Here is a 72089-nt window from a genome sequence, read left to right on the forward strand (position 1 = left end):
AAAGAGTTCCAAGGCCCCCTAGCCGGAATTTCATGCAAACATAAAACTAGCCACACCACTTACACACCCAATATGAAAATTGCCTTTTTCTTAGCATCAGCTAACTTTAAAACAATCCTTTAATGAAACCATAGTACCACTGATCACAATCTCCCAATTTATCCAGTTGATTCATAATTTTCCATCATTCCTTCATCAGAGTATCTATGGCATCATTGGCAACTAGAACGCTCACCACCTGTCCACACAGGGGCCGTTTCAATAGTTCCTAGCCCATAATACTCAACAATATAATCACTTATCAAGATGGACTCTCGTTGAAGATCAGCAAGATCAAACAACAGATCCATATAAAAGAGCCATGGACTCATCCGTTGAGGACCAGCAAGGTCAGTCAACCAGATCCATGCCCGGTTCCAGAAAACAACTCTTACTCCTTGTTCCAATATCTTCCTCGACGCACGCGTGGGTATCCTAGGCGACCCAGAGCCCGAGCACCGTATGGTCAGCACCCTCTAGGATCCTTCGCAGGTGACCTAGCGCTTCACTCATAGGCCGCTTCCTTGGTCCCTCATCCACCGTACCGGAAGCTCACCATTTTAATCGAACCGAGGCTGGTCAAGACCTCGGTCGACCTTGCTACGCGAGACGTCCTCCATTGACTCTCCGTCAGTAGTTGCAACTTTATCAGTTCGGTCTCCACGACCTTAATCACAAGACGGTCAAAATGCTTCCCTAGCATTCTTGACATAAAACAGCCATTTGCAAACAGCATTTACAAACAGTTTACAAATACAGTTTCTATATTAACTCTCATTTTTCCACATTATCTCTCATTAATCCACATTACTTATTCCACATTCCATTCATATGTGTACTCATCCAATCACCTCATTTTCCATCTCTTCACTTCAGATTCCTTCACATCACATATCATATATTCACATCCATATCCACATCCATATATCCACATCCACATCCACATTCACATCCATACATCCACATCTACATGCTTATCTCCATTTTCACATCTACATGCTTATCTCCATTTTCACATCTTCATTTATACATCCACATCCCATATCCACATCCATACATCCACATCCACATCCACATTCACATCCATACATCCACATCTACATGCTTACCTCCATTTTCACATCCTCATTTATACATCCACATCCCATATCCACATTCATACATACACATCCATACATCCACATTTACATCTACATACATACATACATCCACATCCACATTCCACATTCACATCTATACATCCACATCTACATTCACATTCACATACATCCACATCCACATTCCCATACATCCACATCTATACATCCACATCCACATTCCCATACATCCACATCTATACATCCACATTCCACATTCACATCTATACATCCACATCTACATTCACATTCACATACTTCCACATCTACATTCACATTCACATACATCCACATCCCCATTCCCATTCACATCTATACATCCACATCTACATCCACATACATACATACATCCACATCCACATTCCACATTCACATCTATACATCCACATCTACATCCACATTCGCATACATCCACATCCACATTCCCATTCACATCTATACATCCACATCCATTCACATCTATACATCCACATCTACATCCACATTCACATCTATGCATATATATCTTCATGCATATATCCATTTTCACGTTCATACATCCACATCTACATGCTTACCTCCATTTTCACATCCTCATTTATACATCCACATCCCATATCCACATTCATACATACACATCCATACATCCACATCTACATCCACATACATACATACATCCACATCCACATTCACATTCACATACATCCACATCCACATTCCCATACATCCACATCTATACATCCACATTCCACATTCACATCTATACATCCACATCTACATTCACATTCACATACATCCACATCTACATTCACATTCACATACATCCACATCCACATTCCACATTCACATCTATACATCCACATCTACATCCACATTCACATACATCCACATCCACATTCCCATTCACATCTATATATCCACATCCATTCACATCTATACATCCACATCTACATCCACATTCACATCTATGCATATATATCTTCATGCATATATCCATTTTCACGTTCATACATCCACACTCCCATCTCCACGTCCACACATCCACATACATACATCCATTTCCACATTCCCATTTATATAACCCCATATACCTTCACATCTAATCTTTTACATCACATCCATTCTCGCCCTATCACAACCCATATACATCTTATCCTATCACATACACTTCTTACCTCGTCCCCCCATACACATCTTAATTCATCTTATCACCTCCTAACTTATTTCATAAGCATCTTATCACCTCTTATCACATCTCTTATCACCTCCTAACTTATTTCATAAGCATCTTATCACACCTCTTATCACATCCTATCACATCTCTTATCTATTTATAGAATACAAGAGAATTCTTACATTTGATATAAGATTTCTTTACACATTTATTTATGAATAAATTCTATTTAAGGAGATTAATACTTTCAAAGTAAAAATCAATCTTTTATGCATCTTCCTATGCATAAATTCATTTTTAATGAAAATGACACTTTTGAATTAAATTTTAATCTTTTATGCATTTTTCTATACATAAATTCAATTTAGATGAGAATGACACTTTTGAATTAAAAAAATCAATCTTTTATGCATCTTCTTATGCATAAATTCAATTTGGTAGGAATTACACTTTTAGAATAAAAAAATTTCTCTTATGCATCTAAGTTAAGCATAAAATCCATTTATGAGGAAAATCACACTTTAGTATAAAAAGAATATCTTTTATGCATACCTATATGCATGAAATTCAATTATGATAAAAGTCACACTTTTATAATAAAATAATCAACTTTTATGCATACCTCTATGCATGAAATCCAATATGATAAAAGTAACACTTTTGATATAAAAAATTTTCCATTATGCATACTTCTATGCATGAAATAAAAATGGTAAGAATAACACTTTTGATATAAAAATTTATCCATTATGCATACTTCTATGCATGAAATAAAAATGGTAAAAATAACACTTTTGATATAAAAATTTATCCATTATGCCTAATATTAAAATTCAATTTCTCCATGATTGTAATGAAATTCTTTCAATTAATCTAGGATGATAATTCCTAGAATATGGTAGGAAGTCCTCTTTTTATGCTTTGAATGAGATTATTTTATGCATAATTTTTATAAAAATTTTGCCATAGCTCCGCTGCTATGACTGATAAATCTCAATTTTTCTAAGGTATAATACTTATCATTAAGGAAATAATTAAAATGATCTCTAATTGGATTATTAATCCATAATGGATTGAATCATCAATATACATAAACTAAAAGCATAGAAAAAAGCCATTAATTTGGCCTCAAGCATAGCTTAATCTTGGGTTAAGGAAAAGCTTTATGAAAGCTTGATTTGGATTGAGAACGGGTCATGATTATAACCATTTCTTGAGTGAGAGAGAGAATTTACATAAGAATCATTAGAATTTAAACATAAATGAAAATTAACTTCAATAGCATTTATTAAATTATGTAACTCTTCACTACTATTCAAACTTCAATAGCATTTAAAAAAAAACCATACCAATTAAACTTCTCAAGCTTGAGAGGGGTTGAGAAGAGAGAAAGATAAAGAAATTATAGAAAGATCAATATTCACTAATTACCTTACAACTTGCTTGATTCTTTGTTCACGGTAGAGGCCCCCAACCAATCAATTGGTTAAGTATGTTGATGGAGCCACTAATGGGGATTGAAGAAAGAGGGAAGCTCCAAAAACTAGTGAATTATTAAATGAATTCACAGTTTCTGGCTTAGGTGGAGTAGAGTAACGATGCATAAACACTATATATTTTTCAACAAGGGTGAGGCTTCTATTTATAGGAAAAATTGAGCTCCTAACCAAACAAACTGATTCTAGAATTTTCTAAATCAGTTTGGTCAATATTTGACCATTTTTAGGTCAGTTAAGCTAACTTTTTGGAACTAGACTTGAATGAGGAGAGAGGAGAGATGAAATATCTCAATTTTTATGAGTTTAAAACTCATTCAAGCATGTGAAATATGCACCTCCTTTAAAGAACTCCCCTTCCTTACATATGTCATATTTTTAATATTGCTCATAGTTTTTTACTAATAAACCTTGTACATTTTCAACTCTTCATCTTATGTGAAATATACACCTCCTTTAAAGAACTCCCCTTCCTTACATATGTCATACTTTTAATATTGCTCATAATTTTTTACTAATAAACCTTGTACATTTTCAACTCTTCATCTTATGTGAAATATGCACCTCCTTTAAAGAACTCCTCTTCCTTACATATGTCATACTTTTAATATTGCTCATAATTTTTTACTAATAAACCTTGTACATTTTCAACTCTTCATCTTATGTGAAATATGCACCTCCTTTAAAGAACTCCTCTTCCTTACATATGTCATACTTTTAATATTGCTCATAATTTTTTACTAATAAACCTTGTACATTTTCAACTCTTCATCTTATGTGAGTATTTACTCATTTTTGGGTATCTTCTTTTTCAAATTGGATTTATCTCCTCCCTACACATGGATTGATGCTATTGGTCCATAGGAACCTTAATTGGACCATAATCCAAAAATTTCTGAAAATCTAGACCCTTAGACTAAGGTCCTTTATACACATTTCCAATTAATTCCAATTGCACATTGGAAAGTTCTTTTTGAATTTCTGTTTCAGGGAAACTTATTTTAATAAGATGAGATAATTTTCTATCCAAAAATATTAAAAATCTGAATATTCTCTCTCTAGAATATTTTCTCTCTCTAGGTTAAAACAGTTAGAAACAAGTCTTTTATATTTCTGAAGAGGGATTGATTATAGAAGAAGATACTAGACATCAAAAAGGGGTTTGGGGGAGGAATCTTACAGAAAGATTCAGGCCTTCGTCAATTTCCTAAATCTAGTGAAAGTCATTCTCATCATGTTACTCGGTCTAAAAGCATACCGTTGAGGATAATCACTTTCTGAATTTTGCCTTGATGTCTACCATTCTTCCTTCACCTCTACTGAGCCTTCCTCTCTGAGGAGACACTTTCTTCTCCACCTTGGATTATTACTATGCAGACAGAGCTTGATTCCATTAAGCACAATAGTACTTGGGTTCTTGTACCACGTCCACCTCAATGCAAGGTAATCAAAGTTCGTTGGGTCTATAAGAACAAGTATTATGACGATGGAACTTTAGGCAAACACGAAGAACATCTTGTTGTGAAGGGCTACTCCTAGAGAGTTAGTGTTGATTTTGATGAGGCTTTTATTCCTAGAGTGTCGATTACTACCATTAGGATTATTTTGGCTCTTCTTACCCATCATGGGTGGCCTATTTTATAGATGGATGTCAAATATGATCTTCTTAATGGTGACCTTCAAGAGGAGGTCTATGTTGAGCAACCACTTGATATTGTTGTTGCAAAAAGAAAAGAGCATATTGTGTACCAACTTTGTAAAGATCTATATGGATTGAAGTAGGCTCATCGTGTGTGGTACTAGTGCATTGACACCTTCTTTCTGAAGATTGGTCATTGGTGGTTGGTCTTTGGTGATCACATTCATGTTCTAATCTTTACATTTTTGTTAAAGATGGTCTTATTTGTTAAAGATGGTCTTATTTGTCATTATCATTGTGTATGTGGATGGCTTGATCTTTATAGGAAGTCATAAGAGTGGGATTTTGTTTGTCATGGTGGCTGATCTTAGCCATGAGTTTAAGTTGATCAACCTTGAGTTCTTCATTTTTCCTTGGTTTTGAAGTTTGGTAGACTCCTCAGGGTATTTTTCTCTCTCAACGCAAGTATTGCAAAAGGAGATTTTATAGCATTTCAAGGTGCATGGTTCTATCTCTTCTTCGATGGACCCTAATGCTAAGATTTGCTTCACCACCATGTGATCATGCTCTATAAAGGTAGATTGTCAAATCTTTGATTTGGATTACTCATTATAGATTGGATGTTTACTTTTTTGTTTGTGTCTTGAGTTCATTTTCAGCTGACCCTCACAAATCCCACCTGCCAGTGCATCCTGCACTATTTGAATAATTTTCTTGATCGGGGTATCTTCTTGTAAGATCCCTGCTCCCACCGAGCAACGGATTCGGGGTACTAGCAGCGGAAGTAGCACTTCTCGCGTGGGACAGGGGTCCCACACTCGGGGCCTCGCCCACGGATATCCAGATAAGAGACTAATCCGTCAGTTGTTCCAAAACCGAACCTGGAAAAACTTCCTTTACCGGAAAGCACGGGCGATTCCACCAGGATAACTTTTTTTACTCTAACGTAGTCAAAATCATTTCTGATCGAGCTGATCCAATTACATCTATAAGATACTTGGTCAGATCAAGGAAGAAACTTGCACTTGGATCATTTGGATCAACGCTTTTTTCCCCACCAAGGAGGCACAGCCATTGATTCCTATCCATAGAACAATTACTATCCGGGATTTACTTTATCTATCGTAATAACAAAAATTGAGTCTCGATTTACGGATCCATCAGTCCAGCCTAACCCCATCCGATCCCATGGGTTAGCCAACCGCCCAACCACTGTAGTGATGGGATCCAATTAAGAATTTGGTTAGGTTTTGTCCCGGGTACCAAGGAAAAGAGTTCCAAGGCCCCCTAGCCGGATGTTCATGCAGAATAAAACTAGTCACACCACTCACACACCCAATATGAAATTGCCTTTTCACAAATTCAACCAGTTTAAAATAATCCTTTAATAAAACCATAGTATCACTGATCACCATCTTCCAATTCCTCCAGTTGATTCTTAATTTTCCCATCATTCCTTCATCAGAGTATCTATGGCATCATTGGCAACTAGGACGCTCACCACCTGTCCACTCAGGGGCCGTTTCCTAATCCCTAGCCCATAATACTCGGCAATATAATCACTTATCAAGATGGACTCTCGTTGAAGATCAGCAAGATCAACCAACAGATCCATATAAAGAGCCATGGACTCATCCATTGAAGACCAGCAAGGTCAATCAACCAGATCCATGCCCGATTTCAGAAAACAACTCCAACTCTTGTTCCAATATCTTCCTCGACGCACGCGTGGGTATCCTAGGCGACCCAGAGCCCGAGCACCGTATGGTCAGCACCCTCTAGGATCCTTCGCAGGTGACCTAGCGCTTCACTCATGGGCCGCTTCCTTGGCCCCTCATCCACCGTACCGGAAGCTCACCATTTTAATCGCACCGAGGCTGGTCAAGACCTCGGCCGACCTTGCTACGCGAGACGTCCTTCATTGACTCTCCGTCAGCAGTTGCAACATTATCAGTTAGGTCTCCACGACCTTAATCACAAGATAGTCACAATGCTTTCCCAGCAATCTTGACATAAAACAGTCATTTACAAACAGCATTTACAAACAATCACAAAATATAGTTTCTATATTAACTCTCATTTTTCCACATTATCCCTCATCAATCCACATTGCTTATTCCACATTCCAGTTATATGTGTACTCATCCCATCACATCATTTTCCATCTCATCACTTCAGATTCCTTCACATCACATATCGTATATTCACATCCATACATATATCCACATCCACATCCACATTCACATCCATACATCCACATCTACATCCATATATCTATTTTCACATCCACATCTACATGCACATTCATGCATCCACATCCATACATCCACATCTACATGCACATTCACATCCATACATCCATCTATATGCGTACATTCACATCTACATGCATACATCCACATCTCTATGCATACATCCACATCCACATTCTCCTCCATACATCTACATCTACATGCATACATCCACCTCCACATTCACATCCACATCTATACATCTACATCTACATGCACATTCACATCCATACGTCCACATCTATATGCGTACATTCACATCTACATGCATACATCCACATCTCTATGCATACATCCACATCCACATTCTCCTCCATACATCTACATCTACATGCATACATCCACCTCCACATTCACATCCACATCTATACATCTACATCTACATGCATACATCCACATCTCTATTTACATCCTCATCTATGCATCTACTTCTACAGGCATACATCCACATCACCATTCACATCTATATCTATACATCTACATCTACATGCATACATCTACATCTCCATTCACATCCACATCTCTATGCATACATCCACATCCACATTCTCCTCCATACATCTACATCTACATGCAAACATCCACATCTCTATGCATAATAAAATTCTTTTAATTAATCTAGGATGATAGTTCCTAGAATATGGTAGGAAGTCCTCTTTTTATGCTTTGAATGAAATTATTTTATGCGTAATTTCTATAAAAATTTTGCCATAGCTCCGCTACTATGACTGATAAATCTCAATTTTTTTTTCTAAGGTATAAAGCTTATCATTAAGGAAATAATTAGAATGGTCTCTAATTGGATCATCAATCCATAATGGATTGAATCATCAATATGCATAAACTAAAAGCATAGAAAAAATCCATTAATTTGGCCTCAAGCATAGCTTACTCTTGGATTAAGGAAAAGCTTTATGAAAAGCTTCATTTGGATTGAGAATGGGTCATGAGTATGACCATTTCTTGAGTGAGAGAGAGAAATTACATAAAAACCATTAGAATTTAAACATAAATGGAAATTAACTTCAATAGCATTTATTAATTATGTAACTCTTCACTACTATTCACCAATTAACCTCAATAGCATTTAAAAAAAACCATACCAATTAAGCTTCTCAAGCTTGAGAGGGGTTGAGAAGAGAGAATCATTGAGAAATTATAGAAAAGATCAAAATTCAATATACTTACCTTATGATTTGCTTGATTCTTTATTCACGGTAGAGGCCCCCAACCAATCAATTGGTTTAGTATGTTGATGGAGCCACCAATGGGGATTGAAGAAAGAGAGAAGTATCAAAAACTAGTGAATTATTAAAGAATTCACAGTTCTTGGCTTAGGTAGAGTAGAGTAACAATGCATAAGACACTCTATATTTTGGCTTAGGTGGAGTAGAGTAATAAAGCATAAGACACTATATATTTTGGCTTAGGTGGAGTAGAGTAACAAAGCATAAGACTATATATTTTGGCTTAGGTGGAGTAGAGTAACAAAGCATAAGACACTATATTTTCTTCAACAAGGGAAGGCTTCTATTTATAGGAAAATTTGAGCTCCTAGAGTAGAGTAACAAAGCATAAGACACTATATTTTCTTCAACAAGGGAAGGCTTCTATTTATAGGAAAATTTGAGCTCCTAACCAAACAAACCGATTCTAGAATTTTCCAAGTCAGTTTGGTCACTTTTTGACCATTTTTAGGTCAGTTAAGCTAACTTTTTGGGACTAGACTTGAATGAGGAGAGAGGAGGGATAAAATATCTCAATTTTTATGAGTTTAAAACTTATTCAAGCATGTGAAATATGCACCTCATTTAAAGAACTCCCCTTCCTTACATATGTCTCATAATGGAATCATTTTAATATTGCTCATAGTTTTTTATTAATAAACCTTGTACATTTTCAACTCTTCATCTTATGTGAAATATGCACCTCCTTTAAAGAACTCCCCTTTCTTACATATGTGTCATAATGGAATCATTTTAATATTGCTCATAGTTTTTTTTTACTAATAAACCTTGTACATTTTCAACTCTTCATCTTATGTGAGCATTTAAGGGACTCCCCTTCCTTACATATGTGTCATAATAAAATCATTATTACCAAAATATCTCATATTTTTAATATTGCTCATAGTTTTTTACTAATAAACCTTGTACATTTTCAACTCTTCATCTTATGTGAAATATGCACCTCCTTTAAAGAACTCCCCTTCCTTACATATGTGTCATAATGGAATCATTTTAATATTGCTCATAGTTTTTTTACTAATAAACCTTGTACATTTTCAACTCTTCATCTTATGTGAGCATTTAAGGGACTCCCCTTCCTTACATATGTGTCATAATAAAATCATTATTCCCAAAATATCTCATATTTTTAATATTGCTCATAGTTTTTTACTAATAAACCTTGTACATTTTCAACTCTTCATCTTATGTGAGCATTTACTCATTTTTGGGTATCTTCTTTTTACAATTTGGATTTATCTCCTCCCTACACATGGATTGATGCTATTGGCCCATAGGAACCTTAATTGGACCATAATCCAAAGATTTATGAAAATCTAGACCCTTAGACTAAGGTTCTTTATACCTATTTCTAATTAATTCCAATTGCACATTGGAAAATTCTTTTTGAATTTCTGTTTCAGGGGAATTCATCTTAATTATATGAGATATTTTTCTATCCAAAAATATTCAAAATTTGAATATTCTCTCTCTAGAATAATTTTCTCTCTCTAGGTTAAAACAGTTAGAAACAAGGTCTTTATATTTCTGAAGAGGGATTGATTACAGGGGAAGATACTAGACATCAAAAAGGGGGTTGGGGGAGGAATCTTACACTTCTACTGGTGGAAGGGGGATCGGTTAGTTGGCTATTCTGATTCTCACTAGGTTGGTGATATCAACACTCACCAATCGACTGCATGTTATTGGTTTACACGTGGTTCTGGTGCTAATTCCTTGAGTAGTAAAAAGCAACCCACTATTGCATTATCCTCCTCAAAGGCAGAATATCGTGTTGTTTGTTCTACTGCAAAAACTGAGGTGATATGGCTTTGAGGTGTCTACATCTACTTCAACTACTATTGATCAGTTGTTTATCTACATTGATAGCCCCACTTTGACTTTCATCAACTTTCATCTCTTTCAGGTTTCATGCTTGGATTATAGATAGTAGCACAACTTCTCACACACTAATCATCATGATTGGTGTTCTTCCTTCTCTAAGCAACCAGGGGACATCAGTCTCGATGACTCTTTTACAATTTCCATCAAAGGTGCTGGTACTATTCCTATTTTATGCACCTCTACTTTGGCCTTGCATTCTACGTCTACAGATTCTGTGTTATGGCATGCATGCTTTTGCCACTTGAGCTTCTTTTATTTGCAATAGGCATATAAACATGGTTTGGTTGATGCTTAATCATCCATCAGTACCCCAGTTGGTGTGTGCACAACCATTTCTCCATGGCAAGCAACATCGATTACCTTTCCCTAAGGAGGCATCGCACATATCTACCAAACCACTCGAGCTTGTTCATGTAGACTTGTGTTGTCCTATGTCTACAAAATCTTCGAATAAGGCTCTTTACATATGATGATTATTGTTGACGACTGACTACTCCAAGTATACTTGGGCTTTCTTTCTTCAGTCTAAGGATCAATCTTTATCCATATTTCATGATTGGAAAGTCAAAGTGGGAAAAACAATGGGACTCCAAGAAGGCAAAATCTTTGTGTATTGATAAAGGGGGAGAGTTTCTCTCACATGAGTTTGACAAGTATTTGAAGAATCTTTGCATTCGCGATGCTAGTTTACTACAACTTATCCTCCATCCTAGAATGGGTTTTTTGTGGATGTAAGAATTAGTCTGTCATTGAGATGGGTCGAGGACTATACTTGAGCATAGTGGCTTGGCCAAGAAATTATAGGCTGAGGCATCAGCTATTGGAGTTCACATTTGGAATAGATTGCCTACATCAGTTGTACCATAGGTAAAACTCGTATGAGGCATTATTGGGCATCAAACCCTCTTGTGCTTATCTCCCAATATTTGGTTGCAAGGCTTATGTGCATGTAACTAAAGAGCATCACTCTAAGTTGGATTCTAAATCCATGCCGCACATTTTCCTTGGGTATAATTCTATATCCAAGGCCTATGAACTTTGGGATCCTGCAACTACAACTTACTAGCCACCATCAATCATGATGTTATGATGTTATTTTTGATGAGTGTCCTTCATGTACCTTATAAGAGTGAGCTTCTTCCTCTACCTTCAACTTCATCTCCGGGTCCTTCTCCTTTAGCTCAGCCTTCTACTTTGGCTGCTCCTCTGCCTCTTGTCTCAGCTCCTCTACCACCTTTGGTTTCAAAGGGGGCTTCTTTAGATTCAAATATAGAGGTTATTGAGGAGGATCCTCACCAAGAGGGTTCCTCGTTGGTTATATGAGACTATGAAAGATTCAGGCCTTCGTCAATTTTCGAAATCTAGTGAAAGTCATTCTCATCATGTTACTCGGTCTAAAAGCATGCTGTTGAGGATAATCACTTTCTGAATTTTGCCTTGATGTCTACCATTCTTCCTTCACCTCTACTGAGCCTTCCTCTCTGAGGAGACACTTTCTTCTCCACCTTGGATTATTACTATGCAGACAGAGCTTGATTCCATTAAGCACAATAGTACTTGGGTTCTTGTACCACGTCCACCTCAATGCAAGGTAATCAAAGCTCGTTGGGTCTATAAGAACAAGTATTATGAGGATGGAACTTTAGACAAACACGAAGAACATCTTGTTGTGAAGGGCTACTCCTAGAGAGTTAGTGTTGATTTTGATGAGGCTTTTATTCCTACAGTATCGATTACTACCATTAGGATTATTTTGGCTCTTCTTACCCATCATGGGTGGCCTATTTTATAGATGGATGTCAAATATGCTCTTCTTAATGGTGACCTTCAAGAGGAGGTCTATGTTGAGCAACCACTTGATATTGTTGTTGCGCATATTGTGTACCAACTTTGTAAAGATCTATATGGATTGAAGTAGGCTCATCGTGTGTGGTACTAGTGCATTGACACCTTCTTTCTGAAGATTGGTCATTGGTGATCACATTCATGTTCCAATCTTTACATTTTTGTTAAAGATGGTCTTATTTGTTAAAGATGGTCTTATTTGTCATTATCATTGTGTATGTGGATGGCTTGATCTTTATAGGAAGTCATAAGAGTGGGATTTTGTTTGTCATGGTGGCTGATCTTAGCCATGAGTTTGAGTTGATCAACCTTGAGTTCTTCATTTTTCCTTGGTTTTGAAGTTTGGTAGACTCCTCAGGGTATTTTTCTCTCTCAACGCAAGTATTGCAAAGGAGATTTTATAGCATTTCAAGGTGCATGGTTCCATCTCTTCTTCGATGGACCCTAATGCTAAGATTTGCTTCACCACCATGTGATCATGCTCTATAAAGGTAGATTGTCAAATCTTTGATTTGGATTACTCATTCTAGATTGGATGTTTACTTTTTTGTTTGTGTCTTGAGTTCATTTTCAGCTGACCCTCACAAATCCCACCTGCCAGTGCATCCTGCACTATTTGAATAATTTTCTTGATCGGGGTATCTTCTATTGGTGGAAGGGGGATCGGTTAGTTGGCTATTCTGATTCTCACTAGGTTGGTGATATCAACACTCACCAATCGACTGCATGTTATTGGTTTACACTTGGTTCTGGTGCTATTTCCTTGAGTAGTAAAAAGCAACCCACTATTGCATTATCCTCCTCAAAGGCAGAATATCGTGTTGTTTGTTCTACTGCAAAAACTGAGGTGATATGGCTTTGAGGTGTCTACATCTACTTCAACTACTATTGATCAGTTGTTTATCTACATTGATAGCCCCACTTTGACTTTCATCAACTTTCATCTCTTTCAGGTTTCATGCTTGGATTATAGATAGTAGCACAACTTCTCACACACTAATCATCATGATTGGTGTTCTTCCTTCTCTAAGCAACCAGGGGACATCAGTCTCGATGACTCTTTTACAATTTCCATCAAAGGTGCTGGTACTATTCCTATTTTATGCACCTCTACTTTGGCCTTGCATTCTACGTCTACAGATTCTGTGTTATGGCATGCATGCTTTTGCCACTTGAGCTTCTTTTATTTGCAATAGGCATATAAACATGGTTTGGTTGATGCTTAATCATCCATCAGTACCCCAGTTGGTGTGTGCACAACCATTTCTCCATGGCAAGCAACATCGATTACCTTTCCCTAAGGAGGCATCGCACATATCTACCAAACCACTCGAGCTTGTTCATGTAGACTGTTGTCCTATGTCTACAAAATCTTTGAATAAGTCTCTTTACATATGATGATTATTGTTGACGACTGACTACTCCAAGTATACTTGGGCTTTCTTTCTTCAGTCTAAGGATCAATCTTTATCCATATTTCATGATTGGAAAGTCAAAGTGGGAAAAACAATGGGACTCCAAGAAGGCAAAATCTTTGTGTATTGATAAAGGGGGAGAGTTTCTCTCACATGAGTTTGACAAGTATTTGAAGAATCTTTGCATTCGCGATGCTAGTTTACTACAACTTATCCTCCATCCTAGAATGGGTTTTTTGTGGATGTAAGAATTAGTCTGTCATTGAGATGGGTCGAGGACTATACTTGAGCATAGTGGCTTGGCCAAGAAATTATAGGCTGAGGCATCAGCTATTGGAGTTCACATTTGGAATAGATTGCCTACATCAGTTGTACCATAGGTAAAACTCGTATGAGGCATTATTGGGCATCAAACCCTCTTGTGCTTATCTCCCAATATTTGGTTGCAAGGCTTATGTGCATGTAACTAAAGAGCATCACTCTAAGTTGGATTCTAAATCCATGCCGCACATTTTCCTTGGGTATAATTCTATATCCAAGGCCTATGAACTTTGGGATCCTGCAACTACAACTTACTAGCCACCATCAATCATGATGTTATGATGTTATTTTTGATGAGTGTCCTTCATGTACCTTATAAGAGTGAGCTTCTTCCTCTACCTTCAACTTCATCTCCGGGTCCTTCTCCTTTAGCTCAGCCTTCTACTTTGGCTGCTCCTCTGCCTCTTGTCTCAGCTCCTCTACCACCTTTGGTTTCAAAGGGGGCTTCTTTAGATTCAAATATAGAGGTTATTGAGGAGGATCCTCACCAAGAGGGTTCCTCGTTGGTTATATGAGACTATGAAAGATTCAGGCCTTCGTCAATTTTCGAAATCTAGTGAAAGTCATTCTCATCATGTTACTCGGTCTAAAAGCATGCTGTTGAGGATAATCACTTTCTGAATTTTGCCTTGATGTCTACCATTCTTCCTTCACCTCTACTGAGCCTTCCTCTCTGAGGAGACACTTTCTTCTCCACCTTGGATTATTACTATGCAGACAGAGCTTGATTCCATTAAGCACAATAGTACTTGGGTTCTTGTACCACGTCCACCTCAATGCAAGGTAATCAAAGCTCGTTGGGTCTATAAGAACAAGTATTATGAGGATGGAACTTTAGACAAACACGAAGAACATCTTGTTGTGAAGGGCTACTCCTAGAGAGTTAGTGTTGATTTTGATGAGGCTTTTATTCCTAGAGTATCGATTACTACCATTAGGATTATTTTGGCTCTTCTTACCCATCATGGGTGGCCTATTTTATAGATGGATGTCAAATATGCTCTTCTTAATGGTGACCTTCAAGAGGAGGTCTATGTTGAGCAACCACTTGATATTGTTGTTGCGCATATTGTGTACCAACTTTGTAAAGATCTATATGGATTGAAGTAGGCTCATCGTGTGTGGTACTAGTGCATTGACACCTTCTTTCTGAAGATTGGTCATTGGTGATCACATTCATGTTCCAATCTTTACATTTTTGTTAAAGATGGTCTTATTTGTTAAAGATGGTCTTATTTGTCATTATCATTGTGTATGTGGATGGCTTGATCTTTATAGGAAGTCATAAGAGTGGGATTTTGTTTGTCATGGTGGCTGATCTTAGCCATGAGTTTGAGTTGATCAACCTTGAGTTCTTCATTTTTCCTTGGTTTTGAAGTTTGGTAGACTCCTCAGGGTATTTTACTCTCTCAACGCAAGTATTGCAAAGGAGATTTTATAGCATTTCAAGGTGCATGGTTCCATCTCTTCTTCGATGGACCCTAATGCTAAGATTTGCTTCACCACCATGTGATCATGCTCTATAAAGGTAGATTGTCAAATCTTTGATTTGGATTACTCATTCTAGATTGGATGTTTACTTTTTTGTTTGTGTCTTGAGTTCATTTTCAGCTGACCCTCACAAATCCCACCTGCCAGTGCATCCTGCACTATTTGAATAATTTTCTTGATCGGGGTATCTTCTATTGGTGGAAGGGGGATCGGTTAGTTGGCTATTCTGATTCTCACTAGGTTGGTGATATCAACACTCACCAATCGACTGCATGTTATTGGTTTACACTTGGTTCTGGTGCTATTTCCTTGAGTAGTAAAAAGCAACCCACTATTGCATTATCCTCCTCAAAGGCAGAATATCGTGTTGTTTGTTCTACTGCAAAAACTGAGGTGATATGGCTTTGAGGTGTCTACATCTACTTCAACTACTATTGATCAGTTGTTTATCTACATTGATAGCCCCACTTTGACTTTCATCAACTTTCATCTCTTTCAGGTTTCATGCTTGGATTATAGATAGTAGCACAACTTCTCACACACTAATCATCATGATTGGTGTTCTTCCTTCTCTAAGCAACCAGGGGACATCAGTCTCGATGACTCTTTTACAATTTCCATCAAAGGTGCTGGTACTATTCCTATTTTATGCACCTCTACTTTGGCCTTGCATTCTACGTCTACAGATTCTGTGTTATGGCATGCATGCTTTTGCCACTTGAGCTTCTTTTATTTGCAATAGGCATATAAACATGGTTTGGTTGATGCTTAATCATCCATCAGTACCCCAGTTGGTGTGTGCACAACCATTTCTCCATGGAAAGCAACATCGATTACCTTTCCCTAAGGAGGCATCGCACATATCTACCAAACCACTCGAGCTTGTTCATGTAGACTTGTGTTGTCCTATGTCTACAAAATCTTTGAATAAGGCTCTTTACATATGATGATTATTGTTGACGACTGACTACTCCAAGTATACTTGGGCTTTCTTTCTTCAGTCTAAGGATCAATCTTTATCCATATTTCATGATTGGAAAGTCAAAGTGGGAAAAACAATGGGACTCCAAGAAGGCAAAATCTTTGTGTATTGATAAAGGGGGAGAGTTTCTCTCACATGAGTTTGACAAGTATTTGAAGAATCTTTGCATTCGCGATGCTAGTTTACTACAACTTATCCTCCATCCTAGAATGGGTTTTTTGTGGATGTAAGAATTAGTCTGTCATTGAGATGGGTCGAGGACTATACTTGAGCATAGTGGCTTGGCCAAGAAATTATAGGCTGAGGCATCAGCTATTGGAGTTCACATTTGGAATAGATTGCCTACATCAGTTGTACCATAGGTAAAACTCGTATGAGGCATTATTGGGCATCAAACCCTCTTGTGCTTATCTCCCAATATTTGGTTGCAAGGCTTATGTGCATGTAACTAAAGAGCATCACTCTAAGTTGGATTCTAAATCCATGCCGCACATTTTCCTTGGGTATAATTCTATATCCAAGGCCTATGAACTTTGGGATCCTGCAACTACAACTTACTAGCCACCATCAATCATGATGTTATGATGTTATTTTTGATGAGTGTCCTTCATGTACCTTATAAGAGTGAGCTTCTTCCTCTACCTTCAACTTCATCTCCGGGTCCTTCTCCTTTAGCTCAGCCTTCTACTTTGGCTGCTCCTCTGCCTCTTGTCTCAGCTCCTCTACCACCTTTGGTTTCAAAGGGGGCTTCTTTAGATTCAAATATAGAGGTTATTGAGGAGGATCCTCACCAAGAGGGTTCCTCGTTGGTTATATGAGACTATGAAAGATTCAGGCCTTCGTCAATTTCCGAAATCTAGTGAAAGTCATTCTCATCATGTTACTCGGTCTAAAAGCATGCTGTTGAGGATAATCACTTTCTGAATTTTGCCTTGATGTCTACCATTCTTCCTTCACCTCTACTGAGCCTTCCTCTCTGAGGAGACACTTTCTTCTCCACCTTGGATTATTACTATGCAGACAGAGCTTGATTCCATTGAGCACAATAGTACTTGGGTTCTTGTACCACGTCCACCTCAATGCAAGGTAATCAAAGCTCGTTGGGTCTATAAGAACAAGTATTATGAGGATGGAACTTTAGACAAACACGAAGAACATCTTGTTGTGAAGGGCTACTCCTAGAGAGTTAGTGTTGATTTTGATGAGGCTTTTATTCCTACAGTGTCGATTACTACCATTAGGATTATTTTGGCTCTTCTTACCCATCATGGGTGGCCTATTTTATAGATGGATGTCAAATCTTCTCTTCTTAATGGTGACCTTCAAGAGGAGGTCTATGTTGAGCAACCACTTGATATTGTTGTTGCGCATATTGTGTACCAACTTTGTAAAGATCTATATGGATTGAAGTAGGCTCATCGTGTGTGGTACTAGTGCATTGACACCTTCTTTCTGAAGATTGGTGATTGGTGGTTGGTCTTTGGTGATCACATTCATGTTCCAATCTTTACATTTTTGTTAAAGATGGTCTTATTTGTTAAAGATGGTCTTATTTGTCATTATCATTGTGTATGTGGATGGCTTGATCTTTATAGGAAGTCATAAGAGTGGGATTTTGTTTGTCATGGTGGCTGATCTTAGCCATGAGTTTGAGTTGATCAACCTTGAGTTCTTCATTTTTCCTTGGTTTTGAAGTTTGGTAGACTCCTCAGGGTATTTTTCTCTCTCAACGCAAGTATTGCAAAGGAGATTTTATAGCATTTCAAGGTGCATGGTTCCATCTCTTCTTCGATGGACCCTAATGCTAAGATTTGCTTCACCACCATGTGATCATGCTCTATAAAGGTAGATTGTCAAATCTTTGATTTGGATTACTCATTCTAGATTGGATGTTTACTTTTTTGTTTGTGTCTTGAGTTCATTTTCAGCTGACCCTCACAAATCCCACCTGCCAGTGCATCCTGCACTGTTTGAATAATTTTCTTGATCGGGGTATCTTCTATTGGTGGAAGGGGGATCGGTTAGTTGGCTATTCTGATTCTCACTAGGTTGGTGATATCAACACTCACCAATCGACTGCATGTTATTGGTTTACACTTGGTTCTGGTGCTATTTCCTTGAGTAGTAAAAAGCAACCCACTATTGCATTATCCTCCTCAAAGGCAGAATATCGTGTTGTTTGTTCTACTGCAAAAACTGAGGTGATATGGCTTTGAGGTGTCTACATCTACTTCAACTACTATTGATCAGTTGTTTATCTACATTGATAGCCCCACTTTGACTTTCATCAACTTTCATCTCTTTCAGGTTTCATGCTTGGATTATAGATAGTAGCACAACTTCTCACACACTAATCATCATGATTGGTGTTCTTCCTTCTCTAAGCAACCAGGGGACATCAGTCTCGATGACTCTTTTACAATTTCCATCAAAGGTGCTGGTACTATTTCTATTTTATGCACCTCTACTTTGGCCTTGCATTCTACGTCTACAGATTCTGTGTTATGGCATGCATGCTTTTGCCACTTGAGCTTCTTTTATTTGCAATAGGCATATAAACATGGTTTGGTTGATGCTTAATCATCCATCATCAGTACCCCAGTTGGTGTGTGCACAACCATTTCTCCATGGCAAGCAACATCGATTACCTTTCCCTAAGGAGGCATCGCACATATCTACCAAACCACTCGAGCTTGTTCATGTAGACTTGTGTTGTCCTATGTCTACAAAATCTTTGAATAAGGCTCTTTACATATGATGATTATTGTTGACGACTGACTACTCCAAGTATACTTGGGCTTTCTTTCTTCAGTCTAAGGATCAATCTTTATCCATATTTCATGATTGGAAAGTCAAAGTGGGAAAAACAATGGGACTCCAAGAAGGCACAAAGGCTTTGTGTATTGATAAAGGGGGAGAGTTTCTCTCACATGAGTTTGACAAGTATTTGAAGAATCTTTGCATTCGCGATGCTAGTTTACTACAACTTATCCTCCATCCTAGAATGGGTTTTTTGTGGATGTAAGAATTAGTCTGTCATTGAGATGGGTCGAGGAGTATACTTGAGCATAGTGGCTTGTTGGCCAAGAAATTATAGGCTGAGGCATCAGCTATTGGAGTTCACATTTGGAATAGATTGCCTACATCAGTTGTACCATAGGTAAAACTCATATGAGGCATTATTGGGCATCAAACCCTCTTGTGCTTATCTCCCAATATTTGGTTGCAAGGCTTATGTGCATGTAACTAAAGAGCATCACTCTAAGTTGGATTCTAAATCCATGCCGCACATTTTCCTTGGGTATAATTCTATATCCAAGGCCTATGAACTTTGGGATCCTGCAACTACAACTTACTAGCCACCATCAATCATGATGTTATGATGTTATTTTTGATAAGTGTCCTTCATGTACCTTATAAGAGTGAGCTTCTTCCTCTACCTTCAACTTCATCTCCGGGTCCTTCTCCTTTAGCTCAGCCTTCTACTTTGGCTGCTCCTCTGCCTCTTGTCTCAGCTCCTCTACCACCTTTGGTTTCAAAGGGGGCTTCTTTAGGTTCAAATATAGAGGTTATTGAGGAGGATCCTCACCAAGAGGGTTCCTCGTTGGTTATATGAGACTATGAAAGATTCAGGCCTTCGTCAATTTCCGAAATCTAGTGAAAGTCATTCTCATCATGTTACTCGGTCTAAAAGCATGCTGTTGAGGATAATCACTTTCTGAATTTTGCCTTGATGTCTACCATTCTTCCTTCACCTCTACTGAGACTTCCTCTCTGAGGAGACACTTTCTTCTCCACCTTGGATTATTACTATGCAGACAGAGCTTGATTCCATTAAGCACAATAGTACTTGGGTTCTTGTACCACGTCCACCTCAATGCAAGGTAATCAAAGCTCGTTGGGTCTATAAGAACAAGTATTATGAGGATGGAACTTTAGAAAAACACGAAGAACATCTTGTTGTGAAGGGCTACTCCTAGAGAGTTAGTGTTGATTTTGATGAGGCTTTTATTCCTACAGTGTCGATTACTACCATTAGGATTATTTTGGCTCTTCTTACCCATCATGGGTGGCCTATTTTATAGATGGATGTCAAATCTGCTCTTCTTAATGGTGACCTTCAAGAGGAGGTCTGTGTTGAGCAACCACTTGATATTGTTGTTGCGCATATTGTGTACCAACTTTGTAAAGATCTATATGGATTGAAGTAGGCTCATCGTGTGTGGTACTAGTGCATTGACACCTTCTTTCTGAAGATTGGTGATTGGTGGTTGGTCTTTGGTGATCACATTCATGTTCCAATCTTTACATTTTTGTTAAAGATGGTCTTATTTGTTAAAGATGGTCTTATTTGTCATTATCATTGTGTATGTGGATGGCTTGATCTTTATAGGAAGTCATAAGAGTGGGATTTTGTTTGTCATGGTGGCTGATCTTAGCCATGAGTTTGAGTTGATCAACCTTGAGTTCTTCATTTTTCCTTGGTTTTGAAGTTTGGTAGACTCCTCAGGGTATTTTTCTCTCTCAACGCAAGTATTGCAAAGGAGATTTTATAGCATTTCAAGGTGCATGGTTCCATCTCTTCTTCGATGGACCCTAATGCTAAGATTTGCTTCACCACCATGTGATCATGCTCTATAAAGGTAGATTGTCAAATCTTTGATTTGGATTACTCATTCTAGATTGGATGTTTACTTTTTTGTTTGTGTCTTGAGTTCATTTTCAGCTGACCCTCACAAATCCCACCTGCCAGTGCATCCTGCATTGTTTGAATAATTTTCTTGATCGGGGTATCTTCTATTGGTGGAAGGGGGATCGGTTAGTTGGCTATTCTGATTCTCACTAGGTTGGTGATATCAACACTCACCAATCGACTGCATGTTATTGGTTTACACTTGGTTCTGGTGCTATTTCCTTGAGTAGTAAAAAGCAACCCACTATTGCATTATCCTCCTCAAAGGCAGAATATCGTGTTGTTTGTTCTACTGCAAAAACTGAGGTGATATGGCTTTGAGGTGTCTACATCTACTTCAACTACTATTGATCAGTTGTTTATCTACATTGATAGCCCCACTTTGACTTTCATCAACTTTCATCTCTTTCAGGTTTCATGCTTGGATTATAGATAGTAGCACAACTTCTCACACACTAATCATCATGATTGGTGTTCTTTCTTCTCTAAGCAACCACCAGGGGACATCAGTCTCGATGACTCTTTTACAATTTCCATCAAAGGTGCTGGTACTATTCCTATTTTATGCACCTCTACTTTGGCCTTGCATTCTACGTCTACAGATTCTGTGTTATGGCATGCATGCTTTTGCCACTTGAGCTTCTTTTATTTGCAATAGGCATATAAACATGGTTTGGTTGATGCTTAATCATCCATCAGTACCCCAGTTGGTGTGTGCACAACCATTTCTCCATGGAAAGCAACATCGATTACCTTTCCCTAAGGAGGCATCGCACATATCTACCAAACCACTCGAGCTTGTTCATGTAGACTTGTGTTGTCCTATGTCTACAAAACCTTTGAATAAGGCTCTTTACATATGATGATTATTGTTGACGACTGACTACTCCAAGTATACTTGGGCTTTCTTTCTTCAGTCTAAGGATCAATCTTTATCCATATTTCATGATTGGAAAGTCAAAGTGGGAAAAACAATGGGACTCCAAGAAGGCACAAAGGCTTTGTGTATTGATAAAGGGGGAGAGTTTCTCTCACATGAGTTTGACAAGTATTTGAAGAATCTTTGCATTCGCGATGCTAGTTTACTACAACTTATCCTCCATCCTAGAATGGGTTTTTTGTGGATGTAAGAATTAGTCTGTCATTGAGATGGGTCGAGGAGTATACTTGAGCATAGTGGCTTGTTGGCCAAGAAATTATAGGCTGAGGCATCAGCTATTGGAGTTCACATTTGGAATAGATTGCCTACATCAGTTGTACCATAGGTAAAACTCGTATGAGGCATTATTGGGCATCAAACCCTCTTGTGCTTATCTCCCAATATTTGGTTGCAAGGCTTATGTGCATGTAACTAAAGAGCATCACTCTAAGTTGGATTCTAAATCCATGCCGCACATTTTCCTTGGGTATAATTCTATATCCAAGGCCTATGAACTTTGGGATCCTGCAACTACAACTTACTAGCCACCATCAATCATGATGTTATGATGTTATTTTTGATAAGTGTCCTTCATGTACCTTATAAGAGTGAGCTTCTTCCTCTACCTTCAACTTCATCTCCGGGTCCTTCTCCTTTAGCTCAGCCTTCTACTTTGGCTGCTCCTCTGCCTCTTGTCTCAGCTCCTCTACCACCTTTGGTTTCAAAGGGGGCTTCTTTAGGTTCAAATATAGAGGTTATTGAGGAGGATCCTCACCAAGAGGGTTCCTCGTTGGTTATATGAGACTATGAAAGATTCAGGCCTTCGTCAATTTCCGAAATCTAGTGAAAGTCATTCTCATCATGTTACTCGGTCTAAAAGCATGCTGTTGAGGATAATCACTTTCTGAATTTTGCCTTGATGTCTACCATTCTTCCTTCACCTCTACTGAGCCTTCCTCTCTGAGGAGACACTTTCTTCTCCACCTTGGATTATTACTATGCAGACAGAGCTTGATTCCATTGAGCACAATAGTACTTGGGTTCTTGTACCACGTCCACCTCAATGCAAGGTAATCAAAGCTCGTTGGGTCTATAAGAACAAGTATTATGAGGATGGAACTTTAGACAAACACGAAGAACATCTTGTTGTGAAGGGCTACTCCTAGAGAGTTAGTGTTGATTTTGATGAGGCTTTTATTCCTACTACCATTAGGATTATTTTGGCTCTTCTTACCCATCATGGGTGGCCTATTTTATAGATGGATGTCAAATCTGCTCTTCTTAATGGTGACCTTCAAGAGGAGGTCTATGTTGAGCAACCACTTGATATTGTTGTTGCGCATATTGTGTACCAACTTTGTAAAGATCTATATGGATTGAAGTAGGCTCATCGTGTGTGGTACTAGTGCATTGACACCTTCTTTCTGAAGATTGGTGATTGGTGGTTGGTCTTTGGTGATCACATTCATGTTCCAATCTTTACATTTTTGTTAAAGATGGTCTTATTTGTTAAAGATGGTCTTATTTGTCATTATCATTGTGTATGTGGATGGCTTGATCTTTATAGGAAGTCATAAGAGTGGGATTTTGTTTGTCATGGTGGCTGATCTTAGCCATGAGTTTGAGTTGATCAACCTTGAGTTCTTCATTTTTCCTTGGTTTTGAAGTTTGGTAGACTCCTCAGGGTATTTTTCTCTCTCAACGCAAGTATTGCAAAGGAGATTTTATAGCATTTCAAGGTGCATGGTTCCATCTCTTCTTCGATGGACCCTAATGCTAAGATTTGCTTCACCACCATGTGATCATGCTCTATAAAGGTAGATTGTCAAATCTTTGATTTGGATTACTCATTCTAGATTGGATGTTTACTTTTTTGTTTGTGTCTTGAGTTCATTTTCAGCTGACCCTCACAAATCCCACCTGCCAGTGCATCCTGCATTGTTTGAATAATTTTCTTGATCGGGGTATCTTCTATTGGTGGAAGGGGGATCGGTTAGTTGGCTATTCTGATTCTCACTAGGTTGGTGATATCAACACTCACCAATCGACTGCATGTTATTGGTTTACACTTGGTTCTGGTGCTATTTCCTTGAGTAGTAAAAAGCAACCCACTATTGCATTATCCTCCTCAAAGGCAGAATATCGTGTTGTTTGTTCTACTGCAAAAACTGAGGTGATATGGCTTTGAGGTGTCTACATCTACTTCAACTACTATTGATCAGTTGTTTATCTACATTGATAGCCCCACTTTGACTTTCATCAACTTTCATCTCTTTCAGGTTTCATGCTTGGATTATAGATAGTAGCACAACTTCTCACACACTAATCATCATGATTGGTGTTCTTCCTTCTCTAAGCAACCAGGGGACATCAGTCTCGATGACTCTTTTACAATTTCCATCAAAGGTGCTGGTACTATTCCTATTTTATGCACCTCTACTTTGGCCTTGCATTCTACGTCTACAGATTCTGTGTTATGGCATGCATGCTTTTGCCACTTGAGCTTCTTTTATTTGCAATAGGCATATAAACATGGTTTGGTTGATGCTTAATCATCCATCATCAGTACCCCAGTTGGTGTGTGCACAACCATTTCTCCATGGCAAGCAACATCGATTACCTTTCCCTAAGGAGGCATCGCACATATCTACCAAACCACTCGAGCTTGTTCATGTAGACTTGTGTTGTCCTATGTCTACAAAATCTTTGAATAAGGCTCTTTACATATGATGATTATTGTTGACGACTGACTACTCCAAGTATACTTGGGCTTTCTTTCTTCAGTCTAAGGATCAATCTTTATCCATATTTCATGATTGGAAAGTCAAAGTGGGAAAAACAATGGGACTCCAAGAAGGCAAAATCTTTGTGTATTGATAAAGGGGGAGAGTTTCTCTCACATGAGTTTGACAAGTATTTGAAGAATCTTTGCATTCGCGATGCTAGTTTACTACAACTTATCCTCCATCCTAGAATGGGTTTTTTGTGGATGTAAGAATTAGTCTGTCATTGAGATGGGTCGAGGACTATACTTGAGCATAGTGGCTTGGCCAAGAAATTATAGGCTGAGGCATCAGCTATTGGAGTTCACATTTGGAATAGATTGCCTACATCAGTTGTACCATAGGTAAAACTCGTATGAGGCATTATTGGGCATCAAACCCTCTTGTGCTTATCTCCCAATATTTGGTTGCAAGGCTTATGTGCATGTAACTAAAGAGCATCACTCTAAGTTGGATTCTAAATCCATGCCGCACATTTTCCTTGGGTATAATTCTATATCCAAGGCCTATGAACTTTGAGATCCTGCAACTACAACTTACTAGCCACCATCAATCATGATGTTATGATGTTATTTTTGATGAGTGTCCTTCATGTACCTTATAAGAGTGAGCTTCTTCCTCTGCCTTCAACTTCATCTCCGGGTCCTTCTCCTTTAGCTCAGCCTTCTACTTTGGCTGCTCCTCTGCCTCTTGTCTCAGCTCCTCTACCACCTTTGGTTTCAAAGGGGGCTTCTTTAGGTTCAAATATAGAGGTTATTGAGGAGGATCCTCACCAAGAGGGTTCCTCGTTGGTTATATGAGACTATGAAAGATTCAGGCCTTCGTCAATTTCCGAAATCTAGTGAAAGTCATTCTCATCATGTTACTCGGTCTAAAAGCACGCTGTTGAGGATAATCACTTTCTGAATTTTGCCTTGATGTCTACCATTCTTCCTTCACCTCTACTGAGCCTTCCTCTCTGAGGAGACACTTTCTTCTCCACCTTGGATTATTACTATGCAGACAGAGCTTGATTCCATTGAGCACAATAGTACTTGGGTTCTTGTACCACGTCCACCTCAATGCAAGGTAATCAAAGCTTGTTGGGTCTATAAGAACAAGTATTATGAGGATGGAACTTTAGAAAAACACGAAGAACATCTTGTTGTGAAGGGCTACTCCTAGAGAGTTAGTGTTGATTTTGATGAGGCTTTTATTCCTACAGTGTCGATTACTACCATTAGGATTATTTTGGCTCTTCTTACCCATCATGGGTGGCCTATTTTATAGATGGATGTCAAATCTGCTCTTCTTAATGGTGACCTTCAAGAGGAGGTCTATGTTGAGCAACCACTTGATATTGTTGTTGCGCATATTGTGTACCAACTTTGTAAAGATCTATATGGATTGAAGTAGGCTCATCGTGTGTGGTACTAGTGCATTGACACCTTCTTTCTGAAGATTGGTCATTGGTGGTTGGTCTTTGGTGATCACATTCATGTTCCAATCTTTACATTTTTGTTAAAGATGGTCTTATTTGTTAAAGATGGTCTTATTTGTCATTATCATTGTGTATGTGGATGGCTTGATCTTTATAGGAAGTCATAAGAGTGGGATTTTGTTTGTCATGGTGGCTGATCTTAGCCATGAGTTTGAGTTGATCAACCTTGAGTTCTTCATTTTTCCTTGGTTTTGAAGTTTGGTAGACTTGTAAGATTCCTCCCCCAAACCCCTTTTTGATGTCTAGTATCTTCTTCTATAATCAATCCCTCTTCAGAAATATAAAAGACTTGTTTCTAACTGTTTTAACCTAGAGAGAGAAAATATTCTAGAGAGAGAATATTCAGATTTTTAATATTTTTGGATAGAAAATTATCTCATCTTATTAAAATAAGTTTCCCTGAAACAGAAATTCAAAAAGAACTTTCCAATGTGCAATTGGAATTAATTGGAAATGTGTATAAAGGACCTTAGTCTAAGGGTCTAGATTTTCAGAAATTTTTGGATTATGGTCCAATTAAGGTTCCTATGGACCAATAGCATCAATCCATGTGTAGGGAGGAGATAAATCCAATTTGAAAAAGAAGATACCCAAAAATGAGTAAATACTCACATAAGATGAAGAGTTGAAAATGTACAAGGTTTATTAGTAAAAAATTATGAGCAATATTAAAAGTATGACATATGTAAGGAAGGGGAGTTCTTTAAAGGAGGTGCATATTTCACATAAGATGAAGAGTTGAAAATGTACAAGGTTTATTAGTAAAAAATTATGAGCAATATTAAAAGTATGACATATGTAAGGAAGAGGAGTTCTTTAAAGGAGGTGCATATTTCACATAAGATGAAGAGTTGAAAATGTACAAGGTTTATTAGTAAAAAATTATGAGCAATATTAAAAGTATGACATATGTAAGGAAGGGGAGTTCTTTAAAGGAGGTGCATATTTCACATAAGATGAAGAGTTGAAAATGTACAAGGTTTATTAGTAAAAAACTATGAGCAATATTAAAAATATGACATATGTAAGGAAGGGGAGTCCTTTAAAGGATATTTCACATGCTTGAATGAGTTTTAAACTCATAAAAATTGAGATATTTCATCTCTCCTCTCTCCTCATTCAAGTCTAGTTCCAAAAAGTTAGCTTAACTGACCTAAAAATGGTCAAATATTGACCAAACTGATTTAGAAAATTCTAGAATCAGTTTGTTTGGTTAGGAGCTCAATTTTTCCTATAAATAGAAGCCTCACCCTTGTTGAAAAATATATAGTGTTTATGCATCGTTACTCTACTCCACCTAAGCCAAGAACTGTGAATTCATTTAATAATTCACTAGTTTTTGGAGCTTCCCTCTTTCTTCAATCCCCATTAGTGGCTCCATCAACATACTTAACCAATTGATTGGTTGGGGGCCTCTACCGTGAACAAAGAATCAAGCAAGTTGTAAGGTAATTAGTGAATATTCATCTTTCTATAATTTCTCAATGTTTCTCTCTTCTCAACCCCTCTCAAGCTTGAGAAGTTTAATTGGTATGGTTTTTTTTAAATGCTATTGAAGTTTGAATAGTAGTGAAGAGTTACATAATTTAATAAATGCTATTGAAGTTAATTTTCATTTATGTTTAAATTCTAATGATTCTTATGTAAATTCTCTCTCTCACTCAAGAAATGGTCATACTCATGACCCATTCTCAATCCAAATCAAGCTTTTCATAAAGCTTTTCCTTAACCCAAGATTAAGCTATGCTTGAGGCCAAATTAATGGCTTTTTCTTATGCTTTTAGTTTATGTATATTGATGATTCAATCCATTATGGATTAAGGATCCAATTAGAGAATCATTTTAATTATTTCCTTAATGATAATCTTTATCCCTTAGAAAAATTGAGATTTATCAGTCATAGCAGCGGAGCTATGGCAAAATTTTTATAAAAATTATGCATAAAGAATTTTCATTCAAAGCATAAAAAGAGGACTTCCTACCATATTCTAGGAATCATCATACTAGATTAATTGAAAGAATTTCATTATAATCATGGAGAAATTGAATTTTAATATTATGCATAAAGGATAAATTTTTATATCAAAAGTGATATTTTTACCATTTTTATTTTCATGCATAGAAGTATGCATAATGGATAAATTTTTATATCAAAAGTGTTACTTTTATCATTTTTACTTTCATGCATAGAAGTATGCATAAAGGATAAATTTTTATATCAAAAGTGTTATTTTTACCATTTTTATTTTCATGCATAGAAGTATGCATAATGGATAAATTTTTATATCAAAAGTGTTACTTTTATCATTTTTATTTCATACATAAAAGTATGCATAAAAGAAAATTTTTATATCAAAAGTGTTACTTTTATCATTTTTAATTTTCATGCATAGAAGTATGCATAAAGGAAAATTTTTATATCAAAAGTGTTACTTTTATCATTTTTAATTTTCATGCATAGAAGTATGCATAAAGGAAAAATTTTTATATCAAAAGTGTTACTTTTATCATATTGGATTTCATGCATATAGGTATGCATAAAAGATATTCTTTTTATACTAAAAGTATGATTTTCCTCATAAATGGATTTTATGCTTAACTTAGATGCATAAGAGAAATTCTTTTATTCTAAAAGTATAATTCCCTACCAAATTGAAATCATGCATAAGAAGATGCATAAAAGATTGATTTTAATTTCGAAAGTGTTAGTCTCCTTAAATGGAGTTTATGTATAAATAAATGTGTAGAGAAATCTTATATCAAATAAAAGAATTCTCTTTTTTTTAAAAAAAGATATGAAATGTGATAAGATGTGATAAGAGGTGTATGAGATGTGATAAGAATTGATAAGATGCGTATGGAAAGTGATAGGATGTGATAAGAGGTGTGATAAGAGGTGATAAGATGCTTATGAAATAAGTTAGGATGTGATAAGATGAATTAAGATGTGTATGGGGGGATGAGGTAAGAAGTGTATGTGATAGGATAAGATGTATATGGGTTGTGATAGGGCGAGAATGGATGTGATGTAAAAGATTAGATGTGAAGGTATATGGGGTTATATAAATGGGAATGTGAAAATGGATGTATGTATGTGGATGTGTGGATATGGAGATGGGAGTGTGGATGTATGAACATGAAAATGGATATATGCATGAAGATGTATATGCATAGATGTAAATGTGGATGTGGATGTATGTATGTATGTGGATGTAGATGTGGATGTATGGATGTGTATGTATGAATGTGGATATGGGATGTGGATGTATAAATGAGGATGTGAAAATGGAGGTAAGCATGTAGATGTGGATGCATGTATGTGAATGTGAATGTAGATGTGAATGTGGAATGTGGATGTATAGATGTGGATGTATGTGAATGTGGATGTAGATGTGGATGTATAGATGTGAATGTGGAATGTGGATGTGGATGTATGTATGTATGTATGTGGATGTAGATGTGGATGTATAGATGTGAATGGGAATGGGGATGTGGATGTATGTGAATGTGAATGTAGATGTGGATGTATGTGAATGTGAATGTAGATGTGAATGTGGAATGCGGATGTATAGATGTGGATGTATGGGAATGTGGATGTGGATGTATGTGAATGTGAATGTAGATGTGGATGTATAGATGTGAATGTGGAATGTGGATGTGGATGTATGTATGTATGTGGATGTAGATGTGGATGTATGGATGTGTATGTATGAATGTGGATATGGGATGTGGATGTATAAATGAGGATGTGAAAATGGAGGTAAGCATGTAGATGTGGATGCATGGATGTGAATGTGGATGTGGATGTGGATGTGGATATGGATGTGTATGTATGAATGTGGATATGGGATGTGGATGTATAAATGAGGATGTGAAAATGGAGATAAGCATGTAGATGTGGATGTATGGATGTGAATGTGGATGTGGATGTGGATGTATGGATGTGGATTGTTGAGATTCAAGCTCGATGTGAGTGTGAGCCAGCTATGCTATGTGCTGGCAGATTAGGTAGGAACATGTGTGAGACATAAATGACCGCGTGTCCAGCTGGTCATAGTGTGTGGACATTAGCTAGGGTTAGTAGAGTGTGGACACAACTCATTGTGTGTTGTGTGGATTATGGATTAGTGCATTATGCTTTGTGTGAGAGTGGACATGCCTTCCCTCTATGATTAGGGTTTGGAATATACATTAGGGTTTGCTCCTGTGTGTGTGTCTCCTCCTCCTCTACCGTTCTTTCAACATGGTATCAGAGCCTTGTGCTGTTTATTAGGGTTTATGAGTGATTGAGTGAAGAGGGAGAAGAAGAAGCTGTGAAAAGAAGCTGTGAAGCTGCCATTGGAGCTGTGAAGCTTGGAGCACACCGAATCTTATCAGATCTGAGAGCTAGGCCTACCGGGTAAGGTCTTCTAAACATCCTTGAGCGGATTGCAGGTGAAACAGGCAAAAGCAAAGCATTTTAGAGCAAATCAAAGTAAGGCAAAATTCTGGTTTTTGAAGCTTTCCATTAAAGCTTGGGAACATTGATGTATGGTGAAAATACAAGTGATTCTGGCAAAAGACATATGCATTTGTTAAAGAGGGATGTATTAGCAACCCATGTGCAAGCCTTGAACAATTTTTGGAGCAATTTACATGCATTTAATTGAGAGAAATTACTGGTTTTTTGAGCTCACACAAAACAGAGAGAAGACAGTCAAAAATTGATGCATTTGGAGCCTATTTTTGGTGAAAATTCAACCATTGGTGGGTTGCACACATACTTAGGTGTCTTGGGCACTTGTAGTACTCTTCAATTAGCAAGTTAAACACTCCGAAAGGGCTCTACAGCAGGCGGCGCAGCTCACAACAGAGAAACAGAGCAGTTTTTCTGGTTTTTGACTACGAGGAGATCCAATTTTCACTTGGTGCTTGATATATTCCACAAATTCCTTAGCAATTGGATGCTTTATACTTTGGAGAAGAGGGCTATGTGATTTGTTTGACCAATGATGCTTAATTGAGCTGGGAATGAGCTGATTAAAACAGGCTGTCCACTGGTTGCAGAGAAACAGAGCATTTTAATCGAGCAATTAATCTTTGGTGTTTTACAATTGGACAAATTCCTCTTACATGGAGTTGATGGACACTATTGCTAAGCCAATAATGCCTGGTTGCTCAATTTGGTGAAATATTGAAGGAATTAGAGCCAAATCATTACTGGTTTTTCTGGTTTTTCTGGTTTTTTCCAAAAACAGAGAAAGGGGTTTTCAAAAATTGATAATTACACATGTCAAATGGAGTTGATATTCAACATTGAGGTTCATTAGGTGTCAATGCAAGTTGCCTAGACTTGATTGCACCATTACATTGCGATTTGGAGCCTTGGAAGGCGTGTCAGTTCAGGGTATCCCGCACTGAGTGAGTCAGTTCATCTCGGATGATTACAGGTTGATTTCCTACATCAAATTTGGAGTTTGTTGGCTATCTTGGAGTATCTGGAACATTAATTGGAGTGTGGTTGAGCTGAGGAAGGCTCATTTACAGATTTGAAGTGTGCGGAAGGTGTATGCATTGAGCAGCATGTCGGACAATCCAGTTCAGATTGTTGGTGAAAAGCTGGATAGGAAGAACTTCCAAGCATGGAAGTACAGGATAAAGAGTTTCTTGAAAGGGAAAGGATTTTGGAATCTCATTACAGGTGCTGAGCCAGAGCCTGAGCTACCTCGGCAACCTACACAGCAGCAGCTTATTGCTCATAAGCAGTGGTCAGAGAGAGCATTCAAAGTGCTGCATTATTTGTCTATATGCATTTCTGATGCTATGCTTATACACATTCAGGATGCTGAGAATCCCAAAGATGCATGGGATACTTTGGTCAAGATGTTTGATACAGATACGAGTGCTCGCAAGTCTCAATTGCGACAGCAGATACACAATGTGAAAAGGAATAAAAGGAGCATACATGATTATGTGCAAGAAATCAAGAAGTTTGCAGATGCATTGGCCACAATAAATGCCCCCATGCCTGATGATGATTTGGTGGATATTACCTTGCGTGGTCTTGGCAAGGAATACAAATCATTTGATACATCTATCTCAGTGAGGAGTACAGGTTTACCCGACTTCGATGAGTTGGTTTCCCTCTTGTTGGTTGAGGAAATCAAGCTCAGTGATTCATTTCTGGATGCATCTTCTAGCCATGATGATGGCAGGAATCAGGCATTTTACTCGCAGAGAGGTTTTAGAGGCAGGGGGAGATTTGCATCACGTGGACGTGGTGGTAATGGTCGTGGATGGCAGGATAGGCCTCCACAACAGAATTTTCAGCCTTCTTATGGTGCTCGAGGTGGTCGTGGTTATGCACCACAAAGAGGCAGAGGTACCCCCCGTGGAAGAGGACGTTGGCAAGGCCAACAAAATTCTATGCAAGATGTGGAATGCCATTATTGTGGCAAATATGGTCATATGGCGAGAGATTGCTTTCGCAAACAGAATGATTTGAGAGGGGGAAGAGCACAGCGTGGTGGTCATTATGGTGGAAACTATGCACAACATGGTGGTAACTATGCATCAAGCAGCAATGATGGAACTGCAAATCATTTGTTTGCCATGAAGCATGTTGTGGGTTCTATGACAACAAATGTTGAGAATGATGATACATGGTATATGGACTCAGGAGCATCAAATCATATGACATGCCATGGTGAATGGTTTGAGCACATGAAGCCAATGGATGTCAAAGGTTATGTGGAAACAGGTGATGATACCCAGCATGTCATTACACATGTTGGAAGTGTACCATTGGTCATGCATAATGGTCAGACAAAGTCTATGTCAGATGTGCTGTATGTGCCTTCAATCACTAAAAGCTTGGCCTCAGTTGGTCAAATGGTAGAACAGGGATTACAGGTTAGATTCAATGAGCATGGATGCTTCGTTGAAGACTTTAAACATGGATGTAGAGTGATTGCTAAAGGCAAGAAAGAAGGAAGACTGTTTAAGCTGGATGCTGAAATTCCTGAGCTAAAATCAGCCATGTTCTCAAAGAGCAGGAATGTGGTACAGGATATTGATATGTGGCACAAGAGGATTGGCCATGTAAATATACAGAGATTAAAGAACATGCAAACAAGAGGCATTGTCAATGGTTTGCCTAGGTTCAAATATGATGGACATATGCATGTTTGTGAAGCCTGTCAGTTTGGGAAGCAGGCAAGATTGAGATTTCCTAGAGAAGGAAATATGAGTAATAGGCCACTTGAGATCGTACACAGTGATGTATGGGGTCCTGCACAAAACCCATCTATCAAAGGCAGTCTATACTATGTTACATTCATTGATGACTTTAGCAGGATGACATGGATATATTTTCTGAAAGAGAAGAGTGAAGTATTGGAAAAATTCATGGATTTCAAAGCTTTTGCAGAAAAGCAGTATGGCTGTTGGATTAAATGTCTGAGGACAGATGGAGGTGGTGAATACACCTCAAAAGCTTTTGAGCATTTCTTGAGGAAGCATGGGATAAGGAGACAATTGACATGCAGGTATACACCTCAGCAGAATGGTGTGGCTGAGAGGAAGAATAGAGTTATATGTGAAGTGGCAAGGGCAATGCTTAATGAAAAGAGCATGCCAGATTACTATTGGGCAGAAGCATGTGCTACTGCAGTATACATATTGAACAAAACACCTACAGCAGCAGCCATTCATGGAAGCACGCCAGAGATGCGGCTCACAGGTTACAGGCCAGACATTGGACATCTTAAAGTTTTTGGATGCATAGCATATGTACATGTGCCTGATGAAAGAAGAAGGAAGTTGGATCCTAAAGCAGAGAAATGTGTATTTGTGGGATATGCACAGGATCGAAAAGCCTACAAGTGTTATAATCCACAAACTAGACAAGTAGTCATCTCACGTGATGTGGTGTTTGATGAGCTTGCTAGTTGGTATAAGGCAAAAGATGAAGGTGTTATTGAGTCACTGGAAGCAGATGTGCCTGTGAACTTGCCATCACAAGCAAGTCCTAGTTCTACTAATATGTCTGGGCCAACAGCAGAAGCTGAGAGCAGCAGTGTACGTCCATGGTCAGGACGTTTAAGGCATGAGAGTGTAAGCACTGGGAGTAGTGCTATGGACAAAGGCAAAAAGAAAGTCGAAGGAATTGGAATCACAGGATATGAGTCCTCTAGTTCCGAGAGTTTGGATGAGGAGCTTGGCATACCTGTTTTACGCACACCTGGTGCTAGACAGGACAGATATGTGCCACCACATGCTAGAGTCACAGGTGTACAGAGTGACCCGCATGCATTGCGGAGATCCCAGAGGGTCAGATATCCTGTTGACAGGTTGACATACAGAGATTTTGCTATGCACTATGCATACATGACATCTATGGTGAAGCATGTGGAACCTACATGCTATACAGAGGCTGTTGGAGAGCATGTATGGGAAAACGCAATGGATGTGGAGATGGACGCATTGGTCCATAATGATACATGGGATTTAGTTGCACTACCAAAGGACAAGAATGTTATTGGATGTAAATGGGTTTACAAAGTGAAGTGCAAATCTGATGGTTCTATTGAGAGACATAAAGCTAGATTGGTAGCAAAGGGTTATGCACAGACCCAAGGATTGGATTATGATGAGACGTTTAGCCCAGTGGCTAAGATGGGCACAGTGAGAGCACTGCAGCTAATGGCTGGGAAATGCATCAAATGGATGTAAAGAATGCATTTCTTAATGGAGATCTACAAGAGGAAGTATACATGGCACAGCCAGAAGGGTATGTACACCCTAGATATCCTACTCACGTATGCAGGTTGAAAAAGGCATTGTATGGTCTGAAGCAAGCACCACGTGCCTGGAGTGATAAGATGAGTAGATATCTTATCTCACTTGGTTTTCAGATTTCTACAGCAGACTCTTCACTGTATGTGAAGAAGACACAGCATGGGATTGTGTTACTAGTCATCTATGTGGATGACTTGATTATTACAGGTGATCATGGTGCAGATGTGATGCATGTCAAGCAAGCTTTAAGTGGGAAATTTGACATGAAAGATCTTGGTGAGTTGAGATACTTCCTTGGCATTGAAGTGGTGAAAGATCATGCAGGTACTTGGTTAGTACAGCGCCAATATGCATTGGATATGTTGGCAAAGTATGGCATGACAGGGTGTAAACCTATGAGTACACCATTGGAGCAAAATGTAAAGTTGCGGGCTGATTATGGCGAGGAATTGGATGATCCTTCCATGTACAGGAAAATGGTTGGTAGTCTCATATACATGACTATCACACGCCCGGATTTGAGTTATGCAGTGGGGCTAGTTAGCCAGTTTATGCAGAGCCCCAGGAAACCACATTTGGATGCAGTGAGACGCATCATGAGATATGTGAAAACCACAGCACATTATGGTTTATTCTATGAGAGTGGTAAAAGCTTGGACATACATGGCTACACAGATGCTGATTGGGCAGGTAGCGCATATGACAGGAGGTCTACTAGTGGATATGCTTTTACACTTGGAAGTGCCGTGGTGAGTTGGAGTAGCAAAAAGCAACCTACAGTTGCTTTATCCAGTACAGAGGCTGAGTACAGAGGAGCAGCCATTGCTACTTGTGAGGCTATATGGTTAAAGAGTCTCTTGGCAGATTTATGTGAGCCTCTTGATGGCAAAGTTGTCATACATTGTGACAACATGAGCAGTATGCAGTTGGCAAAGAATCCAGTATTTCATGCGAGGACCAAACACATAGAGGTCCATTATCACTTTGTCAGAGAAAAGGTGCTGGATGGTACAGTTGATCTTCACTATGTGAAGACTGATGAGCAGGTGGCTGATATCTTCACGAAGCCACTTAGCAGGGAGAAGTTTGAGTACTTCCGGACTATGTTGGGAGTACATGGGATGAGCTTGAGGGGGAGTGTTGAGAGTCTTGATATCCCAAGCTCATCTACATCTTCATCGGCAGTACATCATGAGCTTGAGAGGGGCTGTTGAGATTCAAGCTCGATGTGAGTGTGAGCCAGCTATGCTATGTGCTGGCAGATTAGGTAGGAACATGTGTGAGACATAAATGACCGCGTGTCCAGCTGGTCATAGTGTGTGGACATTAGCTAGGGTTAGTAGAGTGTGGACACAACTCATTGTGTGTTGTGTGGATTATGGATTAGTGCATTATGCTTTGTGTGAGAGTGGACATGCCTTCCCTCTATGATTAGGGTTTGGAATATACATTAGGGTTTGCTCCTGTGTGTGTGTCTCCTCCTCCTCTACCGTTCTTTCAACATGGATATGGATATGGATGTGAATATATGATATGTGATGTGAAGGAATCTGAAGTGAAGAGATGGAAAAGGAGGTGATTGGATGAGTACACATATACATGGAATGTGGAATAAGTAATGTGGATTAATGAGGGATAATGTGGAAAAATGAGAGTTAATATAGAAACTGTATTTGTAAACTGTTTGTAAATGCTGTTTGTAAATGGCTGTTTTATGTCAAGAATGCTGGGGAAGCATTTTGACCGTCTTGTGATTAAGGTCGTGGAGACCTAACTGATAAAGTTGCAACTGCTGACAGAGAGTCAATGGAGGACGTCTCGCGTAGCAAGGTCGACCGAGGTCTTGACCAGCCTCGGTTCGATTAAAATGGTGAGCTTCCGGTACGGTGGATGAGGGACCAAGGAAGCGGCCTATGAGTGAAGCGCTAGGTCACCTGCGAAGGATCCTAGAGGGTGCTGACCATACGGTGCTCGGGCTCTGGGTCGCCTAGGATACCCACGCGTGCGTCGAGGAAGATATTGGAACAAGGAGTAAGAGTTGTTTTGTGAAACCGGGCATGGATCTGGTTGACTGACCTTGCTGGTCCTCAACGGATGAGTCCATGGCTCTTTTATATGGATCTGTTGGTTGATCTTGCTGATCTTCAACGAGAGTCCATCTTGATAAGTGATTATATTGCCGAGTATTATGGGCTAGGAACTATGGAAACGGCCTCTGAGTGGACAGGTGGTGAGCGTTCTAGTTGCCAATGATGCCATAGATACTCTGATGAAGGAATGATGGGAAATTTGAGGATCAACCGGATAAATTGGAAGATTGTGATCAGTGGTACTATGGTTTCATTAAAGGATTGTTTTAAAGTTAGCTGATGATAAGAAAAAGGCAATTTCATATTGGGTGTGTAAGTGGTGTGCCTAATTTTATGTTGCATGAACTTCCGGCTAGGGGGCCTTGGAACTCTCTTCCTTGGTACCCGGGACAAAACTTAACTAAATTCCAAATTGGATCCCATCACTACAGTGGTTGGGCGGTTGGCTAACCCATGGGATCGGATGGGGTTAGGCTGGACTGATGGATCCGTAAACCGAGACTCAATTTCTGTTATTACGATAGATAAAGTAAGTCCAGGATAGTAATTGTTCTATGGATAGGAATCAACGGCTGTGCCTCTTGATGGGGAAAAAAGCGTTGATCCCAATGATCCAAGTGCAAGTTTCTTCCTTGATCCGACCGAGTATCTTTATAGGTGCAGTTGGATCAGCGTGATCAGTAATGATCTTGACTACGTTAGAGTAAAAAATTATCCTGGTGGAATCGCCCGTGCTTTCCGGGTAAGGGAAGTTTTTTCCGGGTTCGGTTTTGGAAAAACCGACGGATTAGTCTCTTGTCCGGATATCCGTGGACGAGGCCCCGAATGTGGGACCCCTATCCCGTGCGAGAAGTGCTACTTCCGCTGCTAGTACCCGAATCCGTTGCTCGGTGGGAACAGGGGGACCTCACAGTTGGTATCAGAGCATTTGGTTAATAAAGATCAATTGAGAAGACAAATAGGTCAGAAATTTATCAAGAAACACAAAAAGGTTGTAATTGTGTGATATAATTCATACAATTTGATATTCAAATTGAAATTCGTAATTTGGTAATTGGGTCTTCAGATGGAAGTACCGCAATTATATAGAATCCTTGACTTGCTTGAGGCCTAGACATGATGGTATTTACCTTATAATTCCAAGGGCCGTGACTATCCGTATATACCGAGAGTATAACTGCAGCTCTTTACTGACAGTATATACGAGTAAATCTAAGACTTGAAATTATAAGCGTTAATGCTATCCAGATGATGAATTTGAATGTGGTTGATATGATTTTTAATTCTGTTTGGGAACTGATGAATTGATTGGGATTTTGATTGAAAAATGATGATTTTTGAAATTTAGTTGAAATATAATAACTTGAGCAAAACCGCAATGAGGATGAATGGGACGAGTCCCTGTAATGATAAATGATGATAATGATTTCAACAAATCACTATGAGATTAGTGGATTGTGCTGTCAAAGTACTACTGTTAACACTTGACTCGGTATATCAAGTTAAGGGATGACAAATTGAAAACTTGCTTGACTTAAATTCCCGTGGAGGAATGTTCAGAAAGAAAAAATTTCGATCTGATGGACCATTATCGTGTTAAAGATATGAATGATATGATCTGAAATGAATTTATTTAATGATGAGTTCTATATAAGGGATATTTATCCCCGTATTCTGTTGGGTTGACCAGAATATAAGGAACCCTAGAATAAATTGGATCTTAAGAAAAAGAGTTGTCCTCTACTTGGCGAGATGAGGACATCTCGCACTTTTTTAAGTGGGGTAGAATGTAAGATTCCTCCCCAGCCTTCGAGGGCATACAGGAGTAAGAATCTCCCTTTTTGATCTTAAAATTATTCCCTCTCAAAAATAAAAGAAAGATTCTGTTTAAAAAAAGGAAGACCCTTTCCCTAGAATACTTCTCAGGAGTCACGCTGTTTTAAGGATTCAGAACAATGAGTTCAGAAGTGAAAATCGGTGTTTTGGATACCAAGGTTTTGGTCTTCATTCGAGTACGGCACAAAAGAAGTTCTTTATCTATTGGGGAGTTTAAGAAGTTATCCCCCAGATATTGTGAGCCTTATCTGACTTCAAAGAAAGTAAGTGACTTAGCTTACGAGCTTCTTTTATCTCCTCATCTCAAAGTTCTTAATGCCCTCTATAGAAAATTGTGCCAAACCCAAATCATGGAAAGACGGTAAAACTTCAGTGGGACAAGCTACCGTTGGCTTCTAAGTTACGCTAGCTCCTTCCTTTATATAAGTCGTAACTTTTACTTGTCGCTCACAGTAATCTTACTCCCATCGATCTCCTTTCTTCCTAATCTCCTTCATGGCTTGGCAACAAGAATTAGTTTTATCCATAATGATTCCTCACCTTCAAGACGCAAGTGAGTCTGTGAAGAAGGATTTTATAGAACAGTATGAGCGCTCACTTTTCCATCACTTGGGAACTTCTGTAGCGCAGACCAAATGGCGGACCTATCAAGACATAACTGGGGTAACACCCTGGGGTCAGCAGCACTTCCGTAACAATGTCCGCTTGGCCATGGTTATTGAAGCTTTGGGTTTGGGTCCCCGATACTACTGCGTCATGAGATCAAGACATCCTGGGTTTTCTGAGCGGGTCTTCTTACTGGCGTGTTTTCTTCCTCATGAGAAGATATGCCTTTACCCCGTTTTTGGCTTGCCTCTCAGAGGTCCTTTTGTTAGAACACCTCATACCACTGAGATAGGCGCAGCAATAACCCACATAATCATTCCCATAGATGAGTTACCTTATACTTGTGCAGCTTGTGAGGACTGCTTTTGTGACCATATGATGGACGGGCTTATGGAAGTGTAAAGAGTTCCTCTATCTTTACTGTATAAGTTCCGAGAATGAATAAAGTTTAAATCTTGTTCGTATTTTGAATCTTGCTCTCTTTAAGACTTATCTTGGTGGTTAATCTTGATTAAAATTTTTCTCTAAGTCTCATATTCGTGAATCTTGCGAAATTATCACAAGTTGCGAGATGAGGACATCTCGCGTTTTTTTTAAGTGGGGTAGAATGTAAGATTCCTCCCCCAAACCCCTTTTTGATGTCTAGTATCTTCTTCTATAATCAATCCCTCTTCAGAAATATAAAAGACTTGTTTCTAACTGTTTTAACCTAGAGAGAGAAAATATTCTAGAGAGAGAATATTCAGATTTTTAATATTTTTGGATAGAAAATTATCTCATCTTATTAAAATAAGTTTCCCTGAAACAGAAATTCAAAAAGAACTTTCCAATGTGCAATTGGAATTAATTGGAAATGTGTATAAAGGACCTTAGTCTAAGGGTCTAGATTTTCAGAAATTTTTGGATTATGGTCCAATTAAGGTTCCTATGGACCAATAGCATCAATCCATGTGTAGGGAGGAGATAAATCCAATTTGAAAAAGAAGATACCCAAAAATGAGTAAATACTCACATAAGATGAAGAGTTGAAAATGTACAAGGTTTATTAGTAAAAAATTATGAGCAATATTAAAAGTATGACATATGTAAGGAAGGGGAGTTCTTTAAAGGAGGTGCATATTTCACATAAGATGAAGAGTTGAAAATGTACAAGGTTTATTAGTAAAAAATTATGAGCAATATTAAAAGTATGACATATGTAAGGAAGAGGAGTTCTTTAAAGGAGGTGCATATTTCACATAAGATGAAGAGTTGAAAATGTACAAGGTTTATTAGTAAAAAATTATGAGCAATATTAAAAGTATGACATATGTAAGGAAGGGGAGTTCTTTAAAGGAGGTGCATATTTCACATAAGATGAAGAGTTGAAAATGTACAAGGTTTATTAGTAAAAAACTATGAGCAATATTAAAAATATGACATATGTAAGGAAGGGGAGTTCTTTAAAGGAGGTGCATATTTCACATGCTTGAATGAGTTTTAAACTCATAAAAATTGAGATATTTCATCTCTCCTCTCTCCTCATTCAAGTCTAGTTCCAAAAAGTTAGCTTAACTGACCTAAAAATGGTCAAATATTGACCAAACTGATTTAGAAAATTCTAGAATCAGTTTGTTTGGTTAGGAGCTCAATTTTTCCTATAAATAGAAGCCTCACCCTTGTTGAAAAATATATAGTGTTTATGCATCGTTACTCTACTCCACCTAAGCCAAGAACTGTGAATTCATTTAATAATTCACTAGTTTTTGGAGCTTCCCTCTTTCTTCAATCCCCATTAGTGGCTCCATCAACATACTTAACCAATTGATTGGTTGGGGGCCTCTACCGTGAACAAAGAATCAAGCAAGTTGTAAGGTAATTAGTGAATATTCATCTTTCTATAATTTCTCAATGTTTCTCTCTTCTCAACCCCTCTCAAGCTTGAGAAGTTTAATTGGTATGGTTTTTTTTAAATGCTATTGAAGTTTGAATAGTAGTGAAGAGTTACATAATTTAATAAATGCTATTGAAGTTAATTTTCATTTATGTTTAAATTCTAATGATTCTTATGTAAATTCTCTCTCTCACTCAAGAAATGGTCATACTCATGACCCATTCTCAATCCAAATCAAGCTTTTCATAAAGCTTTTCCTTAACCCAAGATTAAGCTATGCTTGAGGCCAAATTAATGGCTTTTTCTTATGCTTTTAGTTTATGTATATTGATGATTCAATCCATTATGGATTAAGGATCCAATTAGAGAATCATTTTAATTATTTCCTTAATGATAAGCTTTATCCCTTAGAAAAATTGAGATTTATCAGTCATAGCAGCGGAGCTATGGCAAAATTTTTATAAAAATTATGCATAAAGAATTTTCATTCAAAGCATAAAAAGAGGACTTCCTACCATATTCTAGGAATCATCATCCTAGATTAATTGAAAGAATTTCATTATAATCATGGAGAAATTGAATTTTAATATTATGCATAAAGGATAAATTTTTATATCAAAAGTGATATTTTTACCATTTTTATTTTCATGCATAGAAGTATGCATAATGGATAAATTTTTATATCAAAAGTGTTACTTTTATCATTTTTACTTTCATGCATAGAAGTATGCATAAAGGATAAATTTTTATATCAAAAGTGTTATTTTTACCATTTTTATTTTCATGCATAGAAGTATGCATAATGGATAAATTTTTATATCAAAAGTGTTACTTTTATCATTTTTATTTCATACATAAAAGTATGCATAAAAGAAAATTTTTATATCAAAAGTGTTACTTTTATCATTTTTAATTTTCATGCATAGAAGTATGCATAAAGGAAAATTTTTATATCAAAAGTGTTACTTTTATCATTTTTAATTTTCATGCATAGAAGTATGCATAAAGGAAAAATTTTTATATCAAAAGTGTTACTTTTATCATATTGGATTTCATGCATATAGGTATGCATAAAAGATATTCTTTTTATACTAAAAGTATGATTTTCCTCATAAATGGATTTTATGCTTAACTTAGATGCATAAGAGAAATTCTTTTATTCTAAAAGTATAATTCCCTACCAAATTGAAATCATGCATAAGAAGATGCATAAAAGATTGATTTTAATTTCGAAAGTGTTAGTCTCCTTAAATGGAGTTTATGTATAAATAAATGTGTAGAGAAATCTTATATCAAATAAAAGAATTCTCTTTTTTTTTTAAAAAGATATGAAATGTGATAAGATGTGATAAGAGGTGTATGAGATGTGATAAGAATTGATAAGATGCGTATGGAAAGTGATAGGATGTGATAAGAGGTGATAAGATGCTTATGAAATAAGTTAGGATGTGATAAGATGAATTAAGATGTGTATGGGGGGATGAGGTAAGAAGTGTATGTGATAGGATAAGATGTATATGGGTTGTGATAGGGCGAGAATGGATGTGATGTAAAAGATTAGATGTGAAGGTATATGGGGTTATATAAATGGGAATGTGAAAATGGATGTATGTATGTGGATGTGTGGATATGGAGATGGGAGTGTGGATGTATGAACATGAAAATGGATATATGCATGAAGATGTATATGCATAGATGTAAATGTGGATGTGGATGTATGTATGTATGTGGATGTAGATGTGGATGTATGGATGTGTATGTATGAATGTGGATATGGGATGTGGATGTATAAATGAGGATGTGAAAATGGAGGTAAGCATGTAGATGTGGATGCATGTATGTGAATGTGAATGTAGATGTGAATGTGGAATGTGGATGTATAGATGTGGATGTATGTGAATGTGGATGTAGATGTGGATGTATAGATGTGAATGTGGAATGTGGATGTGGATGTATGTATGTATGTGGATGTAGATGTGGATGTATAGATGTGAATGGGAATGGGGATGTGGATGTATGTGAATGTGAATGTAGATGTGGATGTATGTGAATGTGAATGTAGATGTGAATGTGGAATGCGGATGTATAGATGTGGATGTATGGGAATGTGGATGTGGATGTATGTGAATGTGAATGTAGATGTGGATGTATAGATGTGAATGTGGAATGTGGATGTGGATGTATGTATGTATGTGGATGTAGATGTGGATGTATGGATGTGTATGTATGAATGTGGATATGGGATGTGGATGTATAAATGAGGATGTGAAAATGGAGGTAAGCATGTAGATGTGGATGCATGGATGTGAATGTGGATGTGGATGTGGATGTGGATATGGATGTGTATGTATGAATGTGGATATGGGATGTGGATGTATAAATGAGGATGTGAAAATGGAGATAAGCATGTAGATGTGGATGTATGGATGTGAATGTGGATGTGGATGTGGATGTATGGATGTGGATATGGATGTGAATATATGATATGTGATATGAAGGAATCTGAAGTGAAGAGATGGAAAAGGAGGTGATTGGATGAGTACACATATACATGGAATGTGGAATAAGTAATGTGGATTAATGAGGGATAATGTGGAAAAATGAGAGTTAATATAGAAACTGTATTTGTAAACTGTTTGTAAATGCTGTTTGTAAATGGCTGTTTTATGTCAAGAATGCTGGGGAAGCATTTTGACCGTCTTGTGATTAAGGTCGTGGAGACCTAACTGATAAAGTTGCAACTGCTGACGGAGAGTCAATGGAGGACGTCTCGCGTAGCAAGGTCGACCGAGGTCTTGACCAGCCTCGGTTCGATTAAAATGGTGAGCTTCCGGTATGGTGGATGAGGGACCAAGGAAGCGGCCTATGAGTGAAGCGCTAGGTCACCTGCGAAGGATCCTAGAGGGTGCTGACCATACGGTGCTCGGGCTCTGGGTCGCCTAGGATACCCACGCGTGCGTCGAGGAAGATATTGGAACAAGGAGTAAGAGTTGTTTTGTGAAAGGGGGCATGGATCTGGTTGACTGACCTTGCTGGTCCTCAACGGATGAGTCCATGGCTCTTTTATATGGATCTGTTGGTTGATCTTGCTGATCTTCAACGAGAGTCCATCTTGATAAGTGATTATATTGCCGAGTATTATGGGCTAGGAACTATGGAAACGGCCTCTGAGTGGACAGGTGGTGAGCGTTCTAGTTGCCAATGATGCCATAGATACTCTGATGAAGGAATGATGGGAAATTTGAGGATCAACCGGATAAATTGGAAGATTGTGATCAGTGGTACTATGGTTTCATTAAAGGATTGTTTTAAAGTTAGCTGATGATAAGAAAAAGGCAATTTCATATTGGGTGTGTAAGTGGTGTGCCTAATTTTATGTTGCATGAACTTCCGGCTAGGGGGCCTTGGAACTCTCTTCCTTGGTACCCGGGACAAAACTTAACTAAATTCCAAATTGGATCCCATCACTACAGTGGTTGGGCGGTTGGCTAACCCATGGGATTGGATGGGGTTAGGCTGGACTGATGGATCCGTAAACCGAGACTCAATTTCTGTTATTACGATAGATGAAGTAAGTCCCGGATAGTAATTGTTCTATGGATAGGAATCAACGGCTGTGCCTCTTGATGGGGAAAAAAGCGTTGATCCCAATGATCCAAGTGCAAGTTTCTTCCTTGATCCGACCGAGTATCTTTATAGGTGCAGTTGGATCAGCGTGATCAGTAATGATCTTGACTACGTTAGAGTAAAAAATTATCCTGGTGGAATCGCCCGTGCTTTCCGGGTAAGGGAAGTTTTTTCCGGGTTCGGTTTTGGAAAAACCGACGGATTAGTCTCTTGTCCGGATATCCGTGGACGAGGCCCCGAATGTGGGACCCCTATCCCGTGCGAGAAGTGCTACTTCCGCTGCTAGTACCCGAATCCGTTGCTCGGTGGGAACAGGGGGACCTCACAAGACTCCTCAGGGTATTTTTCTCTCTCAACGCAAGTATTGCAAAGGAGATTTTATAGCATTTCAAGGTGCATGGTTCCATCTCTTCTTCGATGGACCCTAATGCTAAGATTTGCTTCACCACCATGTGATCATGCTCTATAAAGGTAGATTGTCAAATCTTTGATTTGGATTACTCATTCTAGATTGGATGTTTACTTTTTTGTTTGTGTCTTGAGTTCATTTTCAGCTGACCCTCACAAATCCCACCTGCCAGTGCATCCTGCACTATTTGAATAATTTTCTTGATCGGGGTATCTTCTATTGGTGGAAGGGGGATCGGTTAGTTGGCTATTCTGATTCTCACTAGGTTGGTGATATTAACACTCACCAATCGACTGCATGTTATTGGTTTACACGTGGTTCTGGTGCTATTTCCTTGAGTAGTAAAAAGCAACCCACTATTGCATTATCCTCCTCAAAGGCAGAATATCGTGTTGTTTGTTCTACTGCAAAAACTGAGGTGATATGGCTTTGAGGTGTCTACATCTACTTCAACTACTATTGATCAGTTGTTTATCTACATTGATAGCCCCACTTTGACTTTCATCAACTTTCATCTCTTTCAGGTTTCATGCTTGGATTATAGATAGTAGCACAACTTCTCACACACTAATCATCATGATTGGTGTTCTTCCTTCTCTAAGCAACCAGGGGACTCGATGACTCTTTTACAATTTCCATCAAAGGTGCTGGTACTATTCCTATTTTATGCACCTCTACTTTGGCCTTGCATTCTACGTCTACAGATTCTGTGTTATGGCATGCATGCTTTTGCCACTTGAGCTTCTTTTATTTGCAATAGGCATATAAACATGGTTTGGTTGATGCTTAATCATCCATCAGTACCCCAGTTGGTGTGTGCACAACCATTTCTCCATGGCAAGCAACATCGATTACCTTTCCCTAAGGAGGCATCGCACATATCTACCAAACCACTCGAGCTTGTTCATGTAGACTTGTGTTGTCCTATGTCTACAAAATCTTTGAATAAGGCTCTTTACATATGATGATTATTGTTGACGCCTGACTACTCCAAGTATACTTGGGCTTTCTTTCTTCAGTCTAAGGATCAATCTTTATCCATATTTCATGATTGGAAAGTCAAAGTGGGAAAAACAATGGGACTCCAAGAAGGCAAAATCTTTGTGTATTGATAAAGGGGGAGAGTTTCTCTCACATGAGTTTGACAAGTATTTGAAGAATCTTTGCATTCGCGATGCTAGTTTACTACAACTTATCCTCCATCCTAGAATGGGTTTTTTGTGGATGTAAGAATTAGTCTGTCATTGCGATGGGTCGAGGACTATACTTGAGCATAGTGGCTTGGCCAAGAAATTATAGGCTGAGGCATCAGCTATTGGAGTTCACATTTGGAATAGATTGCCTACATCAGTTGTACCATAGGTAAAACTCGTATGAGGCATTATTGGGCATCAAACCCTCTTGTGCTTATCTCCCAATATTTGGTTGCAAGGCTTATGTGCATGTAACTAAAGAGCATCACTCTAAGTTGGATTCTAAATCCATGCCGCACATTTTCCTTGGGTATAATTCTATATCCAAGGCCTATGAACTTTGGGATCCTGGCAACTACAACTTACTAGCCACCATCAATCATGATGTTATGATGTTATTTTTGATGAGTGTCCTTCATGTACCTTATAAGAGTGAGCTTCTTCCTCTACCTTCAACTTCATCTCCAGGTCCTTCTCCTTTAGCTCAGCCTTCTACTTTGGCTGCTCCTCTGCCTCTTGTCTCAGCTCCTCTACCACCTTTGGTTTCAAAGGGGGCTTCTTTAGATTCAAATATAGAGGTTATTGAGGAGGATCCTCACCAAGAGGGTTCCTCGTTGGTTATATGAGACTATGAAAGATTCAGGCCTTCGTCAATTTCCGAAATCTAGTGAAAGTCATTCTCATCATGTTACTCGGTCTAAAAGCATGCTGTTGAGGATAATCACTTTCTAAATTTTGCCTTGATGTCTACCATTCTTCCTTCACCTCTACTGAGCCTTCCTCTCTGAGGAGACACTTTCTTCTCCACCTTGGATTATTACTATGCAGACAGAGCTTGATTCCATTAAGCACAATAGTACTTGGGTTCTTGTACCACGTCCACCTCAATGCAAGGTAATCAAAGTTCGTTGGGTCTATAAGAACAAGTATTATGAGGATGGAACTTTAGACAAACACGAAGAACATCTTGTTGTGAAGGGCTACTCCTAGAGAGTTAGTGTTGATTTTGATGAGGCTTTTATTCCTACAGTGTCGATTACTACCATTAGGATTATTTTGGCTCTTCTTACCCATCATGGGTGGCCTATTTTATAGATGGATGTCAAATCTGCTCTTCTTAATGGTGACCTTCAAGAGGAGGTCTATGTTGAGCAACCACTTGATATTGTTGTTGCGCATATTGTGTACCAACTTTGTAAAGATCTATATGGATTGAAGTAGGGTCATCGTGTGTGGTACTAGTGCATTGACACCTTCTTTCTGAAGATTGGTCATTGGTGGTTGGTCTTTGGTGATCACATTCATGTTCCAATCTTTACATTTTTGTTAAAGATGGTCTTATTTGTTAAAGATGGTCTTATTTGTCATTATCATTGTGTATGTGGATGGCTTGATCTTTATAGGAAGTCATAAGAGTTGGATTTTGTTTGTCATGGTGGCTGATCTTAGCCATGAGTTTGAGTTGATCAACCTTGAGTTCTTCATTTTTCCTTGGTTTTGAAGTTTGGTAGACTCCTCAGGGTATTTTTCTCTCTCAACGCAAGTATTGCAAAGGAGATTTTATAGCATTTCAAGGTGCATGGTTCCATCTCTTCTTCGATGGACCCTAATGCTAAGATTTGCTTCACCACCATGTGATCATGCTCTATAAAGGTAGATTGTCAAATCTTTGATTTGGATTACTCATTCTAGATTGGATGTTTACTTTTTTGTTTGTGTCTTGAGTTCATTTTCAGCTGACCCTCACAAATCCCACCTGCCAGTGCATCCTGCACTATTTGAATAATTTTCTTGATCGGGGTATCTTCTATTGGTGGAAGGGGGATCGGTTAGTTGGCTATTCTGATTCTCACTAGGTTGGTGATATTAACACTCACCAATCGACTGCATGTTATTGGTTTACACGTGGTTCTGGTGCTATTTCCTTGAGTAGTAAAAAGCAACCCACTATTGCATTATCCTCCTCAAAGGCAGAATATCGTGTTGTTTGTTCTACTGCAAAAACTGAGGTGATATGGCTTTGAGGTGTCTACATCTACTTCAACTACTATTGATCAGTTGTTTATCTACATTGATAGCCCCACTTTGACTTTCATCAACTTTCATCTCTTTCAGGTTTCATGCTTGGATTATAGATAGTAGCACAACTTCTCACCCACTAATCATCATGATTGGTGTTCTTCCTTCTCTAAGCAACCAGGGGACTCGATGACTCTTTTACAATTTCCATCAAAGGTGCTGGTACCATTCCTATTTTATGCACCTCTACTTTGGCCTTGCATTCTACGTCTACAGATTCTGTGTTATGGCATGCATGCTTTTGCCACTTGAGCTTCTTTTATTTGCAATAGGCATATAAACATGGTTTGGTTGATGCTTAATCATCCATCAGTACCCCAGTTGGTGTGTGCACAACCATTTCTCCATGGCAAGCAACATCGATTACCTTTCCCTAAGGAGGCATCGCACATATCTACCAAACCACTCGAGCTTGTTCATGTAGACTTGTGTTGTCCTATGTCTACAAAATCTTTGAATAAGGCTCTTTACATATGATGATTATTGTTGACGCCTGACTACTCCAAGTATACTTGGGCTTTCTTTCTTCAGTCTAAGGATCAATCTTTAACCATATTTCATGATTGGAAAGTCAAAGTGGGAAAAACAATGGGACTCCAAGAAGGCAAAATCTTTGTGTATTGATAAAGGGGGAGAGTTTCTCTCACATGAGTTTGACAAGTATTTGAAGAATCTTTGCATTCGCGATGCTAGTTTACTACAACTTATCCTCCATCCTAGAATGGGTTTTTTGTGGATGTAAGAATTAGTTTGTCATTGCGATGGGTCGAGGACTATACTTGAGCATAGTGGCTTGGCCAAGAAATTATAGGCTGAGGCATCAGCTATTGGAGTTCACATTTGGAATAGATTGCCTACATCAGTTGTACCATAGGTAAAACTCGTATGAGGCATTATTGGGCATCAAACCCTCTTGTGCTTATCTCCCAATATTTGGTTGCAAGGCTTATGTGCATGTAACTAAAGAGCATCACTCTAAGTTGGATTCTAAATCCATGCCGCACATTTTCCTTGGGTATAATTCTATATCCAAGGCCTATGAACTTTGGGATCCTGCAACTACAACTTACTAGACACCATCAATCATGATGTTATGATGTTATTTTTGATGAGCGTCCTTCATGTACCTTATAAGAGTGAGCTTCTTCCTCTACCTTCAACTTCATCTCCGGGTCCTTCTCCTTTAGCTCAGCCTTCTACTTTGGCTGCTCCTCTGCCTCTTGTCTCAGCTCCTCTACCACCTTTGGTTTCAAAGGGGGCTTCTTTAGATTCAAATATAGAGGTTATTGAGGAGGATCCTCACCAAGAGGGTTCCTCGTTGGTTATATGAGACTATGAAAGATTCAGGCCTTCATCAATTTCCGAAATCTAGTGAAAGTCATTCTCATCATGTTACTCGGTCTAAAAGCATGCTGTTGAGGATAATCACTTTGTGAATTTTGCCTTGATGTCTACCATTCTTCCTTCACCTCTACTGAGCCTTCCTCTCTGAGGAGACACTTTCTTCTCCACCTTGGATTATTACTATGCAGACAGAGCTTGATTCCATTAAGCACAATAGTACTTGGGTTCTTGTACCACGTCCACCTCAATGCAAGGTAATCAAAGTTCGTTGGGTCTATAAGAACAAGTATTATGAGGATGGAACTTTAGACAAACACGAAGAACATCTTGTTGTGAAGGGCTACTCCTAGAGAGTTAGTGTTGATTTTGATGAGGCTTTTATTCCTACAGTGTCGATTACTACCATTAGGATTATTTTGGCTCTTCTTACCCATCATGGGTGGGTGGCCTATTTTATAGATGGATGTCAAATCTGCTCTTCTTAATGGTGACCTTCAAGAGGAGGTCTATGTTGAGCAACCACTTGATATTGTTGTTGCAAAAAGAAAAGAGCATATTGTGTACCAACTTTGTAAAGATCTATATGGATTGAAGTAGGGTCATCGTGTGTGGTACTAGTGCATTGACACCTTCTTTCTGAAGATTGGTCATTGGTGGTTGGTCTTTGGTGATCACATTCATGTTCTGTTTGGGGTTCACAAACACAACACAACTAATTACTACTGACACAGCAAAGACAACCCCATTAGGTAACACTAACATAAATTCCCACATCAGGCTAAACATAAACTGAGCATGGAGAACACAAGTTGAGTAGAAATTTGCTAAACAAGATAGAGAATAACAGAACAGAACTGAAATACCATATCTGATTGATCAAGATGAATCATACATTGCTTTCTCCTTCTTCTCTTACTACTTACTACTTGAAAAAGACGACTACAAAGCCCCTATAAATAGGCGACTTCAGACAGTTTTAAACAGTTGTAACTAGAATGTCACAAGACATTAACAGATAATATCCGACTAACCAGATCATAACAAACTCCGACTGATCAATAATCCGACTGAGCAATAGTCCGACTGAGCAATAGTCCGACTGAGTAACAATCCGACTGAGCAAAGATACATATATCCGACTAAGCAACTATTAGGTAAATATTAGGTATTCTATCTATAGTTCAACACATGGCACAGCCCGGTGGTTGATTTCAAGGAAATCGGACTTGAATTCACAATCCCTTGATCAGAAAATACTGGCCACATGACAAAATTTGATGCTGCTTCTTCAAATGTCAGGTACTACATCATTTTGCTGCTCAGCCTGCATCCCTTCAACAACTGGAACCTCCTCAGTCATCTCTGCTGATTTATCTTCCACTGAAGTCTCCACTGGCTGCTCACTCTGACTTGCTGTTTGTACACTTAAATTGATAATAGGTACTTCCACCTGAACTTCTAGGTCCTGAAAGATTTCCTCCACAGTCCTATCACTCTGAATCTTCACACTCTGCATCTCTTTCAGTTCCTGTACCTGCTGAATCCAATACTCACGTTCTTTCCTTAACTGTCCAACCTCTTCTATCAAACTTGCCTCATGCTGAGTTACAAACCCTGTTGTCATAACCTCATAGGGATAATTTATCATTGTTGACATCCTCTCCTTGATCATTCCCCAAGAATCCTGCATAGTGCTATGCATTTGTTGCTTCAGGATCTGTACATCCCCTTGTGCCATCAGCACTCCATTTACATCCAACTCTTCATTCATCAACATCTGTTTTTCCAACACCTGTAAAGGCTGAAGTCTCAATTGCATTATTTCATTATCAACCTTCATTTCTGCATTATCTTTAGCCATTTTATCCAACTCGGATGTAACCCTATCATCCATTTTTGCTGTCCATTCCTTGAAAATTCCTAAAGACATCTTAACCTTAGCTATCTCCAATGCATGTTGTTCCAATAACTGAGCCTTTTCAGCAATATGCATCTCCTTTGTCTGCTTCAATTCCTCCTCAAGCTGCTTCACCTGCGCACTTTTATCCTGGTAGTCATCTGAAGTTACTATCTCATTCAGAAGATGCTGCTGCTCAATCTTCTCCTGCTGACTCTCGATGAAATACTGAAGTTCCTTCAGATACTGCTGAGCAGTACTTACATCCTTCACTACAAACCCTGGTTGATTCACCACCTGTGCTCCAAAGTCAAGTTTGGCAACTAACTTGGTTCCCCCCAATTCAAGTTTCCTCTTCTTGGACAGTGTGAAACTCTTCCCCAACATCTTGGGTGTTTGTGAACCTGATACATCAATCAAAGCTGCACTTCTACATCCTCAACATACGGTTTTTTCGGAGCTCCATATATTACCTTAAAGGCCTCTGTCGGACTGTACCCAACTGTAAGCATACTCTGATACAGCTCCTTCTTGTCAGGTTCCAACTCATCACATCCCGACCTCTGCTCTACCACCTTCTCAGACTGCTGTTCTCTCTCTATTTTGCTGTATTTTTCTTTATCTGGCAACATAATCTCTCCCACTTCCACTTTCTGTGCATACTGAAACATTGCAGCTACATAAGCACTCAACCTGCTATTGGATTGTGTCTTTCTCTTATCCGACCCAAATATTTCTCCATGAAGCTTGTCAAATAACCAATGTGCCCAGCTAACCTCCTCTCCTTTCTCTGCCCAAGACAATGGTGCATAATTTTCCTTTGACATGTAATCAAATTTGATAATAGAGCACAGTCTTTCAAGATACCATTTGAGCTGTTCCCTCCTAGCATAGTTAACATTCCTTAACATATAATACTGTCTACCCCCTTCTCTGGGACCAAACTCCTTTTTCAAGACTTCATCACGACATTTTGGGATGACAGTATCCGAAACATAGGGTAATTGAAATACTTCTGCAACCATTTCCACAGTAAGACTCACCTTTGAAGAAATTGCGCCTTTTGTTTTTCGGAGTATCTCCACCTGACTTTTAGCATAGAAGTTATTTCGCCAGTCATCCCATGGCAAGCCTGCAAACTCCCGCAAACCGACTTGCTTCAACCATGTTGCATTCCCGGGTGCTGCCTTGTCGAGCTCGACTTTGAAATCGGTGTAGGGATCCATCAGCGACTGTGTAAGTTTGCCGGTAGACAACGGTGTAGGAACCTCATCATCTTCCTCAGCCACACGCTCCTCTTCCTCAGAGCTGCTAACCTCAACTCTCATGGGTGCTCCCTTCCTTCGAAGCCTCTTCTTCAGAACATCCCTCTGCTCGTCCTCCGCTGGTGGTTGCATGCCTGCAGAGCTCTTAGCTTTCGGCATGGTGATAGGCGAGTGCAAGGAAAGCGCAGAGAAAATGCGCGAATGGTCTTGCATGGATGCTGGAAAGAAAGGACCTCGCACACTCTGGTATGCACGAAAAGTGCGATCAAACTCCGGCTGCCTCGAAATGATACTCTCCGTAAGTGTCCATTCACCACTCAAATCAAGGCACCATGCAAAATTTTGAAAATTTTCAAAAACTCCGACTATCTGAGATCCGACCCAGCAAAATCCGACTGAGTCCGAATCCGATGCAGACCCATATCCCTGTATTGTCGGACTTTCTTCTGGATCTATTTTCACCTATGCTACCTGTATCAATGCTGAACTTGCCCAATCCAAATGTGGTGGTGTTCCTTGAAACTTCTTCAACCGGAACCCATTAATTGGTTTCTCAACCCTAGTTCCAAAAACATCAGCCACAATAAAGGTTCCTTGTCCCAGATCTTCAACAATTTGATAAGGCCCTTTGTATCTCAGTGTTAGCTTACCAGGATGAGGTCCCAACCTGGAATTGTACACCATCACCCAATCACCAACCTGAAACACCTTAAATTTGACATTCATAGTCACCCAAGCCTGTCTTCTTCTTTGAATCACCTCAGTGATGTAAGAACTAACTAATCTGTCCTCCTCCAACTGCATCAAATACCTGCTCCTGTACTTCACTGACAAACTTGAAGACATTTTCTCAGCAGTTACTCTTAAACTTGGTACCACAAATTCCATAGGCACAACTGCTTCTAATCCATATACCAACCTGAATGGTGTCATCCCTGTGGTAACTTTAAAAGCTGTTCTATAAGACCACAAAGCAGAGTCCAGCTTCAAGTCCCAATCTTTCTGGTTATCCTGCACAATCTTCTTGAGGATCCTTACCAATGTCTTATTGGTACTCTCAGCTTGTCCATTGGCTTGGGGATGATAAGCTGTAGACTTTTTGTGCATAATCATATGAGTTCTTGTTAGTTCAGAAACTACATCATTCAGAAAATGAGTTCCCCTATCACTGACCAATTCTACAGGACACCCAAACCTGGTCATGATGTTGTGATACAAGAACTTGGCAACACTGGCAGCCTTGTTATCCTTCAGAGCTACAGCTTCAGCCCATTTTGTACAATAATCAGTAGCAACAAGGATATACCTGTTACCTCTTGGAGTTGTTGGCTTGACAGGTCCCACAAAATCAATTCCCCACTTCTGAAATGGTTCCAAAGGCAAAATAGGATGATCTGATATTCTATCTGAATTATCTGGCTGTCCAAGCTTTTGACAAATCACACATCTCTTGGCATATTCATGGGCATCTTTCAAAACTGTAGGCCACCACAAACCAGCCTGCAATATTTTCTTTCCTGTAATATCCCCTGAGAAATGTCCTCCTGCTGTTCCGGAATGTGCTTCCTGAATTACTGCCTTCTGTTCATACTCAGGGACACATCTTCTTATCACCTGGTCAATTCCCTTTTTGTACAATGCTCCAGCAATCACTAAGAATGGTCTACTCCTCAAAGCAAACTTCCTTCTCTGATCTGGAGTAAATTTTACTGGCATAAATCCCTCAGTTAAAAATGTCAAAAACTGATCATACCAGGAATCCGACTCAGCAGCCTGAACTTCAAACAATGGGGCATCTGGTAGATCATCATCCACCCCACTTGGTGCTTCTCCAGTTTCCAACCTGCTAAAATAATCAGCAATAGCATGCTCTTTCCCTGGAGTATGGACAATCACAAAGTCAAACTCCTGTAACAAAAGCATCCACCTGGCTAATCTTCCTGTCAACAATGGCTTCTTAATCAGATACAGCAGGGCTTGGTGATCCACATGAAATATTACCCTGTTCCCCAACAAATAATGCCTGAACTTATTCAAGGAATATACCATCCCCAAAGCTTCTCTTTCAGTCACAGCATAATTCCTTTCTGCAGATGATAATATCCGACTGGCATAAAATACTGGCCTGTACCATCCTTTCACCTTCTCCTGCATCAGAATTGCCCCTACTGCTACATCTGAGGCATCAACAAAAATATGGAAAGGTAGAGTCCAATCTGGTGGCTGCAAAACTGGTGCAACAGCTACCATCTTCTTCAACAATTGAAATGCCTTCTCTTGAGGCTCAGCCCACACAAAAGGTACATCCTTCTTAGTTAAATGGGTCAATGGTGCACAAATATTGGCTAAATATCTGAGGTACCTGGCATGCCATTTAATCTGACCCACAAACCTCATTACTTCCTTCACATTAGTAGGAGACTTTGCTGTTTGAATAGCCTCAACCTTCTTGACATCAATTGCCATGCCTTCCTGTGAGATCACATGACCCAACAAAATCCCACTCTTCACAGCAATCACACTCTTGAAAGGGTTCAAGACCAGTCTGAACTGCCTACACCTCTCCAAACACAACTTCAGATGCATCAGATGTAAGTCCTTCTTACCAAAAACAGAGAAATCATCAACAAATACTCTCATGAAGTCTTGTAAATGTGGCTCAAAAACCTTATGTGCCACATAATTGAAGGATGGTGGTCCATTTTTCAAACCAAAACTCATAACAGTAAAATCATATGCACCAAACTCAGTAATGAAAGCAGTCTTATGCTGATCCTCCTCAGCAACACTAATCTGATTGTAACCTGAAAATCCATCCAGAAAGCTATACATTTCATGACCTGCTACAGCATCTAACACTGCATCACAAAATGGCATTGGAAAAGGATCTGTTATGGTTGCTGCATTGAGTTTCCTATAATCAACACATACTCTCAGCTTCCCATTTTTCTTAGGCACCACAATTATTGGAGATAACCATGTCACCTGGCTCACAGGTTTAATGAACCCTACTGCCAACAACTTATCTATTTCTTCCTTCACCTGTAATGCAAAATTCGGATTCATCCTATACCTTTGCTGCACCACTGGAACTGCATCTGTTCTTAAATTAATCCGATGCTGATGTAATGCAGGATCTATACCCTTCACCTGAGAATACTCCCAAGCAAAGACATCTATATAGTCCTGTAACAACTGCAAAAGATCCTCCAAAAATTGTCCTTCCACCTGCACACTTACTTTCACCATCCTTGGTTCTGCATCTGTACCCAAATTCAATTCCTTAAGATCATCTTCTTTAACCCGACTGGACGTGCCATACTTCTTGTCATAAATCCTTACAGCCATCTCTCCTGCCTCCTTTTGCTCTTGTTCCATCTGTTCCTTGGTAGCAATCTCTGTTTGCTGTTCCAGCAACTGTCTAAACACTGTCCCTTCAATCTCTTGACCTGGCAAGAACTCAGACTCTTCCTGATTCTGATATTCCACAAGCTGCAATATTCTTTCTACATCAACATCAAATAGTGGCACCACTGTTGGATTAGCCATTAAAAACTGTTCCTCCTCATCATCTTCTATTTCTGCAGCAAGATTAATTGTCTGTGCAAACAATGGCTTTTCTTTAAGAGACATATTTCTCTTACCCTGCATGGTTACAGTAATCTTCTTTTTTCCCTTGGTCAGAACCACCACATTCAATCCCCAATCCTGTTTAACTTTAGCCATTCTAAACCAAGGCCTACCCAGTAACATTTCATAAGGTGATTGTGATTCTGACATTCTGATTACCACAAAATTTACCAAGAATCCCATACCTGCAACTTCAATTTCCTGCTGCTTCAAAATTCCCAATGGTTGCACCCTGGTTTGATCTGCCATTTTCACCTGAAATGGTGCTGGGGCTAAACTTGCTGCACCCATTTCTTTGTATACACTTTCAGGAAGAATGTTAACCCCTGATCCTCCATCCAAAAGAACTTCATCAAAAACCCTGCCCTGGTACTCAACCTTAATGACAGGAACCACAAAGTCAACATCTGCTGGATCAATGCTATTAACTGCTGGAACCAAAGTCGGATTATCTCCTGACTGCTGATCCTGAAGTCTTTTAAGCAATCTTTCCTTAAATGCTGGAACCAAAGCTAACAACTGATCTAATGACAATTGCAAGGGAGAATTTATGAGTACCTCAAACCAATCTTTATCCCTTTCATCCTTCATCTGCACATTACTTTCTGACTGATGCAGAACTAACTCTTCTTCATCCTCCAACTCCGATTCGTCTTGCTTGTCCTGATTCTTCAAAATTCTTCTTTGTACCTGGTCCCTGATGCCTTTTTGTTCCTTCCAATCAATTGGTCCTTTCTGTTTAGACCTGGTAACAGCCAATACCTCAATATCCTCAATATCCTCAGTATGCTTTTTGCTTTGCTGCTCAGGTATGTTTTGACCTTGCTTGAGCTGTACCTGTTCATCTTGTAATTGAATCATGATTACATTTGCTTGAGCTGCTGGTTGATTCTGTGGTTGCTGCTGCCCCTGCTGGTTATTCTGATTGTATCTAAGCACTGGGACACCTCTTTCTTCTCTATGTTTCACCCATAAGGCACAATTTGGCCCTATCCAATGATCTGGTGCTGAACAATAAACACAAGGCATGACTCTTGCCTGTCTTCCTTCATTGTTTTCCTGTTCCCGTAATGGTGGTCTATCAGTTCTTGCTCTCTGAAATCCTCCTCTGCCCCGAATTGGAACAGCCTGGTTTACTGCAACCTCACCCCTGCCTCTTCCTGCATAAGGTGTAGTCTGACCCCTGTTCTTGGGATTATACCAACATAAAGCTGTCGTATGCCCATCCTTATCACAAATTTCACAGAACTTCTTTTCTTTTGGTGCTGCAACAGAATAACCTATCTTTCTCAATTTACTTACCAAATCCTCCTCTTTGGATGGTTTTGCTTTGGTCTTGTGCTTTTTCTTTGTCTTCACCTCTTCTTCCTCACTGTCGGATCCTGCTTCTGAATCCTCCTGCTCAAAATCTGATGCTGACTCTGGCTGGTCATCTGAATCCGAATCATTCTTTCTGGTGTGTTTGCCCTTGCCGCTTCCAAGTCTTTTCTCTACTCTAGCAGCTGCAATAACCAAATCATTAATTCCACCTGCAATATCAATGCTAGCCACTGCATTTTTCAGCCCACTTCTCAATCCTTTCAGAAAATAACCGGCCAGCATCTCATTGGTGGGTCTCTCATTTCCCTGTAACCTTTCAACCAGAATTCTGAATTTCTGAGCATAGTCCTCTACAAGCATCTTCTTTTGTCTAATGTCTCGGAGTTTTCTTAAAATGTCTGTTGGAGTCTTTTCCCTCCTGAATCTCTGTAAAAAAGCTATTCTAAGATCATCATATGTTGGGAAGTGTGGTATGCCATATTGGCTAAACCAACTCATGGCCTTCCCTTCTAGAGTTGCTGCAAATTGCTGCAATTTAACTGCATCATTGTACAACACAGTATACCCATTTGCTTCCCATTTCGTCTCAAACTGAGCTACATGACAATCAGCATCCTCCTTAGATCCTCCACTGAATTTAGCTGCTTTCACCCTAGGGTTGGGTAGTTGTTGAGCCATCGGATGTGGCTGAGGTGGTTTCCTAGGTCTTTGCCTGGTAGCCCCCCTTAATGGGTTGAACTGAAGACTCCTTCTAACTCCTGCAGACCTTCCTGTCAGGATTAGGGCGCCTAGAAGTCCCCCCACTAGCCTCCTCTCTGGTGCAACTGAACTTTCCCCCCCTTGGCCTACAACAATTTCTTCAGGGATTTGGTGTTCCTGATCATCTTCACCCTCGTCAGCATAATGAAACGGGTCAGGGTTACCAATTCGGGCCTGAGCCCTGGTATAGTAAACCCTTCCTACTCTTTTGTCCCCCTCTGACATTCATCTCCCTTCTCGTAACAGAACGGGACCAGCAGGATCGCCAATGTGTTTGGGGTTCACAAACACAACACAACTAATTACTACTGACACAGCAAAGACAACCCCATTAGGTAACACTAACATAAATTCCCACATCAGGCTAAACATAAACTGAGCATGGAGAACACAAGTTGAGTAGAAATTTGCTAAACAAGATAGAGAATAACAGAACAGAACTGAAATACCATATCTGATTGATCAAGATGAATCATACATTGCTTTCTCCTTCTTCTCTTACTACTTACTACTTGAAAAAGACGACTACAAAGCCCCTATAAATAGGCGACTTCAGACAGTTTTAAACAGTTGTAACTAGAATGTCACAAGACATTAACAGATAATATCCGACTAACCAGATCATAACAAACTCCGACTGATCAATAATCCGACTGAGCAATAGTCCGACTGAGCAATAGTCCGACTGAGTAACAATCCGACTGAGCAAAGATACATATATCCGACTAAGCAACTATTAGGTAAATATTAGGTATTCTATCTATAGTTCAACATGTTCCAATCTTTACATTTTTGTTAAAGATGGTCTTATTTGTTAAAGATGGTCTTATTTGTCATTATCATTGTGTATGTGGATGGCTTGATCTTTATAGGAAGTCATAAGAGTTGGATTTTGTTTGTCATGGTGGCTGATCTTAGCCATGAGTTTGAGTTGATCAACCTTGAGTTCTTCATTTTTCCTTGGTTTTGAAGTTTGGTAGACTCCTCAGGGTATTTTTCTCTCTCAACGCAAGTATTGCAAAGGAGATTTTATAGCATTTCAAGGTGCATGGTTCCATCTCTTCTTCGATGGACCCTAATGCTAAGATTTGCTTCACCACCATGTGATCATGCTCTATAAAGGTAGATTGTCAAATCTTTGATTTGGATTACTCATTCTAGATTGGATGTTTACTTTTTTGTTTGTGTCTTGAGTTCATTTTCAGCTGACCCTCACAAATCCCACCTGCCAGTGCATCCTGCACTATTTGAATAATTTTCTTGATCGGGATATCTTCTATTGGTGGAAGGGGGATCGGTTAGTTGGCTATTCTGATTCTCACTAGGTTGGTGATATTAACACTCACCAATCGACTGCATGTTATTGGTTTACACGTGGTTCTGGTGCTATTTCCTTGAGTAGTAAAAAGCAACCCACTATTGCATTATCCTCCTCAAAGGCAGAATATCGTGTTGTTTGTTCTACTGCAAAAACTGAGGTGATATGGCTTTGAGGTGTCTACATCTACTTCAACTACTATTGATCAGTTGTTTATCTACATTGATAGCCCCACTTTGACTTTCATCAACTTTCATCTCTTTCAGGTTTCATGCTTGGATTATAGATAGTAGCACAACTTCTCACACACTAATCATCATGATTGGTGTTCTTCCTTCTCTAAGCAACCAGGGGACATCAGTCTCGATGACTCTTTTACAATTTCCATCAAAGGTGCTGGTACTATTCCTATTTTATGCACCTCTACTTTGGCCTTGCATTCTACGTCTACATATTCTGTGTTATGGCATGCATGCTTTTGCCACTTGAGCTTCTTTTATTTGCAATAGGCATATAAACATGGTTTGGTTGATGCTTAATCATCCATCAGTACCCCAGTTGGTGTGTGCACAACCATTTCTCCATGGCAAGCAACATCGATTACCTTTCCCTAAGGAGGCATCGCACATATCTACCAAACCACTCGAGCTTGTTCATGTAGACTTGTGTTGTCCTATGTCTACAAAATCTTTGAATAAGGCTCTTTACATATGATGATTATTGTTGACGCCTGACTACTCCAAGTATACTTGGGCTTTCTTTCTTCAGTCTAAGGATCAATCTTTATCCATATTTCATGATTGGAAAGTCAAAGTGGGAAAAACAATGGGACTCCAAGAAGGCAAAATCTTTGTGTATTGATAAAGGGGGAGAGTTTCTCTCACATGAGTTTGACAAGTATTTGAAGAATCTTTGCATTCGCGATGCTAGTTTACTACAACTTATCCTCCATCCTAGAATGGGTTTTTTGTGGATGTAAGAATTAGTCTGTCATTGCGATGGGTCGAGGACTATACTTGAGCATAGTGGCTTGGCCAAGAAATTATAGGCTGAGGCATCAGCTATTGGAGTTCACATTTGGAATAGATTGCCTACATCAGTTGTACCATAGGTAAAACTCGTATGAGGCATTATTGGGCATCAAACCCTCTTGTGCTTATCTCCCAATATTTGGTTGCAAGGCTTATGTGCATGTAACTAAAGAGCATCACTCTAAGTTGGATTCTAAATCCATGCCGCACATTTTCCTTGGGTATAATTCTATATCCAAGGCCTATGAACTTTGGGATCCTGCAACTACAACTTACTAGACACCATCAATCATGATGTTATGATGTTATTTTTGATGAGTGTCCTTCATGTACCTTATAAGAGTGAGCTTCTTCCTCTACCTTCAACTTCATCTCCGGGTCCTTCTCCTTTAGCTCAGCCTTCTACTTTGGCTGCTCCTCTGCCTCTTCTCTCAGCTCCTCTACCACCTTTGGTTTCAAAGGGGGCTTCTTTAGATTCAAATATAGAGGTTATTGAGGAGGATCCTCACCAAGAGGGTTCCTCGTTGGTTATATGAGACTATGAAAGATTCAGGCCTTCGTCCATTTCCGAAATCTAGTGAAAGTCATTCTCATCATGTTACTCGGTCTAAAAGCATGCTGTTGAGGATAATCACTTTCTGAATTTTGCCTTGATGTCTACCATTCTTCCTTCACCTCTACTGAGCCTTCCTCTCTGAGGAGACACTTTCTTCTCCACCTTGGATTATTACTATGCAGACAGAGCTTGATTCCATTAAGCACAATAGTACTTGGGTTCTTGTACCACGTCCACCTCAATGCAAGGTAATCAAAGTTCGTTGGGTCTATAAGAACAAGTATTATGAGGATGGAACTTTAGACAAACACGAAGAACATCTTGTTGTGAAGGGCTACTCCTAGAGAGTTAGTGTTGATTTTGATGAGGCTTTTATTCCTACAGTGTCGATTACTACCATTAGGATTATTTTGGCTCTTCTTACCCATCATGGGTGGGTGGCCTATTTTATAGATGGATGTCAAATCTGCTCTTCTTAATGGTGACCTTCAAGAGGAGGTCTATGTTGAGCAACCACTTGATATTGTTGTTGCGCATATTGTGTACCAACTTTGTAAAGATCTATATGGATTGAAGTAGGGTCATCGTGTGTGGTACTAGTGCATTGACACCTTCTTTCTGAAGATTGGTCATTGGTGGTTGGTCTTTGGTGATCACATTCATGTTCCAATCTTTACATTTTTGTTAAAGATGGTCTTATTTGTTAAAGATGGTCTTATTTGTCATTATCATTGTGTATGTGGATGGCTTGATCTTTATAGGAAGTCATAAGAGTTGGATTTTGTTTGTCATGGTGGCTGATCTTAGCCATGAGTTTGAGTTGATCAACCTTGAGTTCTTCATTTTTCCTTGGTTTTGAAGTTTGGTAGACTCCTCAGGGTATTTTTCTCTCTCAACGCAAGTATTGCAAAGGAGATTTTATAGCATTTCAAGGTGCATGGTTCCATCTCTTCTTCGATGGACCCTAATGCTAAGATTTGCTTCACCACCATGTGATCATGCTCTATAAAGGTAGATTGTCAAATCTTTGATTTGGATTACTCATTCTAGATTGGATGTTTACTTTTTTGTTTGTGTCTTGAGTTCATTTTCAGCTAACCCTCACAAATCCCACCTGCCAGTGCATCCTGCACTATTTGAATAATTTTCTTGATCGGGGTATCTTCTATTGGTTGAAGGGGGATCGGTTAGTTGGCTATTCTGATTCTCACTAGGTTGGTGATATTAACACTCACCAATCGACTGCATGTTATTGGTTTACACGTGGTTCTGGTGCTATTTCCTTGAGTAGTAAAAAGCAACCCACTATTGCATTATCCTCCTCAAAGGCAGAATATCGTGTTGTTTGTTCTACTGCAAAAACTGAGGTGATATGGCTTTGAGGTGTCTACATCTACTTCAACTACTATTGATCAGTTGTTTATCTACATTGATAGCCCCACTTTGACTTTCATCAACTTTCATCTCTTTCAGGTTTCATGCTTGGATTATAGATAGTAGCACAACTTCTCACACACTAATCATCATGATTGGTGTTCTTCCTTCTCTAAGCAACCAGGGGACTCGATGACTCTTTTACAATTTCCATCAAAGGTGCTGGTACTATTCCTATTTTATGCACCTCTACTTTGGCCTTGCATTCTACGTCTACAGATTCTGTGTTATGGCATGCATGCTTTTGCCACTTGAGCTTCTTTTATTTGCAATAGGCATATAAACATGGTTTGGTTGATGCTTAATCATCCATCAGTACCCCAGTTGGTGTGTGCACAACCATTTCTCCATGGCAAGCAACATCGATTACCTTTCCCTAACATATCTACCAAACCACTCGAGCTTGTTCATGTAGACTTGTGTTGTCCTATGTCTACAAAATCTTTGAATAAGGCTCTTTACATATGATGATTATTGTTGACGCCTGACTACTCCAAGTATACTTGGGCTTTCTTTCTTCAGTCTAAGGATCAATCTTTATCCATATTTCATGATTGGAAAGTCAAAGTGGGAAAAACAATGGGACTCCAAGAAGGCAAAATCTTTGTGTATTGATAAAGGGGGAGAGTTTCTCTCACATGAGTTTGACAAGTATTTGAAGAATCTTTGCATTCGCGATGCTAGTTTACTACCTACAACTTATCCTCCATCCTAGAATGGGTTTTTTGTGGATGTAAGAATTAGTCTGTCATTGAGATGGGTCGAGGACTATACTTGAGCATAGTGGCTTGGCCAAGAAATTATAGGCTGAGGCATCAGCTATTGGAGTTCACATTTGGAATAGATTGCCTACATCAGTTGTACCATAGGTAAAACTCGTATGAGGCATTATTGGGCATCAAACCCTCTTGTGCTTATCTCCCAATATTTGGTTGCAAGGCTTATGTGCATGTAACTAAAGAGCATCACTCTAAGTTGGATTCTAAATCCATGCCGCACATTTTCCTTGGGTATAATTCTATATCCAAGGCCTATGAACTTTGGGATCCTGCAACTACAACTTACTAGCCACCATCAATCATGATGTTATGATGTTATTTTTGATGAGTGTCCTTCATGTACCTTATAAGAGTGAGCTTCTTCCTCTACCTTCAACTTCATCTCCGGGTCCTTCTCCTTTAGCTCAGCCTTCGACTTTGGCTGCTCCTCTGCCTCTTGTCTCAGCTCCTCTACCACCTTTGGTTTCAAAGGGGGCTTCTTTAGATTCAAATATAGAGGTTATTGAGGAGGATCCTCACCAAGAGGGTTCCTCGTTGGTTATATGAGACTATGAAAGATTCAGGCCTTCGTCAATTTCCGAAATCTAGTGAAAGTCATTCTCATCATGTTACTCGGTCTAAAAGCATGCTGTTGAGGATAATCACTTTCTGAATTTTGCCTTGATGTCTACCATTCTTCCTTCACCTCTACTGAGCCTTCCTCTCTGAGGAGACACTTTCTTCTCCACCTTGGATTATTACTATGCAGACAGAGCTTGATTCCATTAAGCACAATAGTACTTGGGTTCTTGTACCACGTCCACCTCAATGCAAGGTAATCAAAGTTCGTTGGGTCTATAAGAACAAGTATTATGAGGATGGAACTTTAGACAAACACGAAGAACATCTTGTTGTGAAGGGCTACTCCTAGAGAGTTAGTGTTGATTTTGATGAGGCTTTTATTCCTACAGTGTCGATTACTACCATTAGGATTATTTTGGCTCTTCTTACCCATCATGGGTGGGTGGCCTATTTTATAGATGGATGTCAAATCTGCTCTTCTTAATGGTGACCTTCAAGAGGAGGTCTATGTTGAGCAACCACTTGATATTGTTGTTGCAAAAAGAAAAGAGCATATTGTGTACCAACTTTGTAAAGATCTATATGGATTGAAGTAGGGTCATCGTGTGTGGTACTAGTGCATTGACACCTTCTTTCTGAAGATTGGTCATTGGTGGTTGGTCTTTGGTGATCACATTCATGTTCCAATCTTTACATTTTTGTTAAAGATGGTCTTATTTGTTAAAGATGGTCTTATTTGTCATTATCATTGTGTATGTGGATGGCTTGATCTTTATAGGAAGTCATAAGAGTTGGATTTTGTTTGTCATGGTGGCTGATCTTAGCCATGAGTTTGAGTTGATCAACCTTGAGTTCTTCATTTTTCCTTGGTTTTGAAGTTTGGTAGACTCCTCAGGGTATTTTTCTCTCTCAACGCAAGTATTGCAAAGGAGATTTTATAGCATTTCAAGGTGCATGGTTCCATCTCTTCTTCGATGGACCCTAATGCTAAGATTTGCTTCACCACCATGTGATCATGCTCTATAAAGGTAGATTGTCAAATCTTTGATTTGGATTACTCATTCTAGATTGGATGTTTACTTTTTTGTTTGTGTCTTGAGTTCATTTTCAGCTGACCCTCACAAATCCCACCTGCCAGTGCATCTTGCACTATTTGAATAATTTTCTTGATCGGGGTATCTTCTATTGGTGGAAGGGGGATCGGTTAGTTGGCTATTCTGATTCTCACTAGGTTGGTGATATTAACACTCACCAATCGACTGCATGTTATTGGTTTACACGTGGTTCTGGTGCTATTTCCTTGAGTAGTAAAAAGCAACCCACTATTGCATTATCCTCCTCAAAGGCAGAATATCGTGTTGTTTGTTCTACTGCAAAAACTGAGGTGATATGGCTTTGAGGTGTCTACATCTACTTCAACTACTATTGATCAGTTGTTTATCTACATTGATAGCCCCACTTTGACTTTCATCAACTTTCATCTCTTTCAGGTTTCATGCTTGGATTATAGATAGTAGCACAACTTCTCACACACTAATCATCATGATTGGTGTTCTTCCTTCTCTAAGCAACCAGGGGACTCGATGACTCTTTTACAATTTCCATCAAAGGTGCTGGTACTATTCCTATTTTATGCACCTCTACTTTGGCCTTGCATTCTACGTCTACAGATTCTGTGTTATGGCATGCATGCTTTTGCCACTTGAGCTTCTTTTATTTGCAATAGGCATATAAACATGGTTTGGTTGATGCTTAATCATCCATCAGTACCCCAGTTGGTGTGTGCACAACCATTTCTCCATGGCAAGCAACATCGATTACCTTTCCCTAAGGAGGCATCGCACATATCTACCAAACCACTCGAGCTTGTTCATGTAGACTTGTGTTGTCCTATGTCTACAAAATCTTTGAATAAGGCTCTTTACATATGATGATTATTGTTGACGCCTGACTACTCCAAGTATACTTGGGCTTTCTTTCTTCAGTCTAAGGATCAATCTTTATCCATATTTCATGATTGGAAAGTCAAAGTGGGAAAAACAATGGGACTCCAAGAAGGCAAAATCTTTGTGTATTGATAAAGGGGGAGAGTTTCTCTCACATGAGTTTGACAAGTATTTGAAGAATCTTTGCATTCGCGATGCTAGTTTACTACAACTTATCCTCCATCCTAGAATGGGTTTTTTGTGGATGTAAGAATTAGTCTGTCATTGCGATGGGTCGAGGACTATACTTGAGCATAGTGGCTTGGCCAAGAAATTATAGGCTGAGGCATCAGCTATTGGAGTTCACATTTGGAATAGATTGCCTACATCAGTTGTACCATAGGTAAAACTCGTATGAGGCATTATTGGGCATCAAACCCTCTTGTGCTTATCTCCCAATATTTGGTTGCAAGGCTTATGTGCATGTAACTAAAGAGCATCACTCTAAGTTGGATTCTAAATCCATGCCGCACATTTTCCTTGGGTATAATTCTATATCCAAGGCCTATGAACTTTGGGATCCTGGCAACTACAACTTACTAGCCACCATCAATCATGATGTTATGATGTTATTTTTGATGAGTGTCCTTCATGTACCTTATAAGAGTGAGCTTCGTCCTCTACCTTCAACTTCATCTCCAGGTCCTTCTCCTTTAGCTCAGCCTTCTACTTTGGCTGCTCCTCTGCCTCTTGTCTCAGCTCCTCTACCACCTTTGGTTTCAAAGGGGGCTTCTTTAGATTCAAATATAGAGGTTATTGAGGAGGATCCTCACCAAGAGGGTTCCTCGTTGGTTATATGAGACTATGAAAGATTCAGGCCTTCGTCAATTTCCGAAATCTAGTGAAAGTCATTCTCATCATGTTACTCGGTCTAAAAGCATGCTGTTGAGGATAATCACTTTCTAAATTTTGCCTTGATGTCTACCATTCTTCCTTCACCTCTACTGAGCCTTCCTCTCTGAGGAGACACTTTCTTCTCCACCTTGGATTATTACTATGCAGACAGAGCTTGATTCCATTAAGCACAATAGTACTTGGGTTCTTGTACCACGTCCACCTCAATGCAAGGTAATCAAAGTTCGTTGGGTCTATAAGAACAAGTATTATGAGGATGGAACTTTAGACAAACACGAAGAACATCTTGTTGTGAAGGGCTACTCCTAGAGAGTTAGTGTTGATTTTGATGAGGCTTTTATTCCTACAGTGTCGATTACTACCATTAGGATTATTTTGGCTCTTCTTACCCATCATGGGTGGGTGGCCTATTTTATAGATGGATGTCAAATCTGCTCTTCTTAATGGTGACCTTCAAGAGGAGGTCTATGTTGAGCAACCACTTGATATTGTTGTTGCAAAAAGAAAAGAGCATATTGTGTACCAACTTTGTAAAGATCTACATGGATTGAAGTAGGCTCATCGCGTGTGGTACTAGTGCATTGACACCTTCTTTCTGAAGATTGGTCATTGGTGGTTGGTCTTTGGTGATCACATTCATGTTCCAATCTTTACATTTTTGTTAAAGATGGTCTTATTTGTTAAAGATGGTCTTATTTGTCATTATCATTGTGTATGTGGATGGCTTGATCTTTATAGGAAGTCATAAGAGTTGGATTTTGTTTGTCATGGTGGCTGATCTTAGCCATGAGTTTGAGTTGATCAACCTTGAGTTCTTCATTTTTCCTTGGTTTTGAAGTTTGGTAGACTCCTCAGGGTATTTTTCTCTCTCAACGCAAGTATTGCAAAGGAGATTTTATAGCATTTCAAGGTGCATGGTTCCATCTCTTCTTCGATGGACCCTAATGCTAAGATTTGCTTCACCACCATGTGATCATGCTCTATAAAGGTAGATTGTCAAATCTTTGATTTGGATTACTCATTCTAGATTGGATGTTTACTTTTTTGTTTGTGTCTTGAGTTCATTTTCAGCTGACCCTGACAAATCCCACCTGCCAGTGCATCCTGCACTATTTGAATAATTTTCTTGATCGGGGTATCTTCTATTGGTGGAAGGGGGATCGGTTAGTTGGCTATTCTGATTCTCACTAGGTTGGTGATATTAACACTCACCAATCGACTGCATGTTATTGGTTTACACGTGGTTCTGGTGCTATTTCCTTGAGTAGTAAAAAGCAACCCACTATTGCATTATCCTCCTCAAAGGCAGAATATCGTGTTGTTTGTTCTACTGCAAAAACTGAGGTGATATGGCTTTGAGGTGTCTACATCTACTTCAACTACTATTGATCAGTTGTTTATCTACATTGATAGCCCCACTTTGACTTTCATCAACTTTCATCTCTTTCAGGTTTCATGCTTGGATTATAGATAGTAGCACAACTTCTCACACACTAATCATCATGATTGGTGTTCTTCCTTCTCTAAGCAACCAGGGGACTCGATGACTCTTTTACAATTTCCATCAAAGGTGGTGGTACTATTCCTATTTTATGCACCTCTACTTTGGCCTTGCATTCTACGTCTACAGATTCTGTGTTATGGCATGCATGCTTTTGCCACTTGAGCTTCTTTTATTTGCAATAGGCATATAAACATGGTTTGGTTGATGCTTAATCATCCATCAGTACCCCAGTTGGTGTGTGCACAACCATTTCTCCATGGCAAGCAACATCGATTACCTTTCCCTAAGGAGGCATCGCACATATCTACCAAACCACTCGAGCTTGTTCATGTAGACTTGTGTTGTCCTATGTCTACAAAATCTTTGAATAAGGATCTTTACATATGATGATTATTGTTGACGCCTGACTACTCCAAGTATACTTGGGCTTTCTTTCTTCAGTCTAAGGATCAATCTTTATCCATATTTCATGATTGGAAAGTCAAAGTGGGAAAAACAATGGGACTCCAAGAAGGCAAAATCTTTGTGTATTGATAAAGGGGGAGAGTTTCTCTCACATGAGTTTGACAAGTATTTGAAGAATCTTTGCATTCGCGATGCTAGTTTACTACAACTTATCCTCCATCCTAGAATGGGTTTTTTGTGGATGTAAGAATTAGTCTGTCATTGAGATGGGTCGAGGACTATACTTGAGCATAGTGGCTTGGCCAAGAAATTATAGGCTGAGGCATCAGCTATTGGAGTTCACATTTGGAATAGATTGCCTACATCAGTTGTACCATAGGTAAAACTCGTATGAGGCATTATTGGGCATCAAACCCTCTTGTGCTTATCTCCCAATATTTGGTTGCAAGGCTTATGTGCATGTAACTAAAGAGCATCACTCTAAGTTGGATTCTAAATCCATGCCGCACATTTTCCTTGGGTATAATTCTATATCCAAGGCCTATGAACTTTGGGATCCTGCAACTACAACTTACTAGCCACCATCAATCATGATGTTATGATGTTATTTTTGATGAGTGTCCTTCATGTACCTTATAAGAGTGAGCTTCTTCCTCTACCTTCAACTTCATCTCCGGGTCCTTCTCCTTTAGCTCAGCCTTCTACTTTGGCTGCTCCTCTGCCTCTTGTCTCAGCTCCTCTACCACCTTTGGTTTCAAAGGGGGCTTCTTTAGATTCAAATATAGAGGTTATTGAGGAGGATCCTCACCAAGAGGGTTCCTCGTTGGTTATATGAGACTATGAAAGATTCAGGCCTTCGTCAATTTCCGAAATCTAGTGAAAGTCATTCTCATCATGTTACTCGGTCTAAAAGCATGCTGTTGAGGATAATCACTTTCTGAATTTTGCCTTGATGTCTACCATTCTTCCTTCACCTCTACTGAGCCTTCCTCTCTGAGGAGACACTTTCTTCTCCACCTTGGATTATTACTATGCAGACAGAGCTTGATTCCATTAAGCACAATAGTACTTGGGTTCTTGTACCACGTCCACCTCAATGCAAGGTAATCAAAGTTCGTTGGGTCTATAAGAACAAGTATTATGAGGATGGAACTTTAGACAAACACGAAGAACATCTTGTTGTGAAGGGCTACTCCTAGAGAGTTAGTGTTGATTTTGATGAGGCTTTTATTCCTACAGTGTCGATTACTACCATTAGGATTATTTTGGCTCTTCTTACCCATCATGGGTGGGTGGCCTATTTTATAGATGGATGTCAAATCTGCTCTTCTTAATGGTGACCTTCAAGAGGAGGTCTATGTTGAGCAACCACTTGATATTGTTGTTGCGCATATTGTGTACCAACTTTGTAAAGATCTATATGGATTGAAGTAGGGTCATCGTGTGTGGTACTAGTGCATTGACACCTTCTTTCTGAAGATTGGTCATTGGTGGTTGGTCTTTGGTGATCACATTCATGTTCCAATCTTTACATTTTTGTTAAAGATGGTCTTATTTGTTAAAGATGGTCTTATTTGTCATTATCATTGTGTATGTGGATGGCTTGATCTTTATAGGAAGTCATAAGAGTTGGATTTTGTTTGTCATGGTGGCTGATCTTAGCCATGAGTTTGAGTTGATCAACCTTGAGTTCTTCATTTTTCCTTGGTTTTGAAGTTTGGTAGACTCCTCAGGGTATTTTTCTCTCTCAACGCAAGTATTGCAAAGGAGATTTTATAGCATTTCAAGGTGCATGGTTCCATCTCTTCTTCGATGGACCCTAATGCTAAGATTTGCTTCACCACCATGTGATCATGCTCTATAAAGGTAGATTGTCAAATCTTTGATTTGGATTACTCATTCTAGATTGGATGTTTACTTTTTTGTTTGTGTCTTGAGTTCATTTTCAGCTGACCCTGACAAATCCCACCTGCCAGTGCATCCTGCACTATTTGAATAATTTTCTTGATCGGGGTATCTTCTATTGGTGGAAGGGGGATCGGTTAGTTGGCTATTCTGATTCTCACTAGGTTGGTGATATTAACACTCACCAATCGACTGCATGTTATTGGTTTACACGTGGTTCTGGTGCTATTTCCTTG

The sequence above is a fragment of the Cibotium barometz genome, chromosome 26, assembly GCF_041138505.1.
Source record: "Cibotium barometz isolate CiBa-2024 chromosome 26, ASM4113850v1, whole genome shotgun sequence".
In the NCBI taxonomy this organism is placed as follows: domain Eukaryota; kingdom Viridiplantae; phylum Streptophyta; class Polypodiopsida; order Cyatheales; family Cibotiaceae; genus Cibotium; species Cibotium barometz.